At 39.6% G+C, this 70,661-nt stretch overlaps 5 protein-coding genes, 1 long non-coding RNA gene and 3 pseudogenes across 12 annotated transcripts; 4 read left to right on the forward strand and 5 right to left on the reverse strand.

Annotated features, from left to right (window-relative positions):
* Positions 1-4,124: 4,124 nt before the first annotated feature.
* Positions 4,125-14,169, reverse strand: LOC148717595 (uncharacterized). Of its 3 annotated transcripts, none has more exons than XM_088743564.1 (4): positions 13,952-14,169; positions 6,252-6,566; positions 5,548-5,751; positions 4,125-5,322 (listed from the first exon to the last, which is right to left on the reverse strand). In XM_088743564.1, exons 2-4 carry the CDS (start codon positions 6,343-6,345, stop codon positions 5,285-5,287), a joined length of 336 nt encoding a protein of 111 aa, XP_088599690.1. In that variant the 5' UTR covers positions 6,346-6,566; positions 13,952-14,169; the 3' UTR covers positions 4,125-5,284. The 3 variants fall into 3 exon arrangements, with proteins under 3 accessions (XP_088599690.1, XP_088599688.1, XP_088599689.1); XM_088743562.1 differs by having other exon boundaries at positions 5,443-5,751; positions 13,952-14,167; XM_088743563.1 differs by lacking the exon at positions 13,952-14,169 and adding an exon at positions 13,132-13,215 and having other exon boundaries at positions 5,443-5,751.
* Positions 14,170-18,724: 4,555 nt separating this feature from the next.
* LOC148717596 (uncharacterized) lies at positions 18,725-19,468 on the forward strand (annotated as a pseudogene).
* Positions 19,469-19,858: 390 nt separating this feature from the next.
* On the forward strand, positions 19,859-22,517 carry LOC148717597 (uncharacterized). Its single transcript, XM_088742859.1, has 2 exons — positions 19,859-19,993; positions 20,869-22,517. The coding sequence occupies exons 1-2, from the start codon at positions 19,884-19,886 to the stop codon at positions 22,130-22,132; spliced, it is 1,374 nt and encodes a 457-aa protein (XP_088598985.1). The 5' UTR covers positions 19,859-19,883; the 3' UTR covers positions 22,133-22,517.
* LOC148717598 (uncharacterized) lies at positions 22,387-28,859 on the reverse strand. Its single transcript, XM_088742866.1, has 4 exons — positions 28,224-28,859; positions 26,772-26,831; positions 26,617-26,674; positions 22,387-23,676 (listed from the first exon to the last, which is right to left on the reverse strand). Exons 1-4 carry the CDS (start codon positions 28,626-28,628, stop codon positions 23,459-23,461), a joined length of 741 nt encoding a protein of 246 aa, XP_088598992.1. The 5' UTR covers positions 28,629-28,859; the 3' UTR covers positions 22,387-23,458.
* Positions 25,584-28,075, forward strand: LOC148717599 (uncharacterized). The gene is made up of 2 exons (XR_015994569.1): positions 25,584-25,876; positions 26,786-28,075. It is a non-coding gene; the product is annotated as an uncharacterized LOC148717599 (long non-coding RNA).
* Positions 28,860-30,369: 1,510 nt separating the features above from the next.
* On the reverse strand, positions 30,370-40,016 carry LOC148717600 (cathepsin L-like peptidase; annotated as a pseudogene).
* Positions 40,017-44,203: 4,187 nt separating this feature from the next.
* LOC148717601 (uncharacterized) lies at positions 44,204-50,220 on the reverse strand. 5 transcript variants are annotated; one of them, XM_088743642.1, is made up of 4 exons: positions 49,988-50,220; positions 45,650-45,964; positions 44,827-45,147; positions 44,204-44,696 (listed from the first exon to the last, which is right to left on the reverse strand). In XM_088743642.1, exons 2-4 carry the CDS (start codon positions 45,741-45,743, stop codon positions 44,659-44,661), a joined length of 453 nt encoding a protein of 150 aa, XP_088599768.1. In that variant the 5' UTR covers positions 45,744-45,964; positions 49,988-50,220; the 3' UTR covers positions 44,204-44,658. The 5 variants fall into 5 exon arrangements, with proteins under 5 accessions (XP_088599768.1, XP_088599770.1, XP_088599767.1 ...); XM_088743644.1 differs by having other exon boundaries at positions 44,204-45,135; positions 45,662-45,964; XM_088743641.1 differs by having other exon boundaries at positions 44,204-45,147; positions 45,662-45,964.
* Positions 50,221-55,356: 5,136 nt separating this feature from the next.
* On the reverse strand, positions 55,357-57,890 carry LOC148717602 (uncharacterized). The gene is made up of 3 exons (XM_088742882.1): positions 57,575-57,890; positions 56,767-57,075; positions 55,357-55,979 (listed from the first exon to the last, which is right to left on the reverse strand). The coding sequence occupies exons 2-3, from the start codon at positions 56,879-56,881 to the stop codon at positions 55,696-55,698; spliced, it is 399 nt and encodes a 132-aa protein (XP_088599008.1). The 5' UTR covers positions 56,882-57,075; positions 57,575-57,890; the 3' UTR covers positions 55,357-55,695.
* A 4,540-nt stretch (positions 57,891-62,430) lies between these two features.
* LOC148717603 (U2 spliceosomal RNA) lies at positions 62,431-62,557 on the forward strand (annotated as a pseudogene).
* Positions 62,558-70,661: the final 8,104 nt, after the last annotated feature.

Below are 70,661 nucleotides of genomic sequence, written 5' to 3' on the forward strand. Positions count from 1 at the left end.
CACTGAGCTTAGACATTCTCCGTGCGGGACGAGAGAGTAATGTGGGACAGATTTATCACGGTTATGTGTTACTCGCATAACCCCACATTTGTTCACATTGAAGTTTAACTGCCAGACCTCAGACCACTTTTTCAGGTGAAATAAGTCGGACTGAAGAATATTTGTGTCTCAGCTATGTTGGATATCTCTCTGCAAACCTTGGTGTCATCTGCATAACAGTATATGAAATTCCTGATGAGATGCCATTTACATATAAAATGAATAAGACGGGACAGAGGATTGTTCCCTGGGGTACTCTTGATAAAACTGGAGACCAGGATGAGCAAGTGCCGGGCAGTACGACGCGTTGCATCCGCGGCCAGTTAAAAAATTTCGAAACCACTGAAGAGCGCTGCCGTCTATACTGTGACGCTCGAGCTTGAAAAGGAGACGTTCATGCGGTACTCTGTCAAACGCCTTGGAAAAATCCAAAAAGGCAATGTCAGTGGGCTTCTTCTTATTGCGTGATTTCACCCAGTCGTCATAACAGGAGAGCAGTTCTGAAAGCGTTGATCGGCCCTCCATGTAAGCGAACTGGATCGGGTTGATGATATTCATGTTTCGCCAAAAATCCATCTCGCGAGACTTGACGATTTATTCGGCGGTCTTGCACACTATTGATGTTAATGAGATCTGACGATAATTATTCCTGTCAGTCTTACTGCCTTTTTTTGAACAAAGGTGTGATGTGATGTTAGCAAGTTTCCAAAGATGTGGCAGTTAACCTGTTGAAAATGATCTGTTAAAGAAAAGGCACAGAGGTGATGATAAAACACTCGCATATTCTTTCAGAATGCGTGGTGGTAGGCTGTCAGGTCCAGGCGATTTGTAGATATTCAAATTTTTTAACAGTTTTTGTTCTTCCACTGTGTTACAAAGAATGTTTGAAAGTTTACTATTGGTGACATATTCAAATTTGTGGGAAGTTATCGCAGTCTTCTGATGTAAACACAGAGGAGAAAAAGTCATTCATACTTTCAGCACTGCCAAGATAATTTGAGAGAGTGACGCCGTCGATATTAAGTGAGACGAAATTGTTAGACCCTTTACGCATAGATTTCACAAAGCTCCAAAACGGCTTGGGATTGTTGTTAGTAGCAAGCTCATTAATATAGTTCCGCTTCGCTGCATTACACTCTTTCTTAACAGAGTTGTATAAAGTGCGATATCTCATCCACAAGAAATCTGTGTTTACTCGCTTTTCCTTCCTGAAAAGATGTTTCTCTTCCGACAGAGCTTAATGAGTTCTGCTGAAATCCAGGGTGGATTAAATTTGTTGTTGTGTCTCCGCTTCGGAATACACTAATTAACTGCCGCAAAGAATAAATCCAGCCACGCTTGCCAGTTATCATCCAAATTGTCGTCAAAATATGCACAATGCCACGGTGTATATGAAAACAGGCATTTTAGATGTTCCCAATCAGCCTTTTTATACGCATAAACAAGTTTCTTTGGTTTACGTGGAGGAGGGAAGGATCCAGATAGGAAAAAGGTTAAACAGTAATGGTCAGAAAAGGGTTCCCCAACAGCTAGCTCGCGTGCCAACTCGGGACATGTCGTAAGCACATGGTCCAAAATATTACGTTCTCTAGTTGGCTCATTAACCAGTTGTGTAAAGAAGTTATCTTGGATAATGTCAATCAGGAGAGCATTATTAGCCGAGTCGCATGTGGCTCTAACATGGATCCAGTCTATTCCACGTAAATTAAAATCCCCTATGATAACCAAATCCTGACATGTGGAATTCTGAAGAATACCTTGCATATTCAAGAGGTTTGGTGTCCGCATTTGGTGATCTGTAGAGGGCCCCTACAGTAATCTTACGTTCATTCGCAAGAGATGTATCTACAAAATTAGTTCAGAGTCTGACAACTTGATAAACCTGTTGATCGAGTTGATCAAGATCAGTAGATTGAGATTTTTCCGTTTCATATCACATAACATTAAAAAGTTCCAAGAAGCTAATAAAAGCCAAGCATATGTAGCAGTTCGTTTCAAGGCAAATCAAGGAATCTGGAAGAAATACAGACACTGTCATAAGATTTTATCTTTTAGCCTGAAAGTTTTTATTTTCAGGAAAAAACAAGCTGATTTCCAAGTTACTAATCAAAACAATTCAGTCATCTGGTTCTGACGTATCGCACATATCGAAAACATTTAGACTGTAGCTGTGAAGACGTCGTATCTATATACACTCCCATTGTCTCCCTATCTGTTTCAACTTCTACTGTTGCAAGGACCATACGGTAGTTCGTTCCAAATAACACTCTTTAGATAAGATCACTGCTAAAAATAAAAGTTTTCCTTCCCTTTGCCTGGTCCACCTGAACTGGTTGTGGCTAATGCAAACGGAAGGTAAAGTCCTCTCACTCGGGTAAGCTTGTTTTCGAATTTCAAAGGAACGTTTTTCAAACTTCTTGAGGGTATCAGTTGTTGTTTAGGGAGTTCAAGCGATTCAATTAAACTAAAAGAGATAGATATACAGTATGCTTATGCTAATTATTTTTAATTTGGCTTTTCCCTCTTTTCTTTAGGCTTAATATAGGACAACACTATGGCAATCAGGTGTCGGTATATCTATTCGCCTTTGACTCGTGATTCACAAACTCTTTCCTAGAAGAATCTTTTCCCGGAGAGGGAAATGGGGTGGAGGGGTAGGATGCCAGTCTTTCGCATGGTTACTCCCGCATTTCATCAGGCTCCCCTGAGAATCCGCTGGTACCCAGGCCATTTATACTCCTCGGCCTTAGTGGAGAGAGGCACAGTAGTAAACGTGTTTTGCCCAGGAAGACAATGTAGTGAAAGACCAAGTAATTTATCAGGCCCCAAGCCATATTTGAACATCAAAATTTTAAGAATAGAGAAGAAGGTTCTTCGGCCCTAACCCGTTCAATTTTCTTTCTTTAGCTCAGTGACAGTTTTATAATCCACCATATCTTGAGAATAAAAAAATAGTTTAGCTTTATGGGCCTGTTAATTAAGTTACCTGCCAGGGGCCGTTTCTCGAAAGTCCCGATAACTTAACAGGCCCGAAGCCTTGTTTTAAAATCAAAATTTAAAGGATAAGAGAGCAGGTTCTGGCTCCCAAACCAGTCCTTTTTGGTTCTTTAGGTGGTAGTTTTATAGCCTCATTTTCAAAACTTTTGAAATCACCAGATTGAATGAAAGCTGCAGGGGACCGTTTCTTGGAAGTCCCGGTAACTTAACGGGCCCGTAAAGCTGTTCTGTTTTCATTCAAGATAGGAACTCCAAAAGTTTTGAAAATGATACAATAAAACTATCAGCTAAAAAAACAAATAGGACTGGTTTGGGTACCAGAACCTGCTTTCCTATGCTTTAAATTTTGATTTTAAAACATGGCATCGGGCCCATTAAATTACCGGGACTTAAAGGCCGTTTACACGGCAGAAAAATCGGATACGGACGTGTCAAAAAAGGAGTACGGACCGCATAATTTTAGCCGTTTACACGGATGATGTTTTATCACGGGTCGGACAAAAAGAGGCATAAGTATGCTTTTTCACAGCAGTTTTTGGGAGACCGGACCAATTTCTTGCATGGGACCACAGTATTTGGTACAGCTGTGTGCTGTTATCGAACGTGCCTAATTCTTGTAAACAAAATGGCGACGCGTGATGCTGAGTTATGGATACGGACCCGTGTTTTTTCTGGTTTTGGGGCCATAGACTTCTATGGCCCCAAAACCAGAAAAAACACGGGTCTGTACCCATCCCCCAAAACATGGTACGGATTGTTTACACGGGCTAAAATGTGAGATCCGTACTCCTTTTTAGGCAAGTCCGTACCCGATTCTTCTGCCGTGTAAACGGCCTTTCAGTTCGAGAAACATACCCCAAGTCTCGAGTCCGAACCGCTTGACCTACACTCCACGCGCACAAAACATGACGAATAATTCAATTTTCAGTTATCACCCATGACAGGTGATTGCGCCTTTTGTTGCCTCTAGGTCTCTGGAAGAATCAAACATAGAATGAGTGTTCCATTCCACTTTCTTTTTTCAGTAAAATTCATCTTGGGCACACAACTGACATACACGCGCAAGAAATATATCAGAATCAACAATTACTCAAAATGATCAATTTTACTTCAAGTGTTGACTGTAACTATAAAGTTTAACAGCAAGTAGAACAAACTTATTCACACATTTTCTTTGTTAACATTGTAAGTTTCATTTTTCGTTAACTTTCTCATTTCAAACAAAGTTAAACAAAATTAAACAGCGAAGCCTTTCTACCTAGAGCTTTTTTTTTTTTTTTATCATGGGTAATGGTGCTCGGAAGCTGAACGGGAAATCCAAACAAACACTTTAATTCCAACACGGTAAACTGAAGACTCACGGTAAACGACAACGACTATTAAACAAAACTGCCACTCGATAAACTAAAAACTTTTCAACTCCCCCTAAAAAATCGCACACGTCAAAATTAAAAGGTCCGCGTGATTTTCTTACGATATTATTACCCTACGTAGTCTCAAAGCACGCGCACGCGAGTCGCACGTGCACAAGTTCATTAACGTCTTCTTAACAAATGCTTTTTGTTATATGTGTGCAAGAAACACAGAATTACTGAGACATTGCCCGCTGACATTCTGATGTTCCTCTGGTGATTCGCGTAAATAAAGTTTTCATGATCAAGAGTTACTAGCTTGTACACGATCTGTTGAACTCTTTGTTCTTCTTATCGAACGACAAGCATGTGTCCTTTCCTTTTCTTCTAAAAAACCTTATGCATTCTTAACTCAGGAATGTCTTTCTATATGATCCGGATGGTAATAAAAGTTCAATTTGATCTCCTCCTATCCGCGAACAAAAGATACCTTTCCTCTTCTAGCGATCGTATTTTTTTATGAATAGACTTTCAAAGCATTAATAGATATTTAACTATCACAATTTACGAATTAATTCATTAAGAGCAACGTGCGTTTCCAATTGTCTCCTTTACTGTTTCTCCCTCCTTTTATCTTCCAGCAATAGATAAACGGATTTAACGTCGAGTTAAAGAAAACGAAGATAGCTGTTATTTCTCATACGACAAATTTTCTAAATTAGCTAAATTTCTTCGGATAATTTGCAGGCTTTTCTTACACACAAATCAACAAAATTCACTGCAGCTACTAACACGAGTTATACTAAGTAAGAAGTCTTAACTAAATAGAAAAAAACATGAAATTCAATTTATCAGCTGAATTATTCCTACTGAGCAGAGAGGGTGTACTTTCTCACTTAAGCATCTCTGTCATCCTGTAGGTTGTCATCGGCCTCTGAAATTAAATAACAAAGATATATAAAATCATCAAAATTGGACTGATTAGTTTTAATTCAGTAGTAATGTGGGGTGTTATCGTCAAAAGAATAACTTTTATAAACAAATAACACTTTACCATCTCGTTCTTCCAATACAGCATAACAAAACCTTTGAATCAAATCATTTCTTGCTATCTCCTCCCGCCCCAAAGCTTGAGCTAGAGCTTCATAATTTGCCTGACCTCCCATCATTTGACGCCACTTGTTTAAACATGAGAATGCCCTTTCGTACACATCATCTTCATCGATCTGTATCTCTACTATGATGGCTTCTTGGAGGCCCAAAGCTCGGCTGAGACGTTTCCAGATTTCCACAATGTGTAAGGCAAGTCCAGCAATTTCTCTGTCTGTGGGTACACCTTCTTTCAACACACCTTCTATTCTCACTGTTAAGAATGCAGTTATTTGCAAAATTACAAGTCAGTTTTATGTCCGCTGATGAAATCATTATTCCTCTTTCAGCTCATAATTCCATTTATTCATATTACCTGATTTGCTGGATAACTTATTTCAACTATTATGAGAAGTAACTTCAATGCTAGATGATAAATTTTAGGAGTTGAAAAGCTAAACAGACTTCACCAAGCAGGACTTAACTTTATCCAAAAGAAACCATGAAATATTATATAAATAATATTAATAATAGTAACAACAACAACATTAATAAAACATTTGTACCTTAAGTTTAAGTTTTCAGTAAATCTGCATCTCAGAATCTTTAAAACAAAACAAGTTTTCAATGGGCTTCAAATTGACACCACCAAATTAGGGAAATATAAGCCTCAATGAACCCACACAGAGGTCATTCCCTTTGCATAAAATGTCTCACCAAAAGGGAATGAAAAAACAAAAGAATACTTCAATTCATGTTCAAATCTCATGATACCTTGTCTTCCAACTGTGGAAGCCACAGCAAGCAGATTACGACTCCAGTTGAAGACAGCATTACACAGGACCACACACAAGGAATAGGATGCCATGAAGTGCCAGCATACCTCTAATGCTGTATGATCAGTTGTATTTGTGATCGAGATGACACTGTTATTAACCAGGTAGACCAACCACGCCACAGCCAGGCCATGACAGCTACCAATAATGTAAAAGGCCTTTGATGAAGTGATGGTATTGAAAACCCTTTCTTCAGCAAGAAGTGACACTATGGCCACAAACAGTGTTATGAAAAGAAACGGAATGAAGGCTCCTGGTAAAGAAAAAGTAGATACTATTTCACTGCTGCAATAATAAAATTAAAATATTCTTCATTATCATATTTCTGTCTAATGTGTATTGGCAGACTGAACAGATATAAAGTAGTTGTACAGGTTCAACTCCTATGCAACAAGCATCCACTGAGCATGATATCATGCAAAAAGCAAATTATCATTGTCTTATTATACATTTTTGCAACAATCTGCAGAAGAAAACACTGTTCTCTGAGTTTACAAAATTTTGAGAACACTGCATGGAGGGATTAATATCTTTTATTATAATCTATCACAAAGTGATTAGCAAATACTGTTCACCTCTAAGCACCCAAAGAGACAAAATTGTGCTTCAACAATTTAATTCCTGACCATTTTTCTGTAAACTGACATAAGTCAAATATTTTTTTGTGGTTTCTGTGTGGTATATACCAAAACAGTTATTCACCTTAGAGTCGGTAAATGTGGCGGATATTTCTCCACCACTATTCACCCCCACTTCATTGAATAATTGTAACCTATTATTGCTATGAATGCTTAGACCTTAACCAAAAGTATTTTAAAATGAAAGCTGCAGAATACAAGAAACCAGTAGGGAAGTTGGTGTTACTAGAGGAGTGTTCCACCCAATTTAATTCTACACTGGGAGGAGAATGTCACAACTGAACATTGACATTTTGTTGGGTTTTTTGGCTATCTTTTGTTGTTTACATGCCTTGCATGCCACTACATTAGTGGCGCTTAGGTCATGTGATTTTGCACTACCTCGTGGTTGAGGAAAAAAAGAATTAATTACAGTGCCAGGAGGCACCCCTTGATAATCTTTGTCTTATTAACACTTATCATTGATTAAGAACTCAAAACACAACTCAATAAATCTTTCATAAAATTGTGCAAGACTGCTTGTCAAAGAAAAGTATACAAGACAGCACTGTAAAAATTTTCCTGGAGGTGGACCTCCTGAGCTATGAACTAATACATAAAGTTCATTTCCAGCCTTCCATTCACCATAATCTGAGCTCAGTGGCTTTATAACAGCCACTTTGATTCTTTTACACAATTGAAAACAATCAGTTATTCGTTGGTGCCCCATCTCAGCCCACCCATCCAAAAAATACCTCTTGCATGCACAGCACGCATATGTTTTGTGAAGGATGCTGGAAGCCTGTTAAAAAGTACAGGCGCAATGGAAAGTCATTTAAAATGTAATTGCTTTCTCAAATTGGTGTAGAATAGTTAAAGTATTCACTTTTATGGAACATTTTCTACAGCTTCAACTTCTAATGCAGTGTACTTGCAATTTGAGCAACAGATAAAAATCAACAGAAGTTTATTTTAGGTCAAAATTTTTTTTTACCATGATTCACCACTGGTAGTGCCAATTACTGACACACAAAGGGTCAATGTCAAGTAAAGAAAAGTAAGATAGTCAAAGTACAGAAACTTCTTTTCAATCATTAGTCTTGGAATATCATCAGATATGGTAATGGTGATGTGGAAAATTTCATTTAAAATTTAAATACCCTATTTTAGTCAAACTTCCCCTAAACCTCAACAGATGAGAATTACATCATAACTGGAGAGGTGTGTACAAAGACGAGAAAGACCAGCTTATTGCATAATGGGATCCCTGCCTGAAACAAAGGCAAAGAACTCAACCCCTGAAGGTTTGTGAGGATTTCATTCCCATTACATTTCACAGGTTAGCTTCCTTGCCTCTTGACTGAGCTTTGGGCTGCATGTAATTCTTAACATTTTGCACGAGCAATTGACAGCAAGAAGTCCTGAAGTGTGACTAGCAATAATGGAATCTCATTCTCTCTACTTGCACACCAGATCAGAAGTACACATACTTTGCCACAAAATGGAACTCAGCCTCTGAATGAAAAGTCTGACAATCTGACAGTCTGAGAAGAATCTTATTAGAAGCCAAACAACAAAGAACCTGTAGAACTAATAGTATCAGTGAGGATGCATATCAAACACCTTCCCAAACCCTGTATACCCTAGGAACAAAACTGAACAGGGTCAGATTTAAATAACATGGACAGTTTTTTAGATGCCTTAATATAAATGGATAATTTTCACTTCAAAAGATTTTATAGAACTGAGACTAAGTCAAAAGGGCACTTTGAACCTCCATTTTATGCCTCAATGCAAGCACCAGCTTGGATGCCTATTTTGAAGAAAGGGGCATACAATTCTATATCAATTACTCAAGAAATAACTCATCTCTCATACTGGAAGCTCAAACATTCTTTACACAATAAAATTATTTCAACTGATCACTTCTCATATCCGTTTCTGATGAAATCTGGACAAGACTTTCAAAATCATTATCATATAAGGGGCAAAATTACTGAATTGTGATTGGTCAAGACAGAGGGCATTTTTTCTTAATTTTTGTAATTGCCCTGGGCAAAATTACTTGAAAATGATTGGCTGAAAATCGCTTAGCAACGGCTGCCAGGGTAAAGAAATTTCTGTTTAATTTGTAACAATGGCATCCCGTTTTGTGCGAGATCAGGAAGAAAACATTTTGCCCCTTATATTATAAACAAGTAATCACATGGTTCCTTGTACAATTAAGGATTAATATCACTTGTGTTTTCGGAAGTTGCAGAAATTGCCCCCGTCACTGCGTGACTTGGGCAATTTCAGCAACTTCCGAAAACACGTGTGATATTAATCCTTAATTTTACTCACCTCATGTGATTACCTAACCTATACTTATCGGCAATTGTACCATAAAATTACAAATAAAGTACTAACACAACTCACACAAAGAATAGAGAGATTTAGTAAGAGGACGGGAACGTCATTTCAGAATGGGAGAACGCGTGGAATAGTCTGGACACGACACCAATCGACTTGAAGTGTTAGCGTTGCCGTTCTCCCAAACAAGTTTTGGACGTCACTTTGCTGGTTTTCCCGTCGCGATCAGAACGTCTCAGATTTCCGTCAATTGTGCACTTGTAAATTGATCCAAACGAGATAATACTGTTTGGAAGTATTTCAATACTCATGTTCAGGATAATTGGGTCCCATTCTTTGTTTTAATCGGTGTATTTTTGAAAACTTGTCACTTCAATATGCTGGTTCCCGAAAGGAAACTGGAACACAATCGTTGGCAAGCAATCCAAGATTTCAGGACTCATTTTGCTTTTGAATGAGCAAGGCTTTAGACAATAAAAGGGCTTTTCTTTAATACATTTCTTTAATTAAGCCTAAGTGAAAACTCTAAGAATGGGATATATGCTGTTGAATTTTATTGTGAATCGATTTATCAATAACCATACTGCATGTTGAAGTTTGGAGCAGTCAATAAAATGAACAATAACGAAGCTTACATACTGTAAAATTTTTTTATTTACTTGTTTTTGTTGTTGTTGTCGTTTTTACCGATCATAAATGAATACTTTGTGGATTGAAGTCAGAGATAAATAATTTGAGAATTTTCTCAGGTTTGCATTTTTTTATGTCTTAAACTTTTTTAATCACCGTCGATGAAAACTAGAAAGTTGGACTCACACAACAAAAGAAAATGAAAATCAATTCTATTTCGACACAACTTTCTAAATCAAGTAATTTAATTTAGTCTTGAACAACTTTCTCAAGAAAAGAAGAAACAACACAAAACAAACAAAAAATCGAAACCAAGTCTTATCCTAAGCCTAACCATTTCATGGGTGACTTGCATTAATTCTTTCGGCGTTAAACAAGAACTCGCATTAACTTTGTCGTTGCGTCGCTTGGTTTCTACATGGTTTCGCCATAACCCCGTTCAAAATGCTTTGCACCTCTAAGTATTAAATGTTCAAAACAGATGTACCATCATGAATGAATAGAAATTTTCAGTAAACAAGGGGAAAAAATGATGATGATTTCCAAACTATACTTTGTGAAATTGCGCAGAAAGATGAGCAGTGCTAAAATCTAATGGCATGGCATGAAATGAAAAGACAGCAACACAAATCGCAAAAAAAATATCTAATGGGCTCAAAAATTTGATCCAGGAATCAACAGACACGAGTCTTACCTAGAATGGATCAATTATAGAGTTTAATCACCCATCTAACTTTCCGTAACTATAATTATCCTCTGTTTGCGCTTGTTGCATCACTCTCAAAGAGGATAGTTTCATTGTCCTTAAAGCTGTTTGTGAAAGCAGAAATTTGTGTTGGCAATCTTTGAAAAGCCGAGTTTAGGCTATTAAAAATCAGATATTGCCATGGCGTCTCCCTGCAGCCTAAATGCCTAAATGACGACGGCTATGATCATCGCACAGTAAACCACATCCTAAACTTCATTGACCCAGACACTGGTGCCCACACAAAGGGCATCGAAAATACATGTTGGGGAATCAAGCGAGGTTTGCCCCTAACAGGAACATCCAAAGGACTTTTCGATGGCTACCTACAAGATTATATGTGGCGTCAGCACTACGGAAATGATCCCTTTGGAATCATTATCGAACATATCGCCTACCTTTATGAAGGCCAGAAAGACTAGATTAATAAAGGTTTCTTTGCATTGCCGTATGCACCGGCCTTCGTGATCTACTTTCATCACTCGGGCACAAAAAGAAAATGAAAGAAACAACCAAAACCACAAGAACAGGTAAGATACAACATTTAATTAACCTTTGCATTGACAAACTTTACAGCCTGACGATAGCCTGGATATTATTTTCCCGCCACCCATAAGCTTTCAACGCGAAACTGAACATTAAATTATATTTCAAAATTAAAAACCTCTGGAAAATGCCTTAAATTTCTCGTTTTGCAAAGCCAAAACGCGCCAAATTTACCCTGTTTCAAAAAACACTTAGAAAAAAAATCCAAAATTTGAAAACAAAGACTACTAGTCTCTGCGGAGTTCTATTGTTATCACTATTGTTTTCATTGAACAAAGACTGAATGCATAATTAATGTATGGGGTTATATGGTACTCTTGCCTGATGCTGTCCTGAGGGCTTCTGTAGAGGGAAAATGGCTCGAAAAACACTTATAAATGCGAGAAAACGAATCGATTTGAACGCATCCAAAAACGAGCGGATGATCTAAGTCACGTGACCCTAAAGTTTGAACTAATGGACTGTCTCAAAACCGCAAATATTGTAAGGATACTTCATATACCGACAAACAAAGCGAGCTCAAGTTTTGTTTGGCCAAATTATAAGGTTTTTTTGCCTGCTGGTACAGGGTTAAGACCGTAAAATTATTTCAACTTATCACTTCTCATATCTGTCTCTGATGAAACCTGGACAAGACTTTCAGAATCATTATTGGCAATTGTACCATAAAATTACAAATAAAGTACTGACACAACTCACTCAAAGAATAAGCTAGTTGGGCAACTTGTGTAGAGAGAACGAAAGGCTGATAATTTAAACCAGCGGTGAGCTTCTAGTACTAATGACAATCTCTTGAATAACAGCTTGCCACAGTAAATGTCACTGCCATCAAATCTGTCTCTAGTTACTGTACTAACTATTGGGCAACTTCACATCTCTTTTACCAACAGACAACATTAAAGTTAATTCTTGTCATCAATCTCAAGAAATAAGAATTTCAGGATCAAGACATGCATTGCAAGGTGAAATGCAAGTCCAAACTGAAATGCAAGTCAAACTAGTTTGAATACATTTTAAGCTGAAATAAATTTTATGGAGGCTCCATAGGGTTTTTACCGCACTAGATCTGAATGTGAAAATAGCATGAGCTTTAAAATTGTCACCACGCAAAACAAATATGACGGATCCCTAAGACTGTATGATTGTCATCTAAAAAGGTGTATTAAAACAGTATAGAACAATCCAGTTTTTATGAAATAGACTCTAAGGTTTCCAGTGAACATACCCATACTGTTGATAGGCCTGTTATGCCTTTCAAAGAAGTTAACAGAAAAGAAAACAGTGAGGGGAACGATTGCAAAATGAAAGATTCTAAAGCTTATGCATGCTTGGATATCAATCTTGGAAAAGTGTCATTTTATGACCATATGTTTTGGGAGTAACAAAAAAAAAGAACTTTTGAGCGAGATTTATTGTGTTTCCTTCTGTACATGTTTTTTGAAATCGGCTCAATCCTCACCACATACAGTTCCCATAAAATAGCCTAGTTTTGTTAAAATCTGTCAGCTGAGCTACTCAAATATATTTAGAAAAATTAGAAATAAGAAAATACTGGCAAAACCATTTTCAGAACAACCTTGAGTTTTAACCATCTCAAAATGTCAGGCAATATCGTTTTCATAATGTGACAAAAACTGAATGATAAGTAAAAAATCTGCATTTCAAATTTGTTAGAGATGATGTTTCTATAGTAATGTCAACAATCTAAAAATTGATAGAAAAAATAGAAGCCCTATTTTATCGCCTGCCAAGGTAAATTGATCTCTTGAGACAAACTTTGAGATAAATTACTAAGGTTTGCTGATGAAACTTGGCCTCTAAAGAGAGGTTCATTCATAGATACTCTTGAGGGAAGGGGGGGCATCTCGAGTACAACAGATTATAGCAGTCCAAAGAAACTTGGATTTCCAGCCCCTTGAGTAACTAACCATTTGTTGTATCACTTGTCTCATGTTTGAAGAACCAGTGAAAGTTTGATTATGTTAATCTGCGAGCTTCATCGTGTACTTCGACTAAATAAACAGAAAAAAAACTGACGCCATTCGTTTCAAATGACACATACACATAAAGAAAATGGCTTAAATTTTTAAACTCAAGAGAAACTTTTTAGGAAATACACTGGTTGGGTTGAAAGACAATTAAATCAATAAACATTAAACTGACAGTGGTGAGGTGGTTGGAAGTCATCTGATAAATATTGATTCGACCGAAGTTTATCCTCCAGTTAACATTTCAAGCCTAAAGAGGCATTTATGAAAAATTACCACTAAAACACAGCGAAAAAATGAGCCAAAGTCGGATTACTTGAGGCAAGACTGTAACTGCTAGGAAGACGCAACTGCTTAGCTATAGTATCGACCAATTCGCCAACCAACCCCACCAACACAAGACTTGGACAGCAAAAAGGCCAATGACGGTAGTGTCAGTGCTAGCCATAACTTGGAAAATCCACCGAAACCTCACTAAAATAGTCCGCCTTAGACGGTAGTAAGAGTGACTCAATCCTGAAGCTAGAATATTTTATATTTTCTTAAAGCCTTGTATCCTTAGTGACTTCAAAGAGTAAGAAAAGAGGATCTGATTCGACGTGATTGAAAAGGTTGGGGGCGCATCAAACTTAACGCAATTTTACTTGGCATTTGAAGTAAAGAAAAATGTAATTCTAAATTAACTTTTCTCATCACATCAAATACTTCACATAGAAACTCAAGAGTCATAAAAGTAAGGCATCAAAATTTGAAGACTAACCTTCAGTTCAAAGTTTTTCTTCTTGTTTATGTTTTGATCTTCAGCAAATCAAATTTCAAACTTCACTTGTACGAGCTTTTTTCGCGTTTTGTTCGCACTTTGATCATGCAAACTTCCTTATCCCAAAAGCGAGCAAACACCAGAAGTTTAATGCTGGTGCACATCTCTCTCGGCAAAATATTTCAAAGCGTGGCGGACCCCCACAGGCACGCAAAAAATATTGGGAATCTAGTTTCTCTTTACGCATGCGTAATAAAACCAATGTTTTTTTTTTTTTATTTTTTTAACCCAACCATGAGTGGCCGATGCTGCTCAAAGGTCAACCTGGGCTCGCTTCCTTTTGGCGAAAAGCGATGACTAAGACGGACTGAAGCTGTGGCGTCTGCTTTGAACATGACAAAATAACAATTAGTTTATTGGTTCGAGAGTGTGGAATCAAGCAAGCGGGCATTTAATTCAATACGCAAGCAAATGCGCGAACTTTTACCAGCAAGTCACCGCCACTTCAAAAATGTCACTGCTGCATAAATACCCAAAAGTCTCACAAATTTCAATTTGAAGTAAGTTATGAAATAGTAATAAAATTGAAATGGGGAAGAGAGGGAAAGGACTGACAATTGCGGGAAAACTTAATAAGGGCTGCAGAGCACATTTGTTCGCCGCATTTACACTCAACTCAAACTACATCAAAGTCAAACTTACCATTGTCATGGCTGATATCACCTTGCCCTTGGTTTGAAACCATACCAGGATCCCAGCAGCCATAATACGGCGACATTGCAAAATCTTGTTGAGAACCAATGTGTTAACAACTTACCCTGCGTCTGTCGAGAGGCAACAGACGTTTCTTCTCACGTGGGAGTAATTAAATCAATTCAGGATCAGGCGATGGATTGGTGCGGGCTTTTGATTCCTCAACCAATCAACTTCACGGGTTCCAGTTATGTAACGAAATCCATATGTGCCATGATGTGGTGAGTAACGCTTGGCATTACTAAACTGAGAATCACTCACCGCGGAACCTGGTTTTACTTCTACTGATGCTAGCTTTAAGGTGGCTGAACCCAGTTTTTGATACCTTTGTTTCTTTCACCATTTTCTCTAAAACCCTTGATCTCTCGGTCGCCAAAACTGGCAGCAAGCAAGTTCACAACACAAACTTTGCTTTTTTGATAGTTGAGCTGACATGTGTGCCGTTTCCATGGCGACACGAATAGAAATAAACAGACAATTAAAATCAGTTGTTTCTTTGAAGAAAATCTGGTCATTAGATTTTCTTTATAATTTGCAGGCAACGAGCTTGTAACCATACTCACAAGTTAACACCATTTTGCTAACAATTTAACAAAGAGATCTTTAATTATCCCTTGTTAGAGGTTCACTCGATTTTCTACAATTTCCTTTGTTTAAAATCAATTTTTTTTCAATACTCCAGTTACTTATTCCCTGAAGTATTTCCGTGCCAAATTTCGTGACAATCGCGACAGGGATGAAAAACGTCTGCGCATGCGTGACGTGAGAGTTGATGTTGTCGTTGGAGAGCTTTTCGATCGTTCGATCGATGAAGTGTCGGCGCAATTTAAACTGTGTATTCGTGGATATATTTTGCATTTCAGACTGGAATGTAAGGGCGCTCTTTGAAAATAACTTCTGTAAATTTAACTCATCGACATGTTGAACGTATTATTTTTGGGAAATGTTTATTTGCTTGCTCATGATCAAGAGCCAACTTTCAGTATTCGGTAAGGAAACTTTGCAAGTTTGATATCTTTGAGTATAATTTACCTCCATTTTAGATAATAAGCTAAGATTCAAATTGATAGAAGGTAAATAATAACATGGTTTGGTAATAAATGTGAATCTCGAAGAAAAATGGAACTTATATTTTTATCAAGGCGAAGCCAAAGCAAAGCTATCTTACACGGTGTTACATGAACAATTCAAACACGCTGCAAAATATCCCGTTACCCCATGCATATTGCTCTCACTGGAATTTAACATTCGTTACAGTCCTAAGAGTGTATTGGAAATTAGTTATTTCCATATGGTATGAGAGGAGCTCATATGAGTGCTGCCACTCAGCAAAAGCCACATGAAACCCATTGTTCTCGTGGATGTGCTATCATAAAGAAAAATTCCTGGGAAAGAAAGCACGTTTTAAAAGTGAGCTAACTCACTTGCTTTTGAAAATTCTTGAAATTGAGGAGATGAATGTTGACTTGCGCTACCTTGACCTTTCTAGCTTATATTTGTATTTCAACTGATAAGCTTTCTCTTTGACCTGTTAAAAACTCCCTTGTGTGACTGGCTCAGTTAAAACCTTTAACATGATTATCACTACTATTATTTATTATTTATTTTTATTTGCTCATTTATTTATTTATTTCATTGTTGCATGTGTGTGTGCGTGCGTGCGTGCGTGCGTGCGTGTGTGTGTGTGTGTGTGTGTGTGGATGTGTGAGAGCCTATACAGTGTCTGTTTAGGTAGTCCACCTAGAATAGCTCTGCTAACTGCAGGCTACAAAAGCCTTTATTTCTTTCATTTTAAAAAATAAAGTCAATGTGGTTGTTGTTATAAGTACAATGGTGTTGGAACTCAAATGAAAGCAGAAGCCAGAATTGCTTCAGGATTTATGCTGACAGGAAGTTCAGGACCAATAGTGGTATGGTCGATGATATTGTTCAGTGCTTTAGGGCCTTGCAGAGGTTGTAACACACCAAAGGTTTGAGGAGTTTTGTGTGATTGAATCATAGATCCTGTTGCCTAGTAAGATTCCTTGAACAATTATCTGGTACACCCACGCCTGACTCAGTGGACTGCTTATTACAGAAATATCCACACTGGATGAATAACATAATTTGCTAAACAAAAGGGCAATAAGTGTACATGAGATGCTTCCTGTTCTGCTAGTAACTGTTGACTGTAAAGTAGTGCTCAGAAAGAACCAGAAAATGACATTGCCATGTTGATGTGGTTGGATATTGACTGTTTTTTTTTTTGTTTTCTTTTTTAAGAGAGAAAAACTTTTTAAAAAAAAAAAATGCAATAGATTTATCTAGGAACCTTTGTGGCATTACATGGTTAGAGTGCCGGGATGTTTTGTGCAGGAGGTCGAGGGTTCGAGCCCCAGCCAGACCAATACTCATGGTCTTAAAAATAACTGAGGAGAATTTGCTACCTTTCTATAATATCAAGAAATGGATAGACATTCTAGTCTTCTTGGATAACGACGAATAAACCATAGGCCCCCTCTCCTGCAATGTTAGGGGTAGGAGACGTTAATTTCTCACACACGAGATTACTGTGTGGTGGATGTCCTACCCTGGGGTGGGATGGGTGGGTTGCTGTCTTATGTTTCATACACGAGCCTCTGGCTCAGGCAATCTGGGTAACCATGCCTCACATATAGACAATAAACTTGATTGATTGATTGATTGTGTAAAAGTATGGAATCCCAAATGAAAGGGTTCCCAAATCTCCACAAAAATAGTGGGTTAATGAGGGGAAAGTAAGCGTAAGGCAAGTGTTGAAAGTGTGAAATGATGAAAATAAAATGTTAGTTGTTCAATAGAGAATTTGCACAGAGGGACCTACAAACTGCAAGGCAGTTATGTCAGTCATAAGGTAGCATTAAAATAAAAACTATCAGTAGTTCAATTGGGCACTAGCATTGAGGGTCCACACTTTCACACTTTTATTTTATTTTCTTACATATCTACAAGGTATTCCTTTGACCTGCAAATAGTGAGTCAAATTTTCTTAACTTAATATAATTACACTGGAAATAAAAATGAAAATGAGGAAATACAGCATAAAAAGACAAAAAGATACACAAGAAAAGAAAAAAAGGAAAATGAAAGATTTTCATTGTAAAGGACTCCATAAAGGAATCTTTAGTCTCTAGAAAATTGGAAAGCCCTTTTTGCTTGTTTGTTTGTTTTTTTTTTTTTTTTTTTAATGATTTCTTTGACAAATTTGTTTGTTCATTATTTTTTTAATTCAATTTGCAATGCAGTCACTTCAAGACAGTACAAAAATTTATTATTATAATAATAATAAGGAAGGTTAGAATGAAATAAGATGAGATATCCATAATCAGAGGAAAAGGTTTGACAATTGTTTTAAGGTAAATGATTGATCAAAGTTACTGGTATCTGTCTTGATGACACTGTTAAAATTTTATTTCACAGGCGTCACACCACGTGGTCCCTGATTGATAGCTCGCTTTCTTTCTTCCCTTTGTGTCCAAATTTCGAAAAGGCTTACAGGAATTAAGTTTAGTTAATTGGAATGTTGGTCGGAAAACAGCTATGAGCAGCGACTATCTTGCTTTTTGATCCTTCGACGATGATGTAAACAAACTCGAGTTTCTTCAGGCAAGTTCACAGCTCTTGCCACACCAAGTGACAGGGACTTAGAGGTGCCGTAAAAAAGTTCTTTACTGTTCCTTTTTTTACCGACGAACCAACATTTTGCATGAACGGACGAAAAAGTGATCAGAAAAAGCCAACACGACACTGTAAACGTTGCCTCAAATTGAGCCAATTCTCAACTGTATTGCAACTTTGCACAAAAGACCGTTTTTCGGTATGGCGCGCCTTTCCAGTCAACATTCAAACAACCTTAATTTACAATACATCCATTACATTTCTTTGTCATATTTTTAATTTCCTTTCTTTATATTTTTTTTTTTGCTTCGTTATTTTCCATTTTCCTTCTATATACTTGAAAATCTCTTCGTATTAATTCACATATATGTGTTTAGCTCATCTATTTTCTATTTTTTCTCTTCATTTTATATGCGTTCTATAATTTTTATATTTATTCCATATGTTTTTTTTTCGTTCCGAGTGGGATTTTTTATTTTCTTTCTAATTAGTATGCAAACGTCATCACATGACCGCTAGCACTATGTTTTTTCCATTCCGCCATTTTGGCTTTCGGCTACATGGAGGAAGAGCTATCGACTGCTTGTCGTGCGGCCGCGGATGCTTTAGAGATTTTAAGTAATTTGAGACCTGGTTTTACGAGAAATGTAATACCTCTGATGAATTCAACGGCAGTCTCTGTGAGTCAGCCGAACAACGGAGATCGTAAGGTAAACAACGAGGAACTTCAGTCGAACGAACGTGCTATTCAGTCCTCGACGTCGCCAGACTCTAACAGTTCTATCCAAGCTCGGCTTGCCACTCTCTTTCCGACAATTGGTTCGAACCGAGCTAGTGGGAAAAGCACTAGTAGAAGGCCAGCAAGGTCAAAGCAGACCATTAAGGCGACCAAAGGCCGCCCATCCAAGACACTTGTTTACACGGATCTAGTCCTTATTCCCAGTCCCAAGATCAACAAAGTACCTACACACACAACCCGACTTCAGTTAGAAGAGAGAGAACTTGTCTGCCACGAGTTTCCCTTCAGTTGACAAGAGCTGGGACGCACATTCCCTCAAAGCTGCTATATTGAATCGATTTCCAAAGCTTTTGCTATTTGAGTATGTCAAGGTGGGTAACTTTGTGTAGTGGTATAAGTAAGCTTAAGCATTGTTCTACGTTTAATGCATTAATGATAATATCATTGCTGTTCTGTTTATACATTTGGTGTGGCTGCACTATTTTTAAATACGCATCTATACTATTTTGCCAAAATTTTAACCACATAAGAGGATACCTGCAGTGACGCGAGTAATGGACTTCGAATTTTTTGCAGAATTTGTTGGGTTATTTTAGACTTGCTCTGGTACTGCCCCGCTCCCACCCATTTCTCCTTACTTGTGACATAAGCTTAACTTAACTACTCTTTCATTGAATTTACCCTTGACTTTTGCAAGAAGCGTGCAAGTAATGTGTGTTTTTCTTAACCTAGCCATACTATGGAAAGCTAACAACACCTAAGCTGGCTGAAGGCATAACTCTGGATGCAGAAAGAGTGACCAGGATGGCTGGTCAAGGAGCTGTTTATGTTAGATCACTGGTCCCTTTGGAATCTGAAGACGAGGGTGAAACCGAAGAGGAGCTAGAGAATTCAGTATTAGATGACAGTCCAAGGTGAACTTTTTCTTCTGAATTTTTGCATTGAACAAAATAAAAGCTGTATAGATTTCTTCTAGCTTTTTTGCCTCACTGCAAAGGTAGCTTCCCAATGCAGACGGATAACCTTATATATGATAGACTGGGTTCCCAGCTCATACTAGTGGGCATGACAATGGCTTTTGTTGGAAATATTATCCAGTTTGTATAGGTAATCACATGATTTCAAGTGCAATTTGGAATAAATACACACAAGTAAATTTTTTCAAAGACTAACAAAATTGCATGAGCCCATAGGGTGAGTGCAATTTGTGGTCTTTGAAAAAATTTACAAGTGCCTATTTATTCCAAATTGCACGAGAAAATCATGTGATTATCTAGTAATAATATACATGAAAAAATACGAGCTAGTTTCTCATAACTACGAAGAAGAGAAGCACGCGCAACACGTGCAAAAATAATTTATTCAAACCTTGCAAGTGACATTGACCTTGACATTGACCAGTCATTCTGAACAATCAGAATGTCTGGTTTGTTTCTTTCTTTGCACTGAATTAACCCTCTTCTGCACTGAATTAACTCTCTTCTGCACTGAATTAACTGAAAACTGCATTCATCTTAACCAATCAGAACTGAGAAATTTTTTCATGTATATCATTAGTCTCCAAATAGATTTTTGTATTTTTTTTATTTTAATGTTTGTTTATTTATTTGTTGGCTCAGATCTTTATTCAATCGTTTAGCAGGACAGGACATGAATTGATGTGGTATTTTGCAACTCCATGTGATTTTGGATATTTGTACAAAGATGAACCCTTCATAGTCTGTCACATCATTGCCACTTAGTTCACTTTGTTTTTTATGGTTTGTGACAAGTTATTATTTCCTTTTAGTGTTAGTGGACCACAAAGAAGCTCTGTGTTGCTTTCATTTGGGGAAAGTGATGGGAGGCCAGATGCAGCTGTGGTGCCCCACCCCTGCCAGGATGTTGCACAACCTTATTGTGTACCATTTCCAACTGAAGCAGAAACATCACATCAAAATACAGAGTTAAATGATATAGAGACAGCCAGCGACTCTGATATTGTTTATGTATCTGAACATGCACCTGTGTCTGTATCAGTACCTGTATCTCAGCTGCCACCAAAACGTATCATCCAAGTGCACAGGCTAAATATTAAGAAGGATTTGATTGACTTATTCCGAGATCCATTAATTATGAGTCAGGACATAGAGATAATTGTTATTAATGCTAGGGGAGTTGAAGAAGTGGGCAGAGGTGTTGGGTTGCTTAGAGATGTTTTCTCTCTTTTTTGGAAAGAAACATACGATTCCCTTTTTGTTGGAGAAAATGAGCGCATACCATTTGTAAGACATGACTATCAAAGGGATGAATGGGTTGCTGTTGGCAGAATTTTGGTGAAAGGATATTTAACCTGTCAATACCTACCAGTCCTTCTGTCTCAAACGTTCCTTGCTTGTCTTTTTTGGGGGGAATCTTCAGTAACTAGTGCTATGCTGACTCAATCCTTTAGAAATTACATTTCAGTAGATGAAAAATGTTTGATTGACAAGTGCCTCGCTGGTGACATGAAGTGGGATGATGAAGATGAAATGTCCCAGCTTTTAGAAGTTTTTAGTAACTATGACTGTCGAATTATGGTAAATTCCGAGAATGTTAGTCAAGTTATTGAAGAAATAGCCCATAAGGAGCTGCTGCAGAAGCCACAGTATATTACAGACTGCTGGAAGGATATAGTTTCTACACTTCTTCCTAGTTTTCCTGATTTTGCAGCAATTTCCAAAAGGTATGAATTGTTAATACCATCCACAAGCAAAATCCTTAGTTGCCTAGAGGCAAACCCTGAGAGTGATGGGGAAAGGGATACCCTTAAGTTTCTCAAACGGTATATTAAGGGCCTTGACACGCCTCAGAAATTATCAAAGTTTGTAAGGTTCATCAGTGGGTCTGAGTTAATGCTTTTTGATACAATCCAAGTAAATTTTACCAACTTATCTGGTTTGGGTCGCCAACCAATTGCCCACACTTGTAATACTGTATTGGAGCTATCCTCGACTTATCAGTCATTTCCTGAACTTAGAGAGGAGTTCAGTGCAATACTTGCATCAGATTATTGGGAAATGGATATTGTGTAATATGCCTTGTGACTTAAAGAAGACCATTGTGATGGCAAATGCAAGCTGATTTTAAACAGACTGATATCATTTTTGTAGTGAAATTGTGTTTTCTGCCTTGGATAGGTATTTACGGTTTTAAAACATTAAACAACTGTGCACAAATTATTTTCTGGTAAATCATACTGGGAAATCATTAGCTAATGGCTGATTTTAGTATCAAGCTTGCTATCTGTTCAAGTTGACATTTTCAAGTGAGCGCAGCTGTTTAGAACTATTTTGTTGAGATTCTTATGTATTTTTTTCCTTACTGTTGTAAAGGTTAAGTTGCATTAATTTTGTTGTACTATTCTGATCGATACAATTTAAAGGCAAATAATAAACTTCACACTGTTTGCGTTTTCAATCTGTCACAGTGGTACCTGTTTGATAGATGTTAATTGATCTTAATTCTAGGCCTTATTTTCACTCTCTGACGACGGATTTTAGGTTAGTTGAATGCTGGGAACACCTGTTTTAAAGATTGTTACCGCTAAAACGGCCTTACCTCAGCAAAGTTTCTTATATGTTGAACTGATTCCAAAGGATGTCCATGCATCTCAAATATTGAGTTCTACCATGTTCACCATCGTCATTCAAAGGGTGACAGGAGACTTCCAAGATATGCAGTTGTTGTGGTGTCAGCCGAACATCAACAGCTGGTATTGAGACCTGGTAATCGTCGACGTCTAACGGGATAGGTCCATCTAGATCAAACCCATACAATGGAATTTCATTTGGATGTAGAATACTCTCAACTCCAGAGTATCCAGAGTACATGTTTTCCAAAATCCCAGAGGCAAAAATTTGTAGAGGAGATAATTGATGTTCACTAGAGACAGGGTGATTGTTCCATTGACTAATGAAGTGTTGCAATGCCCTATTTATCCTTGGTATGTAGACGAAGTGCAATGAAAATAAATGTACTTCATTTAACGGGTCAAGAAGACCCATGTCTTCCATTCCACTAAAGATATTGCCAAAGTGACAAAGGACACCAGTGTAAACATCCTTGTGAGCGCGCTCAACACGGCAGTTGTGGACAGAGCTTCCCGTTATGATACTTCCTCTGTTTAGTCCTCTATTTTCCAACATGTATTTTGCCCCTCCAACATTTTCCAGTCCATGATCGCTTCTTACTCTTGAAGGTAAGCCAAACTCTTGTACTCCCTTGATGAAGAGCTCCAACACTGTAACTGCTCGGTTGTTATCAGTTAGGGTGGCATATACAATAACCCTTGAATACCCATCAACACAGCAGTGCACAACAAACCTGTACCTGGTGAGCTTGTGGTTTCCGTCTATGTGCTACAAAGCGTTTGGCGTTGGTACAGAGTACTTCCGACGGTAAACTGGAGTACTCCAGCGAGGTGCTGTCCCAAGCGGGTCTTGTCTACGAAGACAGTAACGAACCCTCCATCGCTGGATTCGAAATCCCCTGGCTCGGAGAGCTCCAAGCAATCTTCGTTGTCCAATGTTTGGAGTAATGCTTCTAATTTCTTTGACAGCGTCTTCAAGCTGAGAATCTGAAAAGAAGTTCTAGTTAACGTTTAATTACAAAGTTTGAAGTATCGTACATCATTGTGTGAGATGGGACTTAGGGGAACCTAAAATATTTTGACCAAGGGTATGGCTTCTAAGATTTATTTTATCCGAGATTATATCATCTTTATCCAAACACATTGATAATAAGCTTAAACCAAATAAGCTACTAGCATAGATGACCTCAGTCTGTAAATTACTGCGTACCTGACAATGCAGTCCAGTTTCCGCTGTCAGACAGACAGACAGACATCTATATTTATACAGGATAGCCCCTTCAGTGTAGTAAACACTGGTATCAACGGGGCTCCTGTAAGCCACCCAACCCACCCCAGGGGAGGACATCCATCACACAGTAATCTCGTGCGTGGGAAATTAACGTCTCCTGCCCCTAACCCTGCAGGAGACGGGACCTCCATTTATTCGTCCCTATCCGAGAAGACTAGAATATCTAACCAATTCTTGATGTTAAAGAAAGGAAGCATATTCTTCTCAGTTAATTTTTAAGACCCTGAGTGTTGGTCCGGCCGATATTGAACTCTCGACCTCCCGCACAGCAGTCCGGCGCTCTCCCAATTGAGCTAACCAGGCGGCGGTTATGTCATCATCCAAATTTAATTCCCGTCTTCTTCGACGTAAAGTACTCTCACTGATACCTAACAAACTAGCGATTTTTACCCAGGAGAAATGCAGTTCACGTAAGAATTCGATCTGTTCTCTTTCGATGACGATTACTGGTCTTCCTGCACTTATTTGTTTAGTGGTAGGACAAGCGAATGAATTTGATATCTTTGCTTCAACGGAATTTCTTTCCTCGTACTTTGTCATTGCACGAAAAACAAAGCGTACTTTTGTCAAAACAGCTTCCATTATTGTCTTGAAATCTTGAAGGACAGAGTCCTCACTTTGCCATACACTATGCAACAGCAACTGTAAAGTTAAACTTGCATCTTCCAGACGCACGTTAGCTTGTTCAAAGTAATCAACGGAGACATCTTGTGTGTTCAAATTCTTAATACCAATCAACAGGGTACGAAGAGACTCTACGAAGTTGTAAAGGCCTCTCTCGTTGCCATCTCTTAAAGTTTCATCCGTCATTTTGCTTTTGAAATTACCGGAAAATTGCTAGCGGTCATGTGATGACGTTTGCATACTAATTAGAAAGAAAATAAAAAATCCCACTCGGAACGAAAAAAAACATATGGAATAAATATAAAAAATATAGAACGCATATAAAATGAAGAGAAAAAATAGAAAATAGATGAGCTAAACACGTATATGTGAATTGATGCGAAGAGATTTTCAAGTATATAGAAGGAAAATGGAAAATAAAGAAGCAAAATAAAAAATATACAGAAAGGAAATAAAAAATATGACAAAGAAATGTAATGGATGTATTGTATACTAAGGTTGTTTGAATATTGACTGGAAAGGCGCGCCATATTTCGGCGCGAGAACAATTTTTTTACAATTTGTACACCCCCGCAATTTTTTAAAATTCTTTTCTTCTTTTCAAAAATGAGAATTAAAACCTTATCTTACCTTTTCAACGGCTTCCTTATTTTTTAAACTTTTGTAATGGCTGTTCGTTTCCCGCAAAGTGTGTTGAGTAGAGTATTGAGTTTAAATAAGCGCGCGTCTGAGCCCACGTTTCATACCGCGGGTTTCTAGCGCACGCGCAGACGTTTTTCATCCCTGTGTTCAATGGTAATTTTTTTACTTACTAGGCATGCGCTGCATTTAACTGAATCTTTCGGTAACGACGAAAAAGCTGAGAATAGGCGACAGGGCTGAATAACGTCTGCGCATGTGCGAGATGTCATTATAAAAAGATCAAAATTTCGGCGCGGACGTGATGGTGGTTGTACCCTCTTCAGTTGAATAACGACAATTAAAGAACTGAAAATCTTCCATTATTTTTGCATCTAAACACAAATATCTCCTTTTTATGCTTTGGAAATTGAAAATTTGAACAATCCGAGGTTTTTCCCCGAAGAAATGCCGAGAAATAGAGAAAACTTGTCGTTAACGCGGCAAATATTCTGAGCTTTGGAGACGCCCTTTGATTCAACCGCCACGACGCGTTCTTCGTTTCGATTTACACTTGTCTGCTTCATTTGAGAAAGAAGTGATGTTTGGGAGACATTGATGGCAACATGAGAGTTTGGAAAAGTGTCGCCAGAGGTGAGTATTACGATCTTAGTTTGTTTTGTAATCAAAAGGGCACCTTTCTTGCGCTAGTCGTAAGTTAATATTTATGTGAATACAAACGCTCTGTGTTGTCGTGAAACATGAATGGCCAGCACCTGCATCCACTCGTAAGCTGACTCGCAAAACTTAAAGCTAAAAAAAATGCTTTCTCGAGGAACGTATTGTTGGCTAGGTGTACCTACGTATTGTTGGCTCCGACGAAGGGCTAACGCCCGAAACGTCAGCTTTTGTAATCGTTACGGTGGCCAATTTACAATTTCAACTTTGTTGATATATCCAAATTATTTCGTTACTCCCACCGACGCAGCCCCAAACAGTTTCTTTCGAAACTATCAGCCTTTATTACGTATACCTATACCCCTGTACAGTACTTTTTTTAACTAAGTTTGCTTATCTTACTCGATCGATAAATTCTATTATTTAAATGAGACACATGTCACTGTTCCTAAATTATGAGGTATGTTGTTAATTGTCTTCAACCATAAAAGCAATTCAATAACTATTTTTTAAATAGTAATGAAGTGCAGGGTGATGTGGAGGGAGTGTTTCATCAGAGAATCATTTTATTTTAGATTTACGTGACTATCATACCTGCAGGTGCCCTCTTGTTGCAGTGCCTCCTCAGAGTTATTTACTTTTAATTAGTTAATACATTACAAACAAATTACATGTGTTATACTACAGAAATAGTAAGTTTGTGGGAAGTTGTTTACCTGAAGATGTCATTTCCTTATTTTGTAGTGTTTTGGCCATGCTTTGTGAAGCACTCTCCTAAGAAAATTCATACCAAAACATCACCATGTCACTTATTAGGACAATTTTTATAATTAGAAATTGATTCTTATAATATTATTTTATGTTCATGTACCTGTCTGCCATCAGATGATTGAGTACTGGTTGGAGAAGATGTAGATGCCTTAGTGTTTCTCTGAAAAGTAAGGAGCAGATACAACAACAACAACAACCTTTACAACCTTTATTTATTTATTCTAATTTCTAATGACTATTTTAACAAATTGGACATGCCCACAGGTAGCTAGCTAATCTAGGTGGGTCATGTCTTAACTAAGAAAAAAAGTTGGTTTACAAGTTTACAGAAATCAGGAAATTAATTAGAGAGAATAAGTATACAGGTTTACAGAAATCGGGAAGTTAAATAAAAAGAGTAGGTATAAAAACAAAGATACTACAAAAATAGTACAATTAAGGCTATACTTGTTATTCTAGAAATACATTAAAAACCTTAAGAAAATTTGACCTTTTGAATGATGTTTCGTATGTCGAGATAGGAGTCTTCCGAAGACAGAATATTGAAAAGTACTCTTTTAATTTTTCTCTTTAAGTCATGTTTTGGGAGATTCCTTAATGTAAGAGGAGTCTCAATCCAAATTTTTGTTCCAATTCTAGAAAACGAGTTCAATTGAATAGAGAGCCTAGAGCTTTGTGTGTAGAAGTTGTGCGAAGCAGAGGATCGGATATTATAGGGGTGAATATTAGAAATGTCTTGAAACAGGTCTCGAATACTTCTAGGTGCATTTTTGTGTCTAATATCAAACATCAGGTTAGCTGTAAGCTCATAATAAGAAAATTGTAGCGGTAAAATAACAGCATTGGAAAATAGAGGAATTGCATGCTGATTGCAGTCAGAAAAATAGATAAAACGTAGAGCTCGTTTTTGCAGCTTTAGAAGCTTATCAAGATATGTTTTACATGCCTGGCCCAAACTATTAGCCCATAGCTTAGATAAGGTGCAACAAGAGATCTATAGATATTTATAGGAGTGTGTTTTGGAACAAAATGCTGTAGTTTAGATATTAGACCAATGGTTTGACTTATTTTAAGTTTTATATGATCAATATGATGTTTCCAAGTTAGATGATTATCAATTAGTATCCCTAAGTATTTTATAAATTCCTTACATTCTGAAGCTACATTTTTATTCTGCTCGTTATCAAACATCATAATTTTAGGTTGATAAGTAAATTTTCTTTGAGCAGGTGAAAATATGACGAAATTAGATTTTCTTAAATTCAGTGTCAATTTATGTAGCAGATACATGATAAAATATTTTGGTATTGTTCTGGAACGATTTTTTGTGATAACAAAGTAGCAATTATGCAGTCTGGTTTTTTGGTGGGCCAAATTGGCAAATAAACAAACAAACAAAATATGGCTCCAGCCTATTTTATGTGTGTGTGAATTGTGCGAGACTGGTATTTCATTTTCAGGGGCATCAAATATTGAGTGCTTTTGCAATTATATCTATAATTATCTCAGTGTTGCTTAAACAACATTAGGCAAAAATAAGCACTGCACTTACTTGTACTGGTGAAACATAATCTGGTTCATTGAAGAAAACAGTATCAGCAATTGTAGAACACTTGTTGCACCATCGGGTTCCGGGCCGGTAAGTGGGGACATTAGCTCCAACCCGATCAAATAGACGGTAGAACCGCCACGGGACTTTTCTCTTCGACAGCTCTTTGGAGTGCTCCAAGATTGGACACGAGCAATATTCATTGGCTTCCCGAGTTGCTCTAATCCAATGCCGAGTGCAAGCCCAGCAATTTAAACTTCCGTCCACAAACCGAGCAATGGCCTCGTCAAACCGCCTCAATCGACCTTGGCATATTTCTCCAGCTCGTGCTCGCTTAATAAACCACCGAGTCCGCTCATTTGCCTTTGCATGGGAACTAAAGAACAATAGGATGGACGTCGATAACATCCAAAACACCGCCTAAGATGTCATCTGCTAAGTCTTCGCTAAATCTATCGTGTTAACGCGCTGTTTTCACTAAGTGTACAACCTTTAAACCTCAGTGTACACAAGCGTATGTGCTGGTCAATGAAAGAGGGAACTAGCGTAAAGATTTCTTTCTACCGTTTTCAGTTTGGCGCTACCTTTTCACCAAAAACCGGGCGCTATACGAAACTTTTTAAAAACGCCGCCATTTTTTCGAAGTCTATGGTGCCCAGGCCATTGGCGCTAGCGCGAGCCAAGAGATCTCGCACATGCGCAGACGTTATCCAGCCCTTTTCTTTGCACCGTTAACTTTTCTTACATATCTTTGTAATAAAAGATAAAAGCCCTCAATACACTGCGCCAACTCTAGAGGAAAATAGCACAGATAGTGCGGGTACGTGTTAAGTAAATAAAAGGATCGCTCCATTGACGGCATGTTTGTTTCTTGTAATCCCTGTGCGCGGGCTGAATTGCATCAGCAAAAGCTCGCGCAAAAACTGTGTTCAGCCACCTTAAGTAACAAAGCTTCCCCTGTTATTAGGGACAGATCAAGAATTTCGAGAATCTCGACCGAGAAGTACCCCTTTTTAAAGACACAAGAAAGATCCCTAAACAAAACATCTCTCGAAGCCAAAAACACAAGACTATAAAAGTTTATGGCGCAAAGCGCCTTGCGATAAGGAGGAACATCGCTGGGTATTTGGTACGGGAGCAGAGCGCGCAAAAAAAATTAAAGAGCCTGTGCTGCTCCGAAACTATGGAACGAACTACCGCTGGATATTAGGAGCGCAGGAACAGTAAATATTTTTAAAGCTAAACTTAAGACTCACCTTTTTCGTAGTGCATTTTTATAGCTTTTTTAGCCATTCTAAGTTTACTTTTAATTGTTTCTTAAAATTATTGTAAGTCTATTTTAATGGTAATTTTTAATCTTGTAATGCGCATTTGAACATTTTATGGAATTTGCGCACTATAAATTTTAATATTATTATTATTATTATTATTATTATTATTATTATGCAATCTTCATTTTTAGGTTTAACACTTTTTTTAAGTGGTGTATTAACGGTACATTCCCGATTATTTTAGGCCCTTTACTGGTGCGGCCCGTTAGTTTCTGTACAAACATGGCATACAAAAAGATATATGTAAACAATGATTACAAAAGCAATGCATATATATACAGTTAATATTAATAATACTGAGACTAACTCATCTATCAGGGCATTTGCTTTACAAAACACATCTAAAAGTGTGAACGAAAACAAATGACCGAACGTGCATTTCTCTAAATAGCACTGAATAACTTGTCTGCATAAAAGAATGTAGCGAAATTTGAAAGAAGAAAGCTTTACAGGCCAATTATTATTACAACAGCAGCTTAACATTCTTTGTGTCGGAAGTTAACCTCAGGCAACTCGTAAACACAACTAACACCAACACATCTTACCTTAACTTAATATGACGGAGCGTGAAGACTGCAGAATGAAAAATGTGAATTTTCAAATGTTGAGGACTGTCAAGAATGTAGTCCGAACGGTAGCTGCATTGAATGCCGTACGATCTTGATAAGAAGCCAGCGAAACTGCGTCACGAGCAAAATATGTCTACTCTACGAATTTAGCTAAGGAGACTTAGCTACGAATGTAGTTCGACCAAGCTACGAATATAATATGATTAAGCCACAAATATCGCACCACTAAGCCACGAGTGTAGTCAAGTCTAAGCTACGGTTGAATGTGGTACGACAAAGCTACGAATATAATACAACTAAGCTACGAATATAGCACGACTAAGCTACGAATATAGCACGACTAAGCTACGAATATATAAAGCACGACTAAGCCACGAATATAGCACGACTAAGCCCCGAATATACTCACGTCTAAGGCTACGAATGTAGTACGACAAAGCTAAGTATATAATACGACTAAGTTACGAATAAAGTACGAATAAGCCACGAACAAAAGACGATCAAGCTTCTAAATGATGCAGTCTCACCAAGCCATCTATACAGCCTCTTGAAAAATTTCTAATACCCGACCAAGGTGCTCCGAACTATTACCCGCTCAGCGACTCCAGCAGGTGCCCCAAAAAAGCTTGAGAAAGAAAATGCTGTTTGTTTTCATAGTCACCACATAAAAAGAGAGAGGGAAAGATGAGACTTTGCTAACTACGTGTTCTTATATCAAACACTTCTTTAAATTTAATCATCTCTGATCTTGACCACGACAGCCTTCTGCAGAACACCGCAATTGTCATTTCTCATGGCGATCTTGATATATCCCTCATCTCCCCAAGCTTTTGACCAAGAATTCTTAATCAGCCAATAGGGTTCATCCTTTTCAACTCCATATCCGACAGCTAAGGCCGCGTGATCCAATGCATGAGCTGAAAACGAGGATAAGAAACTCATCAAATTGGCCACCTTCACTGGTTAGGATGAATCGTACCTCGTCAATGAAATCCTTTAACTATTTACTCCTTAACATCAGTATGCATATTCTCTATACTGTTCTTCATACACGTTCTAAGGTGCTGACAAGGAGTTTTTTTTAACAATCGAGAGCTTTTTAAGGTGGTTATCATTTTCTTTCTATTCTTGTGACTTATATATATAGATTTAGCCAAGCTTAAAAGCGGAGCTCGCATTTTTTCCCGGCACGTCTCAAGGGCGCAACGCCTTGTCCCGGCCAGGACTGGAACCCCGGTCGTCCGACTCGGAGCCTAGTGCACTGACCACCGGACTACTAGAAAAAGCCGTGGCATTGACGTGCCCACTGTACAGTTGACCGCGCATGCTAAAAGTAGCACCTTGTACGGACTCCCGTACGGTCATAAGTTCAAATTTTTTTGGCTTGATGGGTTACTACTACCAATTTGTATAATTATGGGGCTACGATCTGCGAGCTCCGCTAATATTTGAATCAATGGGTATATTGTAAGAAGAAATTAGATGCTAGTCACGCCTAAGGGTCAAAGAGTTAAAAAACCTCCACGCAGCCTTTAAATTACAATACGTGTAAATTACTTACTGCAGTCAGAGTCATAATAAATTCCTGATCCGTAGAATTTAAAAGTCTTTGGCTGGGTGTTGATGAGGATACTAACGGGACCGTATATAGCAATGGCCTGCTTCAACTCCTGCTTGTTCCCTTTGGTAATGTTCATGTAAAAATCCAGCTTAGCACCTGTTGTGGTATTTTTAAAGTGGCAGAAGCCCTCCTAAAAAATACGATAGAAAATAAAGTGAGTCTTCGAAACAGGAGAAGGGAGATTAGTGATTGGTAGAATCTATCCGCTCTGCTTTCACTCCTGACCATTTAAAACGAATTTGATTCATTGGATGATTGCAGTTGCGCATCCAGACCGTGAGCTAAGTGGGGGGGGGGGAGGGGGGGGCTGTTTTTTCGTCAGTGTACACCTACCGGCTTTTCTTCCTTCTGCGATTCTTTTTCAACATAAAATATGGGGGGGGGGTGTGTAGGCACCCCGGGCCCCTCCCCCTAAATCCACCATTGAGTGTAAAAAACGTAGTCCTTATTTTAGTAAAATAAGTTCTTGACAGTTGGGATATTAACAGGAAGAGCAGAACACAATAAGTATACTCCTAAAATTGTTTGATGAAGTTTCTTCAATCTTTTTACCTGAGCCAAATATTTTCCATAACTGTCCACCATGTTTAATGACCCACTGCATTGCTCGATGTGGATATCCTCCCTTACACCCTCGGTTACCAAACCCCCACGAACAGTCTATAAGTTGCTGTTCAGACAGGTTTAGGAGGGTTCCAGTCTACAATAATATCATATTCGATAAGGAAATTATGTACGATATGTGACATCAAAAGTCTTTCACCGTCCTGGCGACAGAATTGGCCAAAAAGGGTTAGGACGTGCCCCTCCTCTACAGTCAAAACTTTTTTACTACATCTCTCAATTAGTACGTGCGCTATAATTGGTCCATATTGGGCCATATTTCACCATACGGCCAGCTAATTCTAAGGTTTGAAGTCTTCCCCCTCTACTCGGACCCAGAGCGGACATAACAATGACCTACTTAACTTCGCTTTCTCGGTCTGTACTGTGAGTTACGGAACCTCTTATTTTCTGCTCGGATTTATGGCCTGCGTGCTTCGCGCCTTGGTTTCAAGTCCGCGGGGAAAAAAGTCTATCCGTAACTTACAGTACGACCTCGGATAGTAAGTGATGTCTCCTACAACAAATTCAAGCTAATTCACTCTCATAAGGTCCTCAAATTTGTGTCCGCTGTGCGTCGTATCCGATGAAAAACCTCAGAAAATGATAAAAAGTAGTTTCAAGGTACTCATCATCAGCCTAAAACACAAACTGAAACAAACCGGAGTAGAATCCAATTAGTCTGACAAGCGCCATGTTCTAAGGGGACGGTGCTAACTGTCCACGATGCCAGCAACAATTAATATTAAAGCGCTGTGACATCTTTTTGTTCACAAACCTTGATAAAATAGGCCCCTTCCATGGCACCAGTAACAGAGTATGCATAACACGAGCCACAAATCCCTTGACTTCTTACCGGATTTACTGCACCTGGTGAAACAGTAGAACATTTTTCAGTAAAGTTCACTGACAGGGCTCTAAGTGTTTAATCAATAATTTTACTCATTTGTTTTCCATAGTACCACTAAGTGCTTAATATGAATCCCACCCGATCTGGAATTTTCAAGAATTGCTTTCTGAACAATTCTTTAAGCCTCGCCTATCAGTTTTTGCTTCTTGATGGAAACCAGAAGGCTGACTAATTCACTAAGGTAAGAGTGACGTCTGTGTTTTTTTTTATTAATTTTGGCGACTACTCTGTTTGTTTGTATTTATCTATTATAAGAGTTCTTTCCTCTCACCCGATTTTTCCCCATTAACGGTATCAGGTAGGGTTTTGACATTGGTACCCTCCGGTATTTCAAATCTCTTCCCGCCATTCAGTGCATCAGGTTCTTTATCCGTCAGTAGTCCTTTCTTCTGTCTGATCTCTTCTTCAGTCATGTCGGCCATGTGATTTGCTTTGAGTCTATAGCCAAGGTTTTGACGGTTTCTGGACTTGATAAACCTGTTGATCGAGTTGGTCAAGATCAGTGATCTGTTTACATATCACATTGTAGTTAAAAACCTCCAAGAAGCTAAAGTTAAACGTGTAGCAGTTCGTTTTAAGGCAAATCAGGGAATTCGGAAGAAATACAGACACTACTATAAGATTTTATGTTTAAATCTTAAAAGGTCTTTTTTATTTCAGGAAAAAAAATAGGGTGATTTCCTAGGTACAAATAAAAAAAATTGTGATCTGGTTCTCACTTCTGGCACATATCGAAAACGCTTAGACTGTGGCCGTGTAGACTTCGTATCTCTATACACGCCCATTGTCTCCCTATATGTTTCAATTATTACCGTTGCAAGGACCATACTGTAGTTCGGACCAAATAACGCAATCTTCAGATAAGATCACTGTTAAGAATAAAAGTTTTCTTTCTCTTTGCCTGGTCCACCTGAACTGGTTGTGGCTAGTACAAACGGAAGATAAAGTCCTCTCACGCAAGTAAACTCGTCGAATTGGCGCCCAACACCCCTCTACGTTTTACACACGTTCCGTGTCGATAATGAAAAATGGGATGAATGGCGAGACATGGCGGGAAGATGAGAGACCCTGGGAACGAGGTCGTGGCAGAGGCAGCTCTCTCAGTTCTCCTTATTAACGACCTACAATTACCAGCGAGACAGTCTGACCGCCAAGGTAGGTTCCCAATCACTGAAGTGAATGCATAAACAACGGAGTCACACAAGATCTTAAATAAAGATTAATAAGTTGTTGGTTGCCATGCCGACCCACCTCAAGTTATGTCTGTAGATGTCTTTCCGTGACTCATGCTCTCGCTTTGAGATATAAATCTTCTTATATCTCGCCTTGAAAGATTGAAATAAAGTATTCCCCACGTCTTCATAGTGGCGCATAACATCTTTGTAATCAGACTTCTGGTCCACATTTCTGAACGCTCCCGTACTCTTGGGAGCTGGTGACGGTCGAGTCTGCTTCTTGTCCTCAAGAGACTGCTGGAGGTTTGAGGTGGGTTCTGTGGGCTCAAATGTGTCTCTGTTAACCGTCGGCATTTTGTTTAAGGAATCTAACAGCTACTGCAAAGGATCGGCTCCCATGCGAGAGGGAGGTATGACTAAATTTGACAGGTGGGACAGGGTATACGGAGATCCTGATGTACTGTGCGGCATGAATTCCACAATAGGATTGATCTCACCAAGGGACTTCTCCAGTTTCTCGTGGGAAAAATCAAAGCATTGGAGATCTGGATAAATGATTAAAATCACTCAAAACTTGATCTGTCTCGCAAATTACGGAAGCCGAAAAGGGACAATCCAAAAATATTTTTTAAATCCCGAAAATTATTTCAAATCGCAATATTTATTTTAAACTCACTGTCGGAAAGTTTGACAAATCCAAAGATATTTTGCAAATCCAAAAATAACATTTCGAAATCCAAAAAAAATTTTTAAAACTCCGAAAATATTTTGTTAATCCAAAAAAATATTTTGAAATCCAAAAAAATTTTTTCAAAATCCGAAAATATTTTGCGAATCCAAAAAAATATTTTGAAATCCAAGAAAATTTTTTCAAAATCCGAAAATATTTTGCAAATCCAAAAAAATATTTTGAAATCCAAAAAACTTTTGTGTTAAATGGGAACACTAAGAACTGTAGTACAATCGAATCAGCGCGCGTGGCGCAAGCTGAAAGCAATCAAGACAACTTAACGATCGAGACAGTGAAAAAAGTAGCTGTACATCTACAAAGGCGAACGATTAAAAAAAGACGCAATCCCTGATGTGCGTACCCATTTTAAACAAACTGAGACATTTCTGTAAACACACTGTAGTTCCTGTCACCCACAAGGAATTAAGAGACTTCATAAAAGGGGAGACCCTTAGACTTCTAAGAACAAAGTCCTCTCAAACAATATTTGAGGAGAAAATTACAAATGAAGCGCATTTGCTAAAGAGAGGCTACCTAGAGGACCCCATTAGCACAACCCTCTCAGAAGTGAATTAAAAAACAGTAAATTAGCTCTTCAACAGAAACAAAAGACGAATCAACGAATCTTGCCTTTTGTGTTACACAATACCAACCATCAGTGTCAAACCTAAAGCAAATTCTCATGAGACACACAACCACTACTCAACGAAATATACAAAAATCCGTTTCTCGTATCTTACAAAATAGGACGGTCGCCCAAAGACATACTCAATGGGGCCAAACTTTGAATAGGCTACTCTAAACACGCGCTGGGGAGTCGTGTAGGCCTGTCAGCCACATTTTACAATAATTTCTCGTCTAACTATTTCCCGAACAGTGTGTTCTGAATGAAGGTGGTTTCTCCTTTGTAACCCATAGTGACGTAGCCTTCTCTTCAAAGTCCTCACGTTCATTGAAATCCCATGGTATTCTGCCAGAAAGTGAACAATGCCTCGTAACGAAATCCCTTATTAAAGTAACGTTCTATAGCCAATCTTTCGTCTCTCGAGCTGGACAACACACTTTCCTCTTCACGCCATTTTAGTGTGCCACAACAACGGCAGAATGTTTCATTGTTCCCATATTCTCTTCCACATTTATGACAGAACATGTTCTATCTTCGTTCCTTCGCCATTTTGTATGCGGGATCATGCGGGATATGGCAAGAAAACACCGGTGTAACGCTGGGTGACTGCTGGCGCAAATAGCACGTGACAAAATATTTTTTTGGATTTCCAAAATATTTTCGGATTTTGAAAAAATTTTTTTGGATTTCAAAATATTTTTTTGGATTCGCAAAATATTTTCCGATTTCGAAAAAATTTTTTTGGATTTCTAAATGTTTTTTTTGGCTTTGCAAAATATCTTTGGATTTGTCAAACTTTTCGACAGTGAGTTTAAAATGAATATTGCGATTTGAAATATTTTTCGGGATTTGAAAAATATTTTTGGATTTTCCCTTTTCGGCTTCCGTACAAAAATTATACATATCGATACACTCATAGTAGGAGTAATGAATCATTATGCCAAGGAAATATCAAAACAAACGCCGTGACTAGTCCTGAAAACTAGCGCCTCTCTTTCGACTAATCGTATTTCAAACTTAATAATATACATGAAAAAATTACTTAGTTCTGATTGGTTAAGATGAATGCAGTTTTCAATTAATTCATTGCAGAAGAGAGTTAATTCAGTGCAGAAGAGAGTTAGGCCCTGTTTACAAGCAAGGAGGGTAACTCTTGTGCTAGGGTTACCCTAGCAGGCGGGTCAAAGATAGCCCGGGTTTACAAGCAAAATTTCACAGGTAGGGTTACCCTACCACCCGGGACAACTAACCTATGCTTGGTAACCGCACGCATTGTTATCAATGTCCAAAGGGTCTGGAAACAAGTAAAAAGTTGTCCTGGGTAGGCGAGTTATCCCCAGCAGAGCGTTTACAAGGCAGCTAGGGTTACCCTAGCGCTAAGGTAACCTTAGTGCTCAGCTAGGGTTACCCTAGTGCTAGGATAACCCTAGCTGCCTTGTAAACACGTCGATGAAAAAAAAGAAGAAATGTGGGAGCGTTAGGGTAACCCTCCTGCCAGGGTAACCCTAGCTTTAGGGTTACCCTACCTGCTTGTAAACAGGGCCTTAATTCAGTGCAAAGAAAGAAACAAACCAGACATTCTGATTGGTCAGAATGACTGGTCAATGTCAATGTCAAGGTCAATGTCAAGGTCAATGTCATTTGCAGGGTTTGAATAAATTATTTTTACTCGAGGAGCGCGCGCTTTTCTTCTGCGTAGTTATGAGAAGCTACCTCGTATTTTTTCATGTATATTATTAATAGATAATCACATGATTTTCTCGTGCAGGGGCACTTCAAATTACAATACTTGTAAATTACTTACTGCAGTCAGAGTCATAATAATTTCCTGATCCGTAGAATCTAAAAGTCTTTGGTTGGGTGTTGATGAATTTCTCTATTAGCTCGAAATTTTTTTTTTTTTTCAGGAAAAAAACAGGCTGATTTCCTAGTTACTAATCAAAATAATTTGTCATCTGGTTCTCGCCTATCGAAAACGCTTAGACTGTAGCTATGAGACTTCGTATCTCTATACACTCCCATTGTCTCCCTATCTGTTTCAACTTCTACTGTTGCAAGGACCATACTGTAGTTCGCACCAAATAACACACTCTTCAGGTAAGATCCCTGCTGAAAATAAAAGTTTTCCTTCCCTCAGTGCCTGGTCCACCTGAACTGGTTCTGGCTAATGCAAACGGAAGATAAAGTCCTCTCACGCGAGTAAACTTGTTTTCGAAATTTCAAAGGAAACATTATTCAAACTTCTTGAGGGTATCAGTTGTTGTTTAGGAATTTCAAGCGATTCAATTAAATTTAAAAAGATATATATACAGTATGCTTATGCTAATTATTTTTAATTTGGCCTTTCCCTCTTTTCTTTAGGCTTAATATATTCATGATCAGGTGTTGGTATATCTATTCGCCTTTGGCTCGTGATTCACAAACTCTTTCCTAGAAGAATCTTTTCCCAGAGAGGGAAAGGGGTGGAGTTGGAATGCCATTCCATCTCATGGTTACCTTCCGCAATTCATCAGCCTTCCCTGACAATCCGCTGGTACCCAGTTTATTTATACTCCTCGGCCTTAGTGGAGAGAGGAACAGTGGGAGTAAAGTGCTCTGCCCACGAAGACAATGTAGTGAAAGACCCAGTCATTTATCAGGCCCAAAGCCATATTTAGAAATCAAGATGTTAAGAATAGAGAAAAAGGTTCTCGGGCTCTAACCCGGTCTATTTTGTTTTTATAGCTCAGTGATAGTTTTATTGTATAACTTTTTACAATTTTTGAAACCACCACCTTGAGAAAAAAAAGTAGTTTAGCTTTGCATGCCCGTTAATTAAGTTACCCCGCGGGCCTTGAAAAACGGAACCCAGGTCTCGAGTTCGATCGGACCGCTTGACCTACAGTCCACGCGCACAAAACATGACGAATAATTCAATTTTCAGACATACCTATGACACGTGATTGCGCCTTTCGTTGCTTCTATGCCTTAGAAATTTCTGGAAGAATCAAACATTGAATGCGTGTTCAATTCCAACTTATTTTTTCATCAAAAATCACCTTGGGTACGCAATTGACATACACTCCGCGTAAGAAATATCTCAGAACCTGCAATGACTCGAAATGATCAATTTTATTTTAAGTGTTGACCGCACCAATAAATTTTAACAGCTAGTAGAGCAAACTCATTCACACGTTTTCCTCATTAACATTATAATTTTCATTTTTCGTTTACTTCAGTCTCATTTGAAACAAAGCTAAACAGATTGAAACAACGAACCCGTTCTACCTTGAGAATTTTTTTATCATGGGTAGTGTTTTTTTCTTAGATGTGAGCAAGAAAGAAACACGGAATTACTGAGAAATTGTTCCCTGGCCTTCTGATGTTCCTCGATCTGATGATTTGCATAAATAAAGTTTTCGTGATCAAAAGTCTATGGCTTGTGCACGATCTGTTGAACTCTTTATTGTTCTTATCGAACGACTAACATGTGTCACTTCCTTCTCTTCTAAAAACCTTATGTATTCTTAACTCAGGAATGTCTTTCTATATGATATGGATGCAAATAAAAGTTCAATTTTTTCTCCACCTTACCTTCCCTTCTAGCGATCGTATTTTTTATAAATTGACTTTCAAAGCCTCAATAGATATTCAACTGTCACAATTTACGAATTCATTAAAAGCAAAGTGCGTTTCTAATTGTCTCCTTTACATTGCTTGTCTTACTTCATTTATCTTCCAGCAGTATATAAACGGATTTAACGTCGAATTAAAGAAAATGACGATAACTGTTATTTCCCATATGACAAGCACATACGGGTGATATGTTTTAATATAGAGAATCATAATTTCCAGTATACTATATGGCGCATAACAAGCCACTAACCCTACCTGTAAGCACAGTGAGAGTGCTGTACACCGCCTTTTTGTATCGCGGCGCAATGTTCAATGAATTTGGTTGGCCTACTTGATCGAGCACTTGAGTCTGATGATGACGGAGAGCATGAAAAATCTTTGCGTACGCACCAATTGTGATTACAGGGCAAGATGGTACATAGATACGACCAAACCAAAAGGTTATATTGTGTTCTAAAATGAGGCATAAAGCAACGAAAATAGATAGAACCCAAAATGTGGCCACAACGACATACATGCGCTTCAAAGTTACAACATGTCAATATCTCAGCCCCAATAACAGAGCGGGAAGTGTGTCCACGCTTATGGCTGTCATTGTCGACAGAGATACTGTGCATAATGTATAGCTTGCTGCGTAGAGAGCATAGACAAGGTATGGACAGATCTAGAGACTCCAATGTTCGTAAGCTATGGACATTCAGTAGCTAACATAGAGAGACTGGCTAACAACACCAACCAATAGATCAGTTGTGGCCAGAGAGCGATACAAGAGTTTGGACGGTGGATGAATCGAAGAAACTCTTCGAAGGGAAACAAGGATAAGAGAATTCCCAAGGAATGTTGTGAAGATGAAGAAAATTCCGACCACTGAGAGAGTTATTGATTGTTCTCGTAATCCATCTTCCTGGACTCCTTTACAGATTATCCGTATGGCTATTTATATTAGTTTTGTTGTTATGTATTACTATTAATGCCATTAAATTGTAATAAATAAATAAATAAATAAATAGATGTCTTAATCTGTGTTCCAGTTCCCGTTAAATTTGTCATCGCCATCGTTTTTCGGTCGCTTTGCGTCTCTCGCAGGCTATGATCTGACCACAACGGAAGATACTGATTTCGTCTTTAGAGCACCCACAATGCCACGATCGCTTAAACTTTACTAGTACGTGTTTATCAATTTAAAGTCTGCAGTCAAACTGTCGGCGATGTTAATTTTTTTCAGGACTTTTCCCTCGTATGAATCTTCAGAAAGACAAATACATAAAGACATCTGTGTAATTTACATTTCCTAGCGCAACAAATTATCCGTCTCTACCTAGATGAACTTTTGCAACTAGAACAGTTACTAGGGTAATTAAATGTTTTGTGTCAAATTTATTTCTGTGCAGTTGAGTATTGCTTTTAAAGTTTTTCCGCGTTTCACTCTCTGTTTTTGGATCTTCCTTTTTTCATTCTCTATATACTCTTCTCTTTTATGTCGGAATATTCCTGGTAATTTTCCCCAATGATTATCTGCAAAAGTTAATATATTTAGAACTGTGATCCCATTTTTTCTCAGATGCGCGTTTGACGATATCTATTTAGAACATAGCTAGCAGAGTCGCGCAATCAAATTCATTATACGTAAGCGTGCTCAAAATCCCGATAGTGCACGCTGATAGCGTCAGCAAATCCGACTTCGCCAGAAATTTTTTTTTTTCGCGCGAGCGGCCATTGTTAGCGCGGAGAAATATAATATATTTCGCGAAAATAATGAATACAAACAGAAACTCGGCCTACTAGTCCGAAAACGAAGACAATGTTTCAACCGTTTCCCTTGGGCTAGAGTTCTTAAATGAGGCAGAAAAAGAGAAAAACAAAGGAAAAGGAGACCCGGCATCAGCGCCGTCACGATTCGGTTCAAATGATATTGTTGTCCCGGCGTTTCTCGCGTCGGATTTTCATGCACAATTCCACCGGCTATGTTCTAAAACAATTGGTTCATGCTTTCAGCTGTGCACTATCGAGGTATGGAGCACGTGGGAAGTTTGGAGAGCACTCAAGAAGCTAGAGTTTCCCTCGGCTATCGCCTCGGGCAACTCTTACGCTTCTTTCGTGCTCTCCAAACTTCCCGCGTGCTCCATAACTCGATAGTGCGCGCTAAAGCATGAACCAATTGTTAAATAAGATATGGAATTATTTTGATACAAATCCAACTGTTATCTATACCGTAAGGCAGGTGATCGAGTTTTCGTCGTTGCAATAAAAGGTTTGAGTTAGGTACCGATTAGCATTAGAACTAATATACTGAGAAAAGATCAAGACATAGGTGACATTCTTATCATTATTTGTCGAACATGTGAGCTGTGTTTTCAATTTTGCGAGCACGAGCAGTTGTCAAATTTTTTTCTTGCGAGCAGTGAGCACTTTAGAAAATACAGATGGCGAGCAGCGAGCACTTCGAGTACTTCGTAAATTTTCCGCTCGCCGAAAACTCTCTTTTATTAATAGGATACGTTGTATTGCGCTAAGTAATAGCCAATAATCTAGCTTACACTTCCAAAACCGAACAATAGGTGCAAAGCTAGGGCGGTTCAACCAGTCCCAGCATCTTACAACCAATTGTGCCCTGCTTAATGCCAAATAATGTCTCAGTCGTAACTACACGTGAGTCAGTTAGGGTGGATGCTTAAGAACTTCAAGAGTTTTTTCTCAAGGAGATGTACTAGATCCAAAGCCCGCGATATAAAGTTTTCCATCTCTTTTAGCCCGACGCTAAAGTGGAAGGTGTTTTTTTTGGTTATCTAATGTAAATAACGTGACATTCGGTCTAACAAGCATCTCGGGCTTCGGTTTTGATGATCGGCAAACTGGTTTCCCGCTAATTGACTGAAAAAGATTCAACGCAATGAAGCTTTATTTATCTGGAGGTTTCTCAGAATCTAACCAATAACAGCCGAACGGATCTGACAAACCCTTGTGGTATCTCTGAAGATCAAATAGTACTAGTAATAGTGTTATTTCTCTAGATTACTTTCTACCTTCGCGGGTGCTATTCGTGAAGAATTCTTACATTTCGTGTTTCCGCATGACATGGAAACATAGTTTCTAGACATGTCTCCTCGTTTAGCTAAGCCATTAGCTTTTGATCAAAATGATTAAAGTAACATTTCATTTAGGAATTTCTCTGAGCTGGTGAAGCCCAAACGACCGAGGGCTGTTATTAATGCTGTTTTGTTTAATCGGGTTTCGTATGCCACCGTGTGGCATCAGATTATAATAGCTATTATTACTAGTGGCCAGGAAGCTTCCAAGGTTGAAAAAACCGCTACTAAATGCGATCCGAATACACAGTTTAAATATATTGACTCCGTTCATTTTATTTCCGATTACCCACTTGAAAATCCATCATATCTACAAACCCTGATAATTTGCTAAAAAAAATGGGAATTTATTAGATGAACATAGGTTTGCAAGTAATGTGTACTCCACACAAGATTATGTCACCTCCAGTCACGTCGAGCTTTCTCTTAATTTCTCAGAATTTCCTGGTAAATAGATCGTGTTACAGTCATGTTTCCTTGCTCAAACGAAAGAGGGTTTAAGTCATTTGGTAAAATACCCGGGACACTGATCAAAGAAACAACAATTGTAAGGCTAGCTTCAAGCAATGAAAGGGTATCTACTGAGGGTACAAGCAAAACCAGTAACTATTATATATGGCTGTCTCACAAGGACTGGAAACTACCGAATTCACGAATTTGATTGGCCGAAATTAATAATAAAAAGCGGTCTAGATTTTTCCATCTAGACCGGCATCTAGACCGGTCTAGAAAAAAAAAAGGTACAAAGAAAATAAAAAAATTGGGATATGAGACACAGCCATATAAGAAACATCTCATTAACCGAGCTAGGTCGGTCTGTATGGGAGAATCTTGACCTCGGTCGCTGGTACAGACCCCACTGCGTTCGGTCTGTCCTGGCGATCTCGGTCAAGATTCTCCTATACAGACCTCCCGCTCGGTTTATAGCCTGCGACCAGGCCTTCTTTTTTTTTCATCTCCCTGAACGGGATCAGAATGCTAACTAAGCAATCAAGTTAACCCAACTGGGAGCTGGTCACGTTGTGAGTTCGTGATATACCCATAGATGATGAAGGAACAAGTCAATAGATGAAAGATCACATATTTGAACTGCGGAACTGTACCCCTCTCAAGCAGAAAGCCTGTGACGATCAAATATGACAAAGAATAAGCCAATCAACGAAATGCTTGTCATAGAGCTTCGTGCGTTTTCCCGATAATACATACAGCGCCTGCAAGTCAGCCACAGGCTGAACTCTTGAAGACTGACTGAAGCCAGAGGTAAGGATGTTTCAACCTCTTTGTTTTAACCATATCACAACTGCTTTATCGTTTATATAAATTCTGTAAAAAAATAATTACGAAGCAGGATTAACAAAATTTCCTGCAATCGAGAACAAGTTAACGAGAATACGAGCATGCGAGCAGTTGCAAAAATTTTGCGACCACGAGCAAGCGAGCACCCGTGTAATTTTTGCGAGCAATTCGAGCAAATGCCAAGTTTTACGAGCTCTTTTAAATTGAATGGGACCGTTCGATACCCCTCATTTAAGCCCGCTCACGCGATTGTTCGAGATGTTCAGTTGTCATTTTTTCAGTTTTGGCTTTCTCAATGCCGTCCTTAATGATAACAATAGTAGTATAGTTTACGTTCTTGGGCATTGATGTGTTGTGAGTCCTTCTTAGAATCACTTTAATGCGCGCCTAACTCAGTGTCTCAGAGTCGAATCCAAAAGATATTTGTGCTTGCGAACAAAACCTTTTTATTTAGGCGTTTCTTTGACAGTGCGACCAGAAAACTCTCTTTAATCAATTTTTCAATGAAAAAAGGTTTCTTTTCAAAAGCATGTCACCTCGCTCTATGTTAGGAAATCCAGGGCTCAAATAACGCTTTGTAAAACGGCTTAAAATACAAAAGGTAAACGTTAAAGAGGTTAACCATTGCACTGAAACATAATATTTGCATCTACACGCAACCTTGTAAAATCTATTAGAGAGTTTTCTTAGAAGAAATTTTCTAAATTAGCTCATTTCTAAGGATACAAAAGCTTTTCTTCTGCACAAATCAACAAAATTCACTGCAGCTACTAACACGAGTTATATGTTAGAAGTCTTAACTAAATAGAGGAAAAAATGAAATTCAATTCATGAGCTGAATTATTCCCATTCCGCAGTGGGAGTTGGACTTTCTGACTTATGCAGCTGTGCCATCCTGTGGGTTGTCATTGGCCCCTGAAATTAAATCACAAAAATATAATTATATAATTTGCATAATCATAAAAAATGGAATTAGTTTTAATTTAGAAGTAATGCTGGCTGTTATTGTCAAAAGAAAATCTTTTATGAACAAACCACACTTTACCACCTGGTTCTTCCAATACAGCATAACAAAACCTTTGAATCAAATCATTTCTTGCTATCTCCTCGCGCCCCAAAGCTTGAGCTAGAGCTTCGTAATTTGCCTGACCTCCCATCATTTGACGCCACTTGTTTAAGCATGAGAATGCCCTTTCGTACACATCATCTTCATCAATCTGTATCTGTACTATGATGGTTTCTTGGAGGCCCAAAGCTCGGCTGAGACGTTTCCAGATTTCCACAGTGTGTGCGGCAAGTTCAGCAATTTCTCTGTCTGTGGGTACACCTTCTTTCAACACACCTTCTATTCTCACTGTTAAGAATGCTGTCATTTGCAAATACAAGTCAGTTTTTATGTCTGCTAATGAAATTTAAAGATGGTTCATCTTTCAACTAATAAGTCCATTTATTCACATTACCTGATTTGCTGGATAATTTATTTAAACTCAGTGTGCGTTAAGAGAAGTAACTTCATTGCTTGATGATAAATTTTAGGGGCTGAAAAGCTTATCTCAATTTAAACAGACCTCACCCAGCAGGACTTAACTTTATCCATCAGAAAACATGAAATATTAATTATAATAGTTAATAATAGTAACAACAATAAAACATTTGTACCTTAAACTTAGGTTTTCAGTAAATCTACATTTCAGAATCTCTAAAACAAAACAAGTTTTGAATAGACTTTAAATTAACATCACCAATTTACAGGGAAATATCAGCCTTGATGAACCCACACAGTGGTCATTCCCTTTACAGACAATTTCTCACCAAAAGGAATGAAAATACAAAAGAATACTTCAATTCATGCTCAATTCTCTTTTTACCTTGTCTCCCACCTGTGCAGGCCACAGCAAGCAGATTACGATTCCAGTTGAAGACAGCATTACACAGGACAAGACACAAGGAATAGGATGCCATGAAGTGCCAGCATACCTCTAATGCTGTATGATCAGTTGTATTTGTGATTGAGATGACACTGTTATTAACCAGGTAGACCAAACACGCCACAGCCAGGCCATGACAGCAGCCAATAATGTAAAAGGCCTTTGATGAAGTGAAGGCATTGAAAACTCTTTCTTCAGCAAGGACTGATGCTATTGTCACAAACAGTGTTATAAGGAGAAATAGAATGACGGCTCCTGTGGAGAAAAAGTACATACTGTTACAACTCTTTCACAGCTGCAATAATAAAAGGAAAATGTTTTCCATTATCAATTTTCTGTCTATTGTATTGTTGGCACACTGAATAGATGCAAATTAGTTAAACACTCATGTTCAACTTCCATACAACAAGCATCCACTGAGCATGATATCATGCAAAAAGTGAAATATCATTGTCTCATTATACATTTTTCAACAATCTGCAGAAGAAAGCACTGTTCTCCCAGTTTACAAAAGTTTGAGAACACTGCACGGACAAGGCACTAATATCTTTTATTATAATCTATCAGAAGTGATTAGCAAGTACTCATGTTCACCTCTGAGCAACCAAAGAGACAAAATTGTGCTTCAACAATTTAATTTCCAACCCTTTTTCAGTATACTGACAAAAGTCACCTATTTTTTTTTTTTTGTGGTTTCTGTGTGGTATATACCAAAACAGTTTTTCACCTCAGAGTCGGTAAATGTGGCAGATAGGAAAATGTGGTAGTAATTGACAGTAAGTATACAAGAAAGCATTATACAAATTTTTGTGGACATGGGCCCCTAAGCTATGAACTATTACGAAAAGTTCATTTCCAGCCTTTCATTCACCACAATCTGAGTTCAGTGGCTCACAGCCACTTTGATTCTTTGACAGAATTGAAAAAAAAAAAGTTACCGTACTTGTCAGTGCCCCATCTGACAGCCCACCCATCCAAAATATGCCTCTTGCATCTTGCATGCATAGCAGGCATATGTTTTGTGAAGGATGCCGGAAGCCTATCAACAAGTACATGCATAATGGAAAGTCATTTAACATGTCACTGCTTTCTCAAATTGGCGTAGAACAGTTAAAGTATTCACTTTTAAGTGAACATTTTCTAGAACTGCAAACATCTAATGCAGTGTACTCGCGATTTTAGCAACAAATAAACATTTTAGCACATATTTTTTTTGGTCAAAATTTTTTTTCACATCATTCACAAAAGGAGTCACTGTCAAGTAAAGAAAAGTGAGATAATCAAAGTACAGATATGACTTGTGATGTGGAAAATTTCATTTCAAATTTAAATATTCTATTGTGTTCAAACTTCCCCTAAACCTCAATAGATGAGAAATGCATCATATGTGGAGAGGTGTGTACAAAGACAAGAAGGCCAGCTTATCCCATAATGAAATCCCAGCCTGAGACCAAGGCAAAGAACTCAACCCTGAATGTTTGCGAGGACTTCATTCCCCTTACACCTCACAGGTTGGGTTCTTTGCCTCTTGACTGGGCTTTGGGCTGCTTGCGATTCTTAACATTTTGCACAATTAAGCCATTAACAGCAAGGAACCCAAAAGTGTGACCAGCAATAATTGAATCACATTCTCTCTACTTGCCTACCACATCAGAACTACACATACTCTGAAAATGGAATACTCAGCTTCTGAATAAAAAGTCTGACAATCTGACAGTCTGAGAACACTCTTATTAGAAGCCAAACAACATTTAAGAACCTGTACAACTAATGGTATCAGTGAGGATGCATACCAAACATCTTTCCAAAGCCTGTATCCCCTGGGAACAAGACTAAACAACGTCAGATTAAAATAACATTAACAGCTTTTTAGATGCCTTTGTAGAAATGGATGATTTACACTTTAAAAGACTTTAGAGAACTGAGACTTAGTCAAAAGGGCACTTTGAACCTCCATCTTATGCCTCAATGCCAGCACCAGCTTAGCTGCCTATTTTAAAGATAGGGGCTTGGCAGTGCCTATTTTATGGCAGGCAATTCTATATCAATCACTTAAGAAATAACTCATCTCTCATCCTGGATGCTCAAACATTCTTTAAGACCATAAAATTATTTCAACTGATCACTAGTCATATCCGTTTCTGATTGAAATCAAGACAAGACTTTCAAAATCATTATTGGCAATTGTACCATAAAATCACAATAAAGTACTAACACAACTCACACAAAGAACAAGCTAGTTAGGCAAGTTGTGTAGAAAGAATGAAAGGCTGATAACTCAAACCAGTGGTGAGCTTCTAGCACTAATGACAATCTCTTGAATAACAGCTTGCCACAGTAAATGTCACTGCCATCCAATCTGTCTATAGTTACGGTACTAACTATTGGGCAACTTCACATCTCTTTTACCAACAGAGAACATTAAAGTTAATTCTTGTCATCACTCTCAAGAAATAAGAATTTCAGGATCAAGACATGCATTGCAAGGTGAAATGCAAGTCCAAAGTGAAATGCATGTCAAACTAGTTTAAATACATTTTAATTTGAAATAAATTTTATGGATCAGGCTCAATAGGGTTTTTACTGCACTAGATCTGAATGTGAAAATAGCATGAGCTTTAAAATTGTCACCATGCAAAACAAATATGACGGCTCCCTATGCTGCATGATTTTCGTCTAAAAAGGTGTATTAAAACAGTATAGGTCAATGCAGTTTTTATGAAATAGACTTTAAGGTTTGCAGTAAACATACCCATACTGTTGATAGGTCTGTTATACCTTTCAAAGAAGTTAACAGAAAAGAAAACAGTGAGGGAAAAGATTGCAAAATGAAAGATTCTAAAGTTTATGCATGCTCGGATATTAATCTCGGAAAAGTGTCATTTTATGACCATATTTTTTGGGAGTAACAAAAAAGGAACTTTTGAGCGAGATTTATTGTGTTTCCTTCTGTACATGCATGTTTTTTGAAATTGGCTCAATCTTTACCACATGCAGTTCCTATCAAATAGCCTAGTTTTGATAAAATCTGTCAGCTGAGCTACTCAAATATATTTAGAAAAATTAGAAATAAGAGAATACTGGCAAAACCATTTTCAGAACAACCTTGAGTTTTAACCATCTCAAAATGTCAGGCAATATCGTTTCCATAATGTGACAAAAACTGAATGATAAGTGAAAAATTTGCATTTCAAATTTGTTGAAGATAATGTTTCTATGGTAATGTCATCACTCTAAAAATTGATAGAAAAAATAGAACCCTTTTTTCATCGCCTGCCAAGGTAAATTGATCTGTTAAGATAAACTTTGAGATAAATTACTGAGGTTTCCTAGTGAAACTTGGCCTCTGAAGAGAGGTTCGTTCATAGATACTCTTGAGGGAAGCGGGGCATCTTGAGTACAACAGATTATAGCAGTCTAAAGAAGCTTGGAGTTGGAGTTCCAGCCCCTTGAGTAACTAACCATTTGGTGTATCACTTGTCTCATGTTTGAAGAACCAGTGAAAGTTTGTTAATCTGCGAGCTTCATCGTCTACTTCGACTAAATAAACAGAAAAAACCTGACGCCATTCGTTTCAAATGACACATGCACACAAAGAAAATGGCTTCATTTTTAAACTCATGAGAAACTTTTTAGGAAATAGACCGGCTGGATTCAACGACAATTAAATCAATAAACATTGAACTGACAGTGGTGAGGTGTTAGGAAGTCATCTGATAAATATTGATTCGACCGAAGTTTTTCCTCAAGTTAACATTCCAAACCCAAAGAGGCATTTCTGCTAAATTCCCACTAAAACACAGCGAAAAGATATGCCAAAGTCGGATTACTTGAGGCAAGACTATTACTGCTATGAAGACGCAATTACTTACTAGCTATAGTATCGATCAATTCGCCAACCAACCCCACCAACAAGACTTGCACAGCAAAAAAGGCCAATGACGGTAGTGTCAGCGCTAGCCATAACTTGGAAAATCCACCGAAACCTCACTAAAATAATCCGCCTTAGACTGTTGTAAGAGTGACTCAATCCTGAAGCTAGAATATGTTATATTTTCTTAAAGCCTTCTATCTTTAGTGACTTCAAAGCGTAAGAAAAGAGGATCGGTCATTCGACGTGATTTAAAGGTTGGAGGCCGCATCAAACTTAACGCAGTTTTACTTGGCAATTGAAGTAGAGTAAAATGTAATTCTAAATTAACTTTTCTCATCAGATCAAACACTTCACATAGAAACTCGAGATTCATAAAAGTAAAGCATCAAAATTTATAGACTAACCTTCATTTCAAACTTTTTCTTCGTGTTTATGTTTTGATCTTCAGCAAATCAAATTTCAAACTTCACATGTACGAGCTTTTTTCGCGTTTTGTTCGCACTTTGATTATGCAAACATCCTCATCCAAAAAGCGAGCAAACACCAAAAGTATAATGCTGATGAACATCTCTCTCGGAAAAATATTCCAAAGCGTGGCGGACCCGCACAGGCACGCAAAAAACATTCGCAAATTTAGTTTCTCTTTGCGCATGCGTATTAAAACTATCCTTTGAGACAACCATGAGTGGCCGATGCTGGTCAAAGGTCAAGTACCAAACAGACAAATCGCACAGCCGTGTGGTGACGGAACAAGATTTTTAGAGAATTGCGCTCCATAGCGGAGAAATTGGCGGAGTATACCGTTGGGTCTCTTTTTCTGGTGCACTACACAGTGGGCCCTTAATCGTTACTTCACTTATGTGAGCTTTAATTGAGCATTGTTCTGTATATAACACTATTCATTGAATAAATAATGTTGATTTAAAAAAGAAAATACCGTCCGAAAGTAATGAGCACATTACTAAATTAGATACCTTGAGTATGGATGCATGTCGTATGAAACATGTCACTATGCATAGGTAACGTAGTCTATGGTTAACGAGTAGAACATGCTCTACCGAGCAAGCAAAATAAACCAAAATACAAACACCATGTACATTTAAACTTTGACTCAGCGCGAGCAAGTGTTCTCTAAGACCAACATGCAAGCATATACGCCAAAACTTAACAGCAAGTCTTCGCAAATTGAGAAATTCAGTCAGTGCCAAAAGTCTGACAAATTTCAATTTAAAGTAAGTTATTCAAAAATAATATATTTGAAATGTGAAAGAGAGGCAAAGGACTGACAATTGCGGGAAAACTTAATAAGGGTTGTAGGGCACATTTCTTCGCCGCATTTATATTCAACTCAAACTACAGCAAAGTCAAACTTACCTTTGTCATGGCTGGTATCACCTTGCCCATGGTTTGAATCCATATCAGGATCCCAGCAGCCATAATACGGCGACATTGCAAAATCTTGTTGAGAACCTATGTCTTAGTAACTTTCCCTGCGTGTGACAAGAGGCAATAGACGTTTATTCTCACGCGGGAGAAGTTAAATAAATTCAGGATCAGGCGATGGATTGGTTCGGGCTTTTGATAACTCAACCAATCAACTTCCCCGCCGCTCCAAATATTGATGTAACGACATCCATATGTGCCATGATGTGGTGAGTAACGCTAGCCATTACTAAACTGAGAATCATTCACCGCGGAACCTAGTTTTACTTCTACTGATGCTAGCTTTAAGTAACAAAGCTTCCCCTGTTATTAGGGACGGACCAAGAATTTCCAGAAGCTTCACCGAAAAGTACTCCTTTTAAAATGACGCAGGAAAGATCCCTAAAAATAACATCTCTCGAAGCCAAAAACAAAACAAGACTATGAAAGTTTATGGCGCAAAGCGCCCTGCGATAACAAGGAGGAACATCGCTGGGGTATTTAGAACAGGAATAGAGCGCAAGAAAAAAGCAGTAATTTGACAATATGCAACATTTCTTACAAAGTTTAATTCAATATTCATTTTCATTTTTAATACTTCAGTTTAACTGGTGTATTAACGGTACATTCCCAATTATTTTGGGCCCTTTACTGGTGCGGCTGGTTAGTCTCTGTGCAAACATGGCATACAAAAACTACGTAAACAATCATGATTACAAAATCAATGCTTTACATAGTTATTATTGATAGTACTGTGACTTACTTTAGGGCACTTGCTTTACAAAACACATCTGAAAGCCGTGTGAACAACAACAAAAGACAGAATGTGCATTTCTCTTTAACTGAACAACTTGTCAGCAGAAAAGACTGTAGCGAATTTTGAAAAAAGAAAGTTTCACAGGCCAATTATTCGAGCACCGATGAACATTCAGACAACAGCAGCATAACATTTTTTGTGTCGGAAATTAACCTCAGGCAACCGTAAACACTACTTAAGCCAATTCATCTTACCTAAACTTAATATGACGGAGCGTTGAGACTGCAGAATGGAAACTATCAAATGTTGAGGACTGTCAAGAATATAGTGCGACCTGTAGCTACGTTGCATTGAATGTCGTAAGATCTTGATAAGAGCCCAGCGAAACTGCTTCGCGAGCAAAATATGACTACTCTACGAATTTCGATAAGGACAAAGTAGGCTACGAATGTAGTACGACCGAGCTACGAAAATAATACGATAAGGCCACAAACATGGCACGACTAAGCCAAGAATATAGTCACGTCTAAGTTACGAATGTAGTACAACAAAGCTACGAATAAAATACAACTAAGCCACAAATATAGCACGACTAAGCCAACGAATATAGTCAAGTCTAAGCTACGAATGTAGTACGACAAAGCTAAGCCTACGACTAAGTTACGAATAAAGTACAAATAAGCCAAAAAAAAAGGCGATCAAGCTTCGAAATAAAGTAGCTCTACCAAGCCATCTATACACCTTCTTGAGAAATTTATGATACCCGACGAAGGTGCTCTGAACTATTACCCGCCCGACGACTACAGCAGGTGCCCCAAAAAAGCCTGAGACAAAAATGCTGTTTGTGTTCATAGTCACCTCATAAAAAGAGAGAGGAAACTGATCAGACTCTGCTAACGACGTGTTCTTATATCAAACACCAATTCTTTCAATTTAATCATCTCTGATCCTGACCACGCCGACAGCCTTCTGCAGAACACCACAATTGCCATTTTTCATGGCGATCTTGATATATCCCTCATTTTCCCAAGCTTTTGACCAAGAATTCTTAATCAGCCAATAGGGTTCACCCTTTTCAACTCCATATCCGACAGCTAAGGCCACGTGATCCAATGCATGAGCTGAAAGCGAGGATAGGTAACTCATCAAATTGGCCGCCTTCACTGGTTAGGATGAATCGTACCTCGTGAATGAAATCCTTCAACTAATTATACCCTAATATCAGTATATGAATTCTCTGTACTGTTCTTCATACACGTTCTCAGGTGCTGACAAGGAGTTTTTCTTAAGCAATCGAGAGCTTTTCAAGGTGCTGATCATTTTCTTTTATTCTTGCAACTTCCATATTTTGAATCAAAGGTTACATTGTAAGTAGAGATCAGATGCTAGTCACTCTGAGGGTCTAAGGAATGGCGGACGATTTTTGGACGACTGACTTTGAAGCAGTAAAAATTGGTCATCGAAGGCGTTTTTGTTTGTTTTTGTTTTTTGTTTTTTGTTTTAGTTTTTGATGGCGAAAATTGCTTTAGCTCGACTCAATTCAACATTCTGGAAACAAATAAGCCCAAAATAAAATGGTCGATTTTCGTCTCAGGGGCACTTCAAATTACAATACGTGTAAATTACTTACTGTGGAGGGCATTAGGGCCTCTGGAAAACCGCAAAACCGGAGAAAAAAACCTCCAAAACCCAAAAACCGACGAAAAAGGCAGCAAAACCGAAAACTGCATCAGGGTTTTCGTGAAAACCGAAAACCGAATCCAAAACACGTAAAATCCGCAAACCGCTCTGGACATCAAAAACGAAAAACCGAACCTTTTCGGCCCAAAAATCGATTTAAAAAACAGTCAAAACCGCAAAACCGAAAATCCCAAGGCCTCCCTCCTTACTGCAGTCAGAGTCATAATAAATTCCTGATCCGTAGAATTTAAAAGTCTTTAGTTGGGTGTTGATGAGGATACTGACTGGAACGTATATAGCAATGGCCTGCTTCAACTCCTGCTTGTTCCCTTTGGTAATGTTCATGTAAAAATCCAGCTTAGCACCTAGGCCTGTTGTGGTATTTTTAAACGGGCAGAAGCCCTCCTACTGACTTACGATAGAAAACAAAGTGAGTCTTAGAAACAGGAGGAGGGGGATTAGTGATTGGCAGAATCTATCCGCTCTGCTTTCACTCCTGACCATTTAAAATGAATATGATTCATTGGATGATTGCCTTTCGTAAAGAACTCTTACATTTCGTGTTTCCGTACGACATGGAAACATAGTTTCTAGACATGTCTCCTCGTTTGGCTAAGCCTAAGGTTTCTGATCAAAATGATTAAAGCAACATTTCATTTGAGAACTTCCCTGAGCCGGTGAAGCCCAAACGACCGAGGGTTGTTATTAATGCTGTTTTGTTTAATCGGGTGTTTAATCTCATGCCACCGTTTGGCATGAGATTATATAAAAGCTAGTAGCCAGGATGCTTCCAAGGTTGAAAAAACCACTACAAAATGCGATCCGAGTACACTGTTTAAAAATATAGACTCCGTTCATTTTATTTCACATTGCCCACTGGAAAATCCATCATATCTACAAACCCTGATAATTTGCTAATAAACTGGGAATTTAATAGATGAACATAGGTTCGCAAGTAATGTTGTCTCCACACAAGATTATATCACCTCCCGTCACGTCGAGCTTGTCCGTCGAGCACGTCCAAGAAACAACAATTTTAAGGCTAGCTTCAAGTAATGAAAGGAAATCTATTGAGGATACGAGCAAAACCAACAAGTATTAACAGAAATGAAATATTTTGGGTACTTGTTAACAACATGCGACCAGGCCTTCTTTTTTTATCTGCCTGAACGGGATAAGAATGCCAACTAAGCAATCAAGCTAACCCTACTGGGAGCTGGTCATGTTGTGAGTTTGTAATATACCCGTAGATGATGAAGAAACAAGTCAATAGATGAAAGATCACATATTTAAACTGCGGAACTGAACCCTCTCAAGCAGAAAGCCTGTGACGGTCAAATATGCTAAAGAATAAACCAATCAACGAAATGCTTGTCAAAGAGCTTTGTGCGTTTTCCCGATAATACATACAGCGCCTCCAAATAAGCCACCGGCTGAACTCTTGAAGAAAGACTGTAGCCAGAAGTAAGGATGTTTCAACCTTTTTTTTTTTAACCATATTATAACTGCTTTATCGTTTATATATGTATAAAAATAACTACGAAGCAGGATTAACGAAATTTCGTGCAGTCGAGAACAAGTTAACGAGAATGCGAGCATGCGAGTAGTTCCAAAAATTTTGCGACCACGAGCAAGCGAGCTCCCGTGTAATTTTTGCGAGTAGTTCGAGCAAATGCCAAGTTTTACGAGCTCTTTTAAATTGAATGGGACCGTTCGATACCCCTCATTTAAGCCCGCTCACGCGATTGTTCGAACTGTTTAGCTGTCATTTTTTCAGTTTTGGCTTTCTCAATGCCGTCCTTAATGATAACAATAGTAGTATGTTTTACGTTCTTGAGCACTAATGTGCTTTGAGTCCTTCTTAGAATCACTTTAATGCGTGCCTTACTGTCTCAGAGTCGAATCTAAAAGATATTTGTGCTTGCGAACAAAACCTTTTTATTTTGGTTTCTTTGACAGTGCGACCAGAAAACTCTCTTTAATCAATTTTTCAATGAAAAAAGGTTTGAAGGTGTAGTCTGATCGTCCGGGTGAGTGTAGTCCTGAGAAGGACTGTTGTCGGTGGTAGTGACTGACGTTTCGACAACCTGTGCGGAAGTCATCATCAGAGTCAAGTGAATGATTGTTGTCAGTAGAATGTTCTTATTCCAGTTCGTGTGAAATGATCGGTTGGTTTTGCCGTGATGTTATTGGCTGTAAGACTCAAGTGACGTAAGTCGGTCGTGATTGGTTTGTTTCGATCCGTCGGTAAAGTTAGGTCGTTCTTTTTCGGTCGTTTGTGATGTTTATGTCGTGAGTGAGTCGTTTGTATGGAGCGGGTAGTTGTTGACATCTGTTTAGGGGAGTCTGTTCTAAGTTAGTAAACCAGCTTTCCAGAGTCAGTCGTTGAAAATAGTCAGTGCTGTAGGTTAGGCATTGCGCAGAGTCCCAGCCAATGTTGTGGTTGGTAAGTCGATGGTGTTCAGCAATGTGATTGCTGACATCACCTTTCCTCGTTGCCCGTCTGTGTTCATCGCCTCGTCGCCCGTCTGTCGCCCCTGAAATTAAATAAGAAAGATATATATGATTTGTATAATCATCAAAAATTGGAATTAGTTTTAATCCAGTAGTAATGTGGGGTGTATATGTGCACGATCCTTCGCAGTAAAGCACTATTTGAGCAATAGTGAAAATCAGACCTGAAAAAAATTTCAGGCCTGTACGGGATTCGAACCACTGACCTCTGCGATACTAGTGCAGCGCTCTACCAATTGAGCTAACAAGCCAACTGGGAGCAGGCCATCAAATTAATTCGACATAAACCCGTAGATGATAAATCAAACAACAACAAACATATGAAACATATGTATGAACTGCGGTTATGAAACGTATATGTGCACGATCCTTCGCAGTAAAGCACTATTTGAGCAATAGTGAAAATCATTGCTCAAATACTGCTTTACTGCGAAGGATCGTGCACATATACGTTTCATAACCGCAGTTCATACATATGTTTCATATGTTTGTTGTTGTTTGATTTATCATCTACGGGTTTACGTGGAATTAATTTGATGGCCTGCTCCCAGTTGGCTTGTTAGCTCAACAATTTGGTAGAGCGCTGCACTAGTATCGCAGAGGTCAGTGGTTCGAATTCCGTAAAGGCCTGAAATTTTTTTCAGGTCTGATTTTCACTATTGCGCAAATAGTGCTTTACTGCGAAGGATCGTGCTCATATACGTTTCATAACCGCAGTTCATACATATGTTTCATATGTTTGTTGTTGTTTGAGTAATGTGGGGTGTTATTGTCAAAAGAAAAAACTTTTATAAACAAGTAACACTTTACCATCTGGTTCTTCCGAAACAGCATAACAAAATCTTTGAATCAAATCATTTCTTGCTATCTCCTCGCGCCCCAAAGCTTGAGCCAGAGCCTCATTATTTGCCTGACCTCCCATCATTTGACGCCACTTATTTAAACATGAGAATGCCCTTTCGTACACATTATCTTCATCAATCTGTATCTGTACTATGATGGTTTCTTGGATGCCCAAAGCTCGGCTGAGACGTTTCCAGATTTCCACAATGTGTGAAGCAAATTCAGCAATTTCTCTGTCTGTTGGTACACCTTCTTTCAACACACCTTCTATTCTCCCTGTTAAGAATACAGTTATTTGCAAATACAAGTCAGTTTTTACATCTAGTGATGGAACTTAAAGATTGTTTGTCTTTCAGCTCTTAAGTCCATTTATTCACATTGCCTGATTTGATGGATAAACTATTAAGAGAAGTAACTTCATTGCTAGATGATAAATTTTAGGAGTTGAAAAGCTAAACAGACTTCACCAAGCAGGACTTAACTTTACCCACAAGAAAACATGAAATATCAATTATAATAATATTTAATAATAGTAACAACAACAACAACAATAAAACATTTGTACCTTAAATTTAAGTTTTCAGTAAATCTGCATTTCAGAATCTTTAAAACAAAACAAGTTTTCGATGGGCTTCAAATTGACACCACCAATTTACAGGGAAATATAAGCCTCAATGAACCCACACAGAGGTCATTCCCTTTGCATACAATGTCTCACCAAAAGGGAATGAAAAAACAAAAGAATACTTCAATTCATGTTCAAATCTCATGATACCTTGTCTCCCAACTGTGGAAGCCACAGCAAGCAGATCACGACTCCAGTTGAAGACAGCATTACACAGGACAACACACAAGGAATAGCGATGCCATGAAGTGCCAGCATACCTCTAATGCTGTATGATCAGTTGTATTTGTGATGGAGATGACACTGTTATTAACCAGGTAGACCAAACATGGCACAGCCAGGCCATGACAGCTACCAATAATGTAAAAGGCCTTTGATGAAGTGATGGCATTGAAAACCCTTTCTTCAGCAAGAACTGACACTATGGTCACAAACAGTGTTATGAAAAGAAACGGAATGAAGGCTCCTGGTAAAGAAAAAGTAGATACTATTAAAACTTTTTCACTGCTGCAATAATAAAAGTAAAATATTTTTCATTATCATTTTTCTGTCTAATGGTCAATTCCACGTTGCGGACGTGACATTTAGAGGCAAAATTTGGGTATGAAATGTCTCCTAAAGCCAGATCCACACTATTTGAATCGAAATGAGTCATGTCATAAAATTACCCTTGAAGTACCTTTTATTTTGCTAGAAAAAATTTTGACTATCTCTTAGAGATCCAGAGAAAAGAATTTTTCAAAGTGTGTTGCGGATGTGACTCCTAACACAACCATTGATTTGAATTGCTTTTGGTTACTTCAAATTTCCTGTGAATTGAAAACCTTTTAAAAAAAACTGCATATACTAACTAAATGCAATTATAGTAATTGTGCTTTATAAATCTGAAAAGGTATTATAGAAATTACTTGTTACCACGGATTTATTAACAAAAACGTTGTGTTGCAGATGTGACCAAAATTTGTTGCGGATGTGACATTTTGGGGATGTTCAGGAAAGAGCTTTTCATTCACCCCTAATAACGTTCAGAGTAATATGCCACTGAAGTTAAAATGCTATCTTCATTGCTTTTATCTGTTAATTGGGAAATAAATAACAAATAATATATATAAAGAATAAAAATGTTGTGTTGTGGACATGACCAAAATTTGTTGCGGACGTGACATTTTGGGGATGTTCAAGAAAGAGCTTTTCCTTGTCACCACTAATAACGTTCAGAGTAATGCCACTGAAGTAAAAATGCTGTTTTTATTGCTTTTATCTGTAAATTGGGAAATAAATAACAAATAAAATATAAAAACTTTGATGATCTAGGTCATTTTGTACATCAAAGGGCATTTATACATTTTTGGAAAATTGTAAAAAAGTGTTAGCTTTACATATATCATAATATGTCTATAATTACCATTTGCTGTCATTAAATATCAACATATCTTCTCATGTTTGAAAATTTTATGAGGTTTTCTGGGTTTTTACAAATGTGTCATGTCCGCAACAGTCACGTCTGCAACCCGATATCTCTAAAATAGTTGACAAATTTGAGCAAGCTGGGGTGTCAAAATTATCATAATACTTAACAATAAGAGCAGCATAAATAAGACCTGAAACAGTTGAGAACCTACATAGAAATTAAATAAATGCTGCTCTGAATCATACCCTGAAGGTCACGTCCGCAACACTTTTTATGTCTTTGTACATCTGAGGCAATTTAAATGTTTGAGAATTTTTTTCTTTTGGCATTGAAAGGCTCATCGTAGTGGGTAGTTAAGATCTCAAAATCTGATTCACGGCAATCAATTTCTTTGAGATATAGCAATTTAGATACTGGTATGTAAAATGGCGGATTCAGTTAATAAAAACCCTGAAAAACAATCCCTCTACGCCCCCTGGGCGTAGCCACTACTGCCAATTTAGATTTGGATTCTTATAGAACTATGTATAAGCTTTCATTAAAAGTAAGTTTGGCTCTCATATTTTGAATTTGAAAATCTGTCAAAATTTTCATGTCTCATGTGGAATAGCCCTAATGTGTATTGGCAGACTGAACAGATGTAAAGTAGTTGTACAGGTTCAACTTCCATGCAACAAGCATCCACTGAGCAAGATATCATGCAAAAAACAAATTGTTATTGTCTCATTATACATTTTTTCAACAATCTGCAGAAGAAAACACAGTTCTCTCAGTTTACAAAAGTTTGAGAACACTGCATGGACGAGGGATTAATATCTTTTATTATAATCTATCAGAAGTGATTAGCAAGTAAGTGTTCGCCTCTATAGCAGCCGAAGAGACAAAATTGTGCTTCAACAATTTAATTCCCAACCATTTTTCAGTATACTGACAGAAGTCAAATATTTTCTTATTTTATATTTTCTGTGTGGTGTATACCAAAACAGTTACTCGCCTCAGAGTCAGTAAATGGAGCAGATATTTCTCCACCACTATTCACCCCACTTCATTGAATAATTGTCAACTATTATTGGTATTAATGCTCGGACCTTAACCAAAAGCATATTTTAAAACAAAAGCCGCAGAATACAAGAAACAAGTAGGGAAGTTGGTGTTAGTAGAGGAGTGTTCCACCCAATTTAATTGAACGCTGGGAGGAGAATGTCACAACTGAACATTGACATTCTGTTAGGTTTTTTGGGTATCTTTTGTTGTTTACATGCCTTGCGTGCCATTACATTGGTGGCGCTTAGGTCATGTGATTTTGCAGAACCTCATTGTTGAGGTAAAAAGAATTAATTACAGTGCCAGGAGGCACCCCTTGATAATCTTTGTTTCATTAACACTTATCATTCAGATTAAGAAGTCAAAACACAACTCAATAAATTTTATATAAAATTGTGCAAGATAGATGTCAAAGAAAAGTGTACAAGAAAGCATTGTAAAAATTTTCCTGGATGTGGACCCCCTGAGCTATGAACTAATACAAAAAGTTCGTTTCCAGCCTTTCATTCACCATAATCTGAGTTCAAAGGCTTATAGTCACTTTGATTCTTTTACACAATTGAAAAAAATCAGTTACTTATTAGTGCCCCATCTCAGCCCGCCCATCCAAAAAATACCTCTTGCATGCAAAGCATGCATATGTTTTGTCAAGGATGCTGGAAGCCTGTCAAAAACTATAGGCGCAATGGAAAGTCAATTTTTAATGTATCATTGCTTTCTAAAATTGGTGTAGAGCAGTTAAAGTATTCACTTTTATGGGAACATTTTCTACAGCTTCAACTTCAAATGCAGTATACTTGCAATTTTAGCAACAAAAATTAGCAGAAGTTCATTTTAGGTCAAAATTTTTTTGACATAATTCACAATTGGTAGTGCCAATTATTGACACACAAAGGGTCCATGTCAAGTAAAGAAAAGTAAGATAGTCAAAGTACAGAAACTTCTTTTCAATCATTAGTCATGGAATATCATCAGATATGGTTGGTGATGTGGAAAATTTCATTTAAATACTCTATTTTGGTCAAACTTCCCCTAAACCTCAACAGATGAGAATTACATCTGGAGAGGTGTGTACAAAGATAAGAAAGGCCAGCTTATTCCATAAGGGATCCCTGCCTGAAACCAAGGCAAAGAACTCAACCCCTGAAGGGTTGTGAGGATTTCTTTCCCCTTAGTCACTTCACAGGTTAGCTTCCTTGCCTCGTGACTGAGCTTTGGGCTGCATGCGATTCTTAACATTTTGCACCAGCCATTGACAGCAAGAACCCCAGAAGAGTGACCAGCAATAATTGAATCCCATTCTCTCTACTTGCATACCAGATCAGAAATACACATACTCTGCCTCAAAATGGAATACTGAGCTTCTGAATAAAAAGTCTGACAATCTGATGGTCTGAGAAGACTCTTATTAGAAGCCAAAAAACAAAGAACCTGTACAACTAATAGTATCAGTGAGGATGCATATCAAACATCTTCCCAAAGCCTGTGCCCTTGGGAACAAGACTAAACAATGCCAGATTAAAATAACATGAACACATTTTTAGATGCCTTTATATAAATGGATGATTTCCACTTTAAAAGATTTTAGAGAACTGAGACTTAGTCAAAAGGGCACTTCGAACCTCCATTTTATGCCTCAATGCCAGCACCAGCTTGGCTGCCTATTTTAAAGAAAGGGGCTTGGCTGTGCCTATTTTATGAAGGATGAAAGGCTGATAATTTAAACCAGTGGTGAGCTTCTAGTACTAACGACAATCTCTTGAATAACAGCTTACCACAGTAAATGTCACTGCCATCCAATCTGTCTATAGTTACTGTTACAGTACTAACTATTGGGCAACTTCACATCTCTTTTACCAACAGAGAACATTAAAGTTAATTCTTGTCACCAATCTCAAGAAATAAGAATTTCAGGATCAAGACATGCATTGCAAGGTGAAATGCAAGTCCAAAGTGAAATCCATGTCAAACTAGTTTGAATACATTTTAACCTGAAATAAATTTTATGGAGGCTCCATAGGGTTTTTACTGCACTAGATCTGAATGTGAAAATAGCATGAGCTTTAAAACTGTCACCATGCAAAACAAATATGATGGCTCCCTATGACTGCATGATTGTCATCTAAAAAGGTGTATTAAAACAGTATAGAACAATGCAGTTTTTATGAAATAGACTCTAAGATTTCCAATAAACATACCCATACTGTTGATAGGCCTGTTATGCCTTTCAAAGAAGTTAACAGAAAAGAAAACAGTGAGGGGAACGATTGCAAAATGAAAGACTCTAAAGCTTATGCATGCTTGGATATCAATCTTGGAAAAGTGTCATTTTATGACCATATGTTTTGGGAGTAACAAAAAAAAGAACTTTTGAGCGAGATTTATTGTGTTTCCTTCTGTACATGTTTTTTTAAATTGGCTCAATCCTTACCACATACAGTTCCAATCAAATAGCCTAGTTTTGTTAAAATCTGTCAGCTGAGCTACTCAAATATATTTAGTAAAATTAGAAATAAGAGAATACTGGCAAAACCATTTTCAGAACAACCCGATCGCTTCTCGGCCTTTTGGCTAAGATCAAGTGTAGTATCTGTTCTTATCTTGTCTTAGCCGAAAGCCAGAATATTCCTTTCATCTGTTAGTTTTTAGTATTGTTCTCGTATAAGTTGGTATCTCCTTTATTCTACACATTACAAGTCATCAACCGCGAACCCAGTAGCATAGACGCGGTAAGTACAGCTGTGTGTGTTTTTTGTCGCCGCGGTTTTCCGACCACAGACAGCCGGAGATGGCCCTTAGCCGCCCGCGTCCGGTTTTTGCCCACCGGAGAACTGTTCGACTTGTTGTCGACAATGATATGAAAATAGATTCGCTCGAAATCGCAAGATCACTCCCCGACTTTGGGGATAAAATCAAGGGAATTGTCCCTCAATTTGGAGGCCGATGTTTCGACATTACCCTCGTCAACGCCGCTGCTGCCGCTTCCCTCGCCCAAACCGGGTTTGATTATGGCTCCGAAAGAAAGCCTTTACGCCTACTGGGCACAAAATGTGTCCACGTCTCAATTTTCGTCTCGGTGGAATTCCCCGACGAAGACCTTGTTAAAATCCTCAGCTCTTACGGTGAGCTAAAATCGCCAGATCTCCGCCGCCTCTACTACCCGGAGGAGGGCTTTCGCCATATCCAAAACGGCGTCCGCGTGGCTGAATTCTTAAAAATTCATCGCGATATCCCCAAACGCCTCGTGGTCGCAGGCATTGAGATGGGCTTCAAGTATTCTGGCCAGCCCACCACGTGTTACCGTTGTCAATCAACGGAGCACGTGGTGAAACACTGCCCTAAAAACCGCAGGGCACAAGCACCCCCACCCCCTCCACCAGCTCCCCAGACCGAGCCTACCCCGGAGCCCAGCCACACCCCGACCCCAGATGGTGAACAGCCTGCACCGACCGACACCAGCGACCTGAGCGAGGAAAGCGAGGAACTTTTTTCTACACCCAGCTACGCCCAGGCCGCCGCTTCCCCCATGGACGACTCCGCCATGGACACCAGCACCCCCCGGCGGCGAAAACGAGACGCCCCTACTCCTGGGAGTAGTGACGAAGAGCTCACGGTCCCCTCGAAACACTTAGCACTCACCCAGGCCCCCAGCCCAGCGATTTCCCAATCGGAATCTACTCAAGCTACCCCTCCCACGGAGAATTCATCCATCCCCTCGGCCGACAACGTCTCCACTCCCCCCACCCAGGAAAACTCGACATCTGGCCTTAAAGCCTTTTTGGATGCACTCGAACATGCTGGCTCGAACCGCTCGCTGCTTATGGCCTCGGCCCCCGGGCCTTTTTACTACAAATGCCGGGCCCACTATCTCCAACATCGGCTCGGCAACTATACGAAGGAAAACGGCCGCAAACAAAAAACCTCCCCAGTGACTCAGGAAATCTGGCTCCACCTCAAGAACACAATTCGACAGGACGTGTTTGCGACCCTACTCGAATTGCACCAAGAGGCCCAAAAGGCCTACAACATTTTCCTTCATTAGTTCTAATGTTTAAGTTTAATCCCCCCTTTTATGTTCTCCTTATGGCGGTGTCCATTTGTACGATTAACGTCAATGGCATCGCCGAATTTCCCAAACGGGAAAAAGTTTTCGCCCATCTCAAAAAATTTAATTTCGACATCTGTCTCCTGCAGGAGACACATTTACCAGACGCCCAGACAGGCGACCTGTGGGCAAAACAATGGGGCGGTCACGCACGCTGGTCTCCGGGTTCAACGCGATCGGCCGGTGTGGGCGTACTTATCCATCCCAATAGTTCGGTTAAATTAGAAAATGTTTCTATAGACATGGACGGCAGGGTTATCGCGGCCACGCTTTCTGAGCAAGGCCGTTCGGTCACTGTTATCAATGTCTATGCACCCAACAATCATTCCGACCGCGAAACATTCTTTGCAAATTTGTGGCGTTACGCCCACCGCAATACTGACAACATTGTGGCCGGCGATTTTAATTGCATTCCCAACACTCAGCGGGACAAATGGGGAGGCGATAACAGCTTTGGGGACAAGGGGATTCCCGCTCTGCACGCACTGACGGATCAACTTGGCCTCGAGGATATTTTTCGCGTTAAAAATCCCTCAGGCAGTTTGTTTACCTGGTATAATGGCCCACACTCGGTCGGTTGCCGGCTAGACCGCTTTTATACTCCTCGAGCTTGGAGAACGGATGTGCGTGACCACAATAGCACTCCTTTCCCCTACTCGGACCACCACCTGGTGTCTATCACTTGTCAACTGGGGAATTCAAACCCACGCGGCCGCGGGATTTGGAAATTTAACACGCTTCTGTTAAAATCGGATAATTTCTGTTCAGACGTGGAAAATTTCTGGTCCCAATGGCGTTCTCAAAAGCCCCTCTTCACCGACCCTCGGGTTTGGTGGGACGCGGGCAAATTCCAACTTAAAGAGCTCGCCATTAACCACAGTGTACAAACCGCAACCAACCGCAGACGCGAGCGAGCGGCTCTCGATCGGGAATTTCGTGACTTACAATCACGGGCTGATCCTAACAATGCCGCCCACCGTCAAAAATTACTCGAGATCAAAGATCGCCTGAGAGTAATGGACGACACTTTTATTTCGGGGTGCATACTCCGCAGTAAAGAGGAATGGACGGAGCTGGGAGAGAAACCGACCAGGTATTTCTACCAGCTCGAACAATCCCGCCAGTCACGCCACGCAATTCACGAACTGCGTGGACCCTTAAATACTACCGAGAAATCCTCCCGGGGCATTCTTCGCGAATGCAGAGCCTTCTACAAGGACCTCTACACTGCTGAGCCGGTCGACCTCCCAAGCCAGGACTGGCTCTTAGAACAGCTCGATTCCGCTTTGTCATCCGAAGAGCAAAAACTCTGTGAGGGCGAGCTGTCACACGCCGAGTGTCACGCTGCGCTTTCTCAAATGGAATCGGGCAAATCGCCGGGGGCAGACGGCTTCCCAGCCGAGTTCTACTCTCGTTTTTGGGACTCCTTGGGGGCAGACCTAGTGGATACGCTCAATTTTTCTTTCCGTGAGGGTTTTCTCTCGGCTTCGCAACGTCAGGGAATCCTGCGTTTGCTCTACAAAAAAGACGACCCACTGTCTTTAAAGAATTGGCGCCCAATTTCTCTTCTCAACCTGGATTACAAGATTGCGACCAAAGCCTTGTCCAATCGCATCCGAAAGGTTCTCCCTTCTATTCTCAGCGAAGATCAAACTTGCGGCGTTCCAGGGCGCAGTATTTTCGAAAACCTTTTTCTGTTACGCGATACGATCGACTTCGTGGGGCGAAAACAGCGGTCAGCGGCTGTCATTAGCCTCGACCAGGAGAAGGCCTTCGATCGCGTAAATCACGCTTTCTTACAACGCGTTTTACAGCGCCTTAATTTCGGGCCCGACTTTCGACGTTGGGTCCAGGTGATCTACACAGATATAACCTCCCGGGTGATCAACAACGGCTGGCTCTCCTCGTCGTTTCCCCTCCAACGAGGAGTCCGACAGGGTTGCCCGCTTTCCCCGCTTTTGTATTGCCTTATCGTAGAATCGCTAGGGCAGGCAATCCGCCGGGATCCCACCATTGACGGCATTCCCATCCCGGGTTCCCCTCGTAAAACCTGCAAAGTGTCCCAGTATGCGGACGACACAACTCTAATCCTAGCTAACGACTTCTCCATAACTCGCGCTTTTCAGCTAATTCATACCTTTGAGCGTGGCTCGGGCTCGCGCCTCAACCCTACAAAGACCGAAGGGATCTGGATTGGCACCCAGGCCGGTCGAATGACGGGCCCGGTTGACATCACGTGGGTGGCCGAAAACTTAAAAATCCTAGGGGTTTATTTCGGTAACGCTAACCTTGAGCAAGCTAACTGGGCGGAACGAGTGAAGAAATTCGAGGCCCGCCTTAACCTCTGGCGAACGCGGACGCTCTCCCTTCGGGGAAAAGCTCTAATCATTAACACTCTCGGGGCTTCAGGCCTGTGGTATACCGCCACGGTGGTGAAAATGCCGGGCTGGGTGCATACCCGCATAACCAAGGCAATTTGGGAGTTCCTTTGGAACGGAAAGACCGAACTCGTCAAACGGGACATCTGCCGCCTTCCCTGGCAACAGGGGGGTTTATCCGTCGTAGATCCCCTGGAAAAATCTCGAGCCCTTAAACTCCGGTGGCTCCCCCCGGTGGGCGACGAGACTTACACGGCCAAATGGGTTTACTTCGCGCGATATTGGGTCGGCTTTCCGCTGAGCCATAGAACTAAAAGCTGGGCGTTTCTACGGTCGAATAACACCCCTAAATATATCGGGGATGAACAACCTCCGATTTACCGGGCTACCCTTACCCTGGTTGACCGGCTGGGGGCGAGTTTCGACTCGCTGCCCGACCTCAGTGTACGAACCTTTTATTCAAGGCTGACCCCCTCTCCCCCCCAGCGACTCCCTTGCGTCTCGCGGTGGGAGACACGGTTTTCGGCCCAACTTAACTGGCCCCACATCTGGACAGACATTTTCGGTGGTGGTCTCAGCACAAATTGGGAAAGCGAAATCGCGTGGCGAATCGCTCACGGTGTAGTCAAAACCCGAGCCTACCTTAAATCTTGGCGCAGGCTGGCTGTGCCCGATCACTGCGCGGGCTGCGGCGAACGCGAAACAATCTCCCATGCGTTTTGCTCATGTCGCCTGGTGTCCCCTGTGTGGAGCTGGGTGTCGACATTAATCTCCCAACTTTACGATAATCCCCCCACAATGTCTGACTCGCTAATTCTCCTACGCCACGGTTTACCCCGGGGCCCTGATTCCGAACAACCCAACCTAATCACTTCTTTTTTAATCAAAATTACTCTAAATGAACTCTGGGCTGCCCGCAACTTGGAGGTTTTCGAAGCCAAGCGACCCTCCGCCCAGGCCATTATCTCCAAAATTAAAACCCGAGTGCGGCTCCGCATTAACGCCGCTTTCACCCACTCCCCACGGGATTTTTTCACTGCCCTCTGGGCTTATAGGAAGGTTCTGTGCTCTTATGAGCACCAAATCCTGAAAATTCGGGTCTAACAATTAGTCCCACAAACACACCATCGGTTCCCGAGATATCAACATGAAGTTCGGCCCTGTCGGGCGCGGCTAGGTTTGGGATGGGTGACACCCTGCGATCACCCTTTTCGCAAAGTTTCTTTTACACCAATTCGGCCACATCAGGCATTCACCCGACCACTTATTCTGATACAGGCTTCATATTACTGCCACTATCTCATATAATTCTAACCGTTAAATCTATTTGGGTCTTAAACCCCGCTTTTTGAATTACGACCCTCCCACAAAGAGGGCGCCGGTTCTCGTCCGATCTCCGAAGTTAAGCCCGGTCGAGCGAGGCCAGTTTTCGGGTGGGTGACTACCAAGCTTTTTCTATTTTTCAATTTTCAACCTCGCATTTATTATATTCGTCACCAAGTAATTAGCTAGAACCCTGATTTTCCTTTAGTGATTCCAATCATTGTAACTAAATTGTAACTTATTATCCACCCAAATCATTGTAAATACCAATCTCTAGTGTAAATAAACTTTGAAAGAAAAAAAAAAAAAAGGATCGGAATACTTGTCAGTAATGCGATGGGCGTAACGCTACAAGATTGCGAAGGATGTTACGCGGTCAGAATGATTGGTAAGCGCCTAAACATTGATAACAGTGACCGAACGGCCTCGCTCAGAAAGCGTGGCCACGATAACCCTGCCATCCATGTCTGTAGAAACATTTTCCAATGTAACCGAGCTATTTGGATGGATAAGTACGCCCACAACGGCCGATCGCGTTGTGCCCGGAGACCAGCGTGCGTGACCGCTCCATTGTTTTGCCCACAGGTCGCCTGTCTGGGCGTCTGGTAAATGTGTCTCCTGCAGGAGACAGATGTCGAAATTAAATTTTTTGAGGTGGGCGAAAACTTTTTCCCGTTTGGGAAATTCGGCGATGCCATTGATGTTAATCGTACAAATGGACACCGCCATAAGTAAAAGAAAAAAGGGGGGATTAAATTTAAACATTATGACTAATGTAGGAAGAGTTTGTAGGCTTTTTGGGCCTCTTGATGCAATTCGAGTAGGGACGCAAAAGCGTCCTGTCGAATTGTGTTCTGGAGTTTGATCCAAATTTCCTGGGTCGCCTGAGAGGTTTTCTGCTTACGGCCTTTATCCTTGGCATAGTTGCCGTGCCGGTGTTGAAGATAGTAGGCCCGGCATTTGTAGTAAAAAGGCCCGGGGGCCGAGGCGACAAACAGCGAGCGGTTCGGGCCGGCATGTTCTAGGGCATCCAAAAAGGCTTTAAGGCCAGAGGTCGAGTTTTCCTGTGTGTTGGGGGGTGAGGCGTTGTCGGCCGAGGAGATGAGTGAATCTTCCGTGGGAGGGGTAACTTGGGTTGATTCCGGTTGGGAAATCGCTGGGCTGGGGGCCTGGGTGAGTGCAAGGTGTTTCGAAGGTACAGAGAGCTCTTCGTCACTGCTCACAGGGGGAGGGACGTCTCGTTTTCGCCGCCGGGGGGTGGTGGTGTCCATGGCGGAGTCATCCATGGGGGAAGAAGCGGCCTGGGCATAGCTGGGCGGAGAAAAAAGCTCCTCGCTGTCCTCGCTCTGGTCGCTGGGGTCCGACGGTGTAGGCTGTTCGCCGTCTGGGGTCGGGTTGTGGCCGGGCTCTGGGGTATGCTCGGTCTGTTGAGCTGGTGGAGGGGGTGGGGGTGCTTTGGCTCTGCGATTTTTAGGGCAGTTTTTCACCACGTGCTCCGTTGACTGACGGCGGTAACACGTGGTGGGCTGGCCTGAATATTTGAATCCCATCTCAATGCCGGCGACCACGAGGCGTTTGGGGATATCACGGTGAATTTTTGTGAATTCAGCCACGCGGACGCCGTTTTGGATATGGCGAAAGCCCTCCTCCGGGTAATAGAGTCGGCGGAGATCTTGTGATTTCAGCTCTCCATAAGAGCTCAGGATTTTAACGAGGTCTTCATCGGGGAATTCCACAGAAACGAAAATTGAAACGTGGACACATTTTGTGCCCAGTAGACGTAAAGGCTTTCTTTCAGAGCCATAATCAAACCCGGTTTGGACGAGTGAAGCTGCAGCAGCGGCATTAACGAGGGTAATGTCGAAACATCGGCGTGACTGGCGGGATTGTTCGAGCTGGTAGAAATACCTGGTCGGTTTCTCTCCCAGCTCAGTCCATTCCTCTTTACTACGGAGTATACACCCTGAAATAAAAGTGTCGTCCATTACTCTCACGCGATCTTTGATCTCGAGTAATTTTTGGCAATGGGCGGCATTGTTAGGATCAGCCCGTGATTGTAGGTCACGAAATTCCCGATCGAGAGCCGCTCGCTCGCGTCTGCGGTTGGTTGCGGTTTGTACACTGTGGTTGATGGCGAGCTCTTTAAGTTGGAATTTTCACGCATCCTACCAAACCCGAGGGTCGGTGAAGAGGGGCTTTTGAGAACGCCATTGGGACCAGAAATTTTCCACGTCTGAACAGAAATTATCCGATTTTAACAGAAGCGTGTTAAATTTCCAAATCCCGCGGCCGCGTGGATCTGAATTCCCCAGTTGACAAGTGATAGACACCAGGTGATGGTACGAGTAGGGGAAAAGAGTGCTGTTGTGGTCACGCACATCCGTTCTCCAAGCTCGAGGAGTATAAAAGCGATCTAGCCGGCAACCGACCGAGTGTGGGCCATTATACCAGGTAAACAAACTGCCTGAGGGATTTTGAACGCGAAAAATATCTTCGAGGCCAAGTTGATCCGTCAGTGCGTGCAGAGCGGGAATCCCCTTGTCCCCAAAGCTATTATCGCCTCCCCATTTGTCAAGCTGGGGGTCCGGAACGCAATTAAAAATTAGAAGTAAAAGTCTACTAGTAGAAGTACTAGTTTTACTTCTACTGATGCTACCTTTAAGTAACAAAGCTTCCCCTGTTATTAGGGTCGGACCAAGAATTTCCAGAAGCTCCACCGAGAAGTACTCCTTTTAAAATGACGCAGGAAAGATCCCTAAAAAGAAACATCTCTCGAAGCCAAAAAACAAAACAAGACTATAAAGGTTTATCACGCAGAGTGCCCTGCGATAACAAGGAAGAACATCACTCGGGTATTTGGTACGGGAGCAGAGCGCGTAAAAAAAGCATCAATTTAACAATATGCAACATTTCTTTTAAAGTTTAGTGCAATATTCATTTTTTATGGGGAGCAGGGATGGCGCAGTGGTGAGAGCA

The sequence above is a fragment of the Stylophora pistillata genome, chromosome 13, assembly GCF_964205215.1.
Source record: "Stylophora pistillata chromosome 13, jaStyPist1.2, whole genome shotgun sequence".
Classification (NCBI taxonomy): Eukaryota; Metazoa; Cnidaria; class Anthozoa; order Scleractinia; family Pocilloporidae; genus Stylophora; species Stylophora pistillata.

Excerpts from the sequence above, each read along its gene's own strand:
- LOC148717595 (XM_088743562.1), bottom strand. The coding sequence starts at position 6,345 with ATGGCATCCTATTCCTTGTGTGTGGTCCTGTGTAATGCTGTCTTCAAC. Across the intron at positions 5,752-6,251 it reads TTCCACAGTTGGAAGACAAG|TGAGAATAGAAGGTGTGTTG; the intron begins GTATCATGAGAT and ends CATTCTTAACAG. Across the intron at positions 5,323-5,442 it reads TGTATTGGAAGAACGAGATG|AGGCCGATGACAACCTACAG; the intron begins GTAAAGTGTTAT and ends ATTTAATTTCAG.
- LOC148717597 (XM_088742859.1), top strand. The coding sequence starts at position 19,884 with ATGGCTGGTCAAGGAGCTGTTTATGTTAGATCACTGGTCCCTTTGGAA. Across the intron at positions 19,994-20,868 it reads GTATTAGATGACAGTCCAAG|TGTTAGTGGACCACAAAGAA; the intron begins GTGAACTTTTTC and ends ATTTCCTTTTAG.
- LOC148717598 (XM_088742866.1), bottom strand. The coding sequence starts at position 28,628 with ATGTTATCGACGTCCATCCTATTGTTCTTTAGTTCCCATGCAAAGGCA. Across the intron at positions 26,675-26,771 it reads AATCATCTGATGGCAGACAG|GAGAGTGCTTCACAAAGCAT; the intron begins GTACATGAACAT and ends GAATTTTCTTAG. Across the intron at positions 23,677-26,616 it reads TAAGGAAATGACATCTTCAG|ATTCTCAGCTTGAAGACGCT; the intron begins GTAAACAACTTC and ends ACTTCTTTTCAG.
- LOC148717601 (XM_088743639.1), bottom strand. The coding sequence starts at position 45,743 with ATGGCATCCTATTCCTTGTGTCTTGTCCTGTGTAATGCTGTCTTCAAC. Across the intron at positions 45,148-45,649 it reads CTGCACAGGTGGGAGACAAG|CATTCTTAACAGTGAGAATA; the intron begins GTAAAAAGAGAA and ends TGCAAATGACAG.
- LOC148717602 (XM_088742882.1), bottom strand. The coding sequence starts at position 56,881 with ATGATGGGAGGTCAGGCAAATAATGAGGCTCTGGCTCAAGCTTTGGGG. Across the intron at positions 55,980-56,766 it reads TGTTTCGGAAGAACCAGATG|GGGCGACAGACGGGCGACGA; the intron begins GTAAAGTGTTAC and ends ATTTAATTTCAG.